Source organism: Lactuca serriola, chromosome 1 (genome assembly GCF_051521515.1).
Source record: "Lactuca serriola cultivar US96UC23 chromosome 1, Lser_US96UC23_V15, whole genome shotgun sequence".
NCBI lineage: Eukaryota > Viridiplantae > Streptophyta > Magnoliopsida > Asterales > Asteraceae > Lactuca > Lactuca serriola.
In genome coordinates this window covers 250,276,679-250,348,767 of record NC_136408.1, presented here as the reverse complement: position 1 = coordinate 250,348,767, position 72,089 = coordinate 250,276,679, and positions in this window count along the sequence as shown.

Below are 72,089 nucleotides of genomic sequence, written 5' to 3'. Positions count from 1 at the left end.
CAAGTTTCAATAAAATCCTACAAGGCCTAGGTATGATGGAATCGGAGTCAGTACCAAAAACAGCTTCTCAAAACTAAAAGTTGGAAGCGAAATGAACCGAACGCTCGGTCTATTTCGGGCTCGGTTCACATGGGAACCGAAATGAACCGAACTCTCGATCTATTTCGGGTTCGGTCCCACTGCACTTATTTTCTCTTATCTCAAAAAGGTGATATCTTTGGTTGTATACTTTTGTACAATTTTTTTCCAACATTCAAAAATACGTTTTTTAAGGAATCGAAATGAACCGAGCGTTCGGTCCATTTCTGGTTCGTTTTAATTTTTTTTGTTTGGTTTACTTTTTTTTTTCTCTTTACAAAAATATCAAAATAACAAAAATATTTTCTTTCTTTTGTCTCTACTTCTATTTATGTTAACAGTCTCTGGAATATCGATGGGGCAGGTATCATTCTCACACTTTATACTAGCTAAGTGTCCCTAGAAGCATGCTGCTGCATGTTGTCCAAAGCCTCAACTGATTTTGAATAAAGCCTTATTGACTGGGTGTAAACAAACCTCGTCTTCCCAATTAGGCTGCTAAATTTATTCTAATCATGAGCTACCTTACTCTTTTCTCACATGAGTTAAGAGTTTTCTGCTTGGTCATTCTTTTATAGCAGAGGTACTTTGGTTTCTTTACAACACCTCAAACATTTTTCTCCATCATATTTCGGTTCATATATGTAACCCTTGAGACTCTCAGAAATAACCACTGAGGTTTATGGTTACACAATCTCTGTGTTTATGATCTTAGCTTCGTGTCACTACGTGCTAAGTGAAATCCAAAATTCAATACCCACTATGCATTGACGGTGAACAATTAAATTTGCTCTAGCTTTCACCCATGAATTAACGAAACCACCCAAGTGGTTGTACCATGAAATCTCTATTTTTCTTTTTGTGTGATTCTTATGAAACTCACCATAACATTTCTTCCCATAGAATCCAGTTTTACATTGTTTTTGAGATTTCACACCAAACATTTCCAATAAGTCACTAAATAGTGTCCAAACCTACTTGTTCAACAGACCACATCGGTCTCACAAGTACTTCATTCGGTTTCAATCTTATGTCAAGATCCGAAATTCTGAACTAAAGCGAAAGCCACCCTTCTAAGCCTCATCAAAAGATGCCTTTCAACACTTCTTAACAAGTGCTTGATCATAATTCAACGGGAATTCACACAGACACTTTAAAGTGTCTCTTGACTTTGAAGGAAGAGATTCGTGCCCGGGATCCACTGTTTCGTGTCTATATTGACATCACAAATTCCCACATAGATGTTGCTTTATTTCCTCATCTTTGACACTCTATGCACGAAAATCTTTTTGATTTTCCAAAAGTCTGGTTTGGCTCACTACAAGCTACTTTTCTTTATGCAGCTCCGGTTCTTAATGCTATATTCACAAGGGGATGCTGTGGTTTTTCTAAGTGTTTGTTTTTATTTAATGACGTCAGCTCATTTTAAAGACAAGATGCTGACTCAGCCGGGAGACTAAAGGTTTCAAGAATTTAAAAAGGTATTTGATGGGAAGGCGTGCTAAATGGAAGCGTTTTTCTCTCTCATGCGTAATCATCGGGGTTGCCAACTGTCACGCTTCAATCAACTCAGAAATCGATTCGTGTTTCAAGAGGATTTGGGGGCGAATTTTTCTCTCACCTCTATATACGGTATAAAGGGTTAAACCCTAGCTGTTTTACCTCTTTACTGCACCCAAATTTCTGAGAGCAAAAAAAGATGATTTTCTCACACTGTTCATCTTCTTCTTTGAAGCACTCAACAATGGCGAATTCCTCCTCTGTTGATGAAACCTCCCACATTCTCCCAATCAGACCCCATCAAAGCTTGGTCATTGATATCACCCCAGTTTCCTATCATGCCTTCATGTATCACATAGTGGAGTGTCTCAAATACTCTCCACTGGTTCTCACACTGACCAAGGTTGAAACTGTGCCTATGGAATGTCTATCCCAGATTTTCTCCACAGCTCACTATGATAAATCTGGTGATCGTATCTACTTCGACATCCTTGATACCAAAACCTCCATCTCAAAGCAGCAATTTCGCTCGTTTCTAGGGTTTGAACCTGATGAATCGAGGGTTAACCCTGATTCAATCTCTGTGGGTCAATTATTCTCCATGTTTTACAACATGGGTTACACTGAAATCCTTAACACTGTGACGAAGTTCAAGAAGTCGTGTCTTCCTCCTCAATGGAATGGCTTTTTCACGATATTGTTCAAAGGTTTTTCTAAGAGGAGTGCAGGTTCTGATGGGGCCAGTCGTTTGTTCATGACGATTCTTTATGGGTTGTACAATGGTATCAACCTCGATTATGGCTCAGTTCTATGGCAACAGTTGATCCAAAGCCTCGCCTCTACTTCTCGCCACACTGAAATCTCCTATGCCAGGTTCTGGACGCTTGTCATCAAATGGGCAATGGACAAGTATCATGTCCCCATAGTGGCCACTTCTCCACTCTCCTCGATTGGCGTCTTCCACACTACAAAGATCATAGTCACTGATCCTTCCAAGTTTCTCTTTGTTGGCTCAATTCCTGAGTCCATGTATGCTTGTGTACCAGGGGAGAGCGGCATCATCAAGACCTACAAGGAGTTTCTTCCTTCGGGTCCCAGAGAGCTGACTCCGGAGATGCTTTAGTCCATCAACGATGCCGACAAACCTGCTCCCACGGGCAAGAAACCAGAGAAAGGGAAAGCCAAGAAAGTGGTCAAAGGGGCGAAAGGCCCTTCTCCTAAAAAGCAAAAACCAACAAAGGCAGCCCAATCACCTCCACCGAAGAAGAGGAAAACCCAGCCTAAACGAAAACTCATTCTTGCTTCTTCCTCAAGTGAATCAGAGTATGAAAGTTCAGACTCAGAGGAGTCATTTCGAGGCGACTCTCCTCCCCGTTCGCCTTCACATGAGGTACCAGTTACAACCAAACTTGTCTCTTCTCTCCTTATCACTATCTCTATTTCCATTCCTCCCATAACTTCCTCCACTCATATTCCACCCACTTCTATTCCTGTACCACCACCCATTTTCTCAGACGCTACAGAAACAAAAACTACTGGAGTTCGAACCAACGTATCTGATACGGGGGCTCGTACTTCAGCACCCGAACACACCCCAGCAACCAAACATACTTCCACACCCGAACCTACTCCCACAACCGAACCTCCACCATCGCCTTCATCTCCCAATCACTCAGCCGAAACCGAGACATTTCTAGGAGGGGAAGATATGACCTTCGATTCTGTTTACTACAGTCCCTACCAGGTTCAAAGCGATGATGATGATGATGATGCACCTGTCACCAAAAAGCACATCATGGAACTTCATGAGAAAATTGATAATCTCGTCGCTTCTTCCTCCTCCTCTCGGTCCCATATCACAAAAGCTGCCATTCAGGGGATGGTTGATACTTTCACCAAGGCACACGAAGCCTCCATCAACTCTGCTACTGTTGCTATAGATGCATCCACAAAGGCCTGTGCTGTTGCGACCGAAAAAGTCAAAAAACTATATCGCGATGCTAACACCTTTTTGGAGTCTTTACTGGGGGCAGCTGAATCTAATGCAACGAAGGTTGATTCGGTTGTTGAGAAGATGGCTACTTCCTTTGAAACAGAAAATCATCACTTTGCCAGTCTTCGTCAGACCCTTGAAGATGACAACAAATCCTTCCAGGCAGCCATTGAGGATCGCTTGACCAAGCTCCAAGAAGACCTTGCCTCGGAAAACTCGATGACGGATGCACTTGCACGCAAAACAACTGCACTAAAAATCAAGAGTCTTCAGCTTTACCAAACTGAGAAGGAGGTTAATTCTCTTTGATCCGAGCGAGCTGTGATTTCGAGTTGTGTTTCAGATGTCCACGGAGCCCTCTCAAACATCATTGAAGCGCATGACCCGACTCTCAACTACTCAGTGAGGCAAACTCTTGCTGAGAAACTTGCTCCTGCCCTTGCCTTGCTCAACAAAATTGAGGGGCTTCTTGAGCAAGTGGTCCATCCAAAACAAAGGGGAGAAGGAGCTTCAATGGGCAGTAATCAATCTCAACCGCCTCCTACTTCTTCATCAGCTCTAACTAAAGCAACCTAACCACCAACAACTGGTCATGCTTCAGGTTCGGGTGCTCAAGACAAAGGCAAAAAGATTCTCGATGACAGTGATGGAGACGATGACAAAGAAACCATTGCTGCTATCTTGAAGAAACAGGCTAGAGACAAGGAACCAGACATGAGTGCTCGGATCGCTAGGGAAGCTGAGGCAAATGAAAGGAGGATGAAGGAGGCTCATGGTCTCCTTGAAAGTTGAAAAACCCTATTCCCTCCATGGACTCTTGAGAAGCTTATCAAAGAAGCTATCGAGTCCCCCAACATCCTCTGGCTTGAACCTGTGATCTCTTTGGACAGGGTTAACTCTGTTGACTATCAGTTTGACATGCCCTTGACCCGAAAGGCCTTTATATTTCATGCATTTCCCCACATTGCTGAAGTCCCTCATCCTCACCTAAAGGTCGATAGGGAACTTATTGATTTCTATCTGAGGTTTGCTCAGCCTCAATATCAGACGTGGAGTGCACAGAAGATCGTCAACATTCGGGGTCCTCAAACCCTTTCGGGATGGTAACTTCACGAATGTCAGATTCAAAGTTTTGAGGGGGTCAGATAAAGCCAAACATGCCATTACTCTTGCTGATCTTCCTAACCTGAATCCTCACGATTGGATCATCCTGCATAATATCCTCCTCACCAATGAAGCTGAATATCGGCCGATCATAGATCACTTCAAGAGGATGTTGGTTTGTTATATCATGGAGGTTGCTAAGATGGATCAGGAAATTGCTAATGTATTCAGGAAGAAGTGCACCATCTCCCTAGTCGGTTCTGCAAGTGATCTGAATAAAATGCAGATGGGGAGGATCGATCCGAGGTGAAACTCTGTTATGTTCACCAGGAATGAAGGCCAAAAATGTCTGTTCGCCTTGGCTGACAAACATCTTTATACCACTTCGTGTCTGGAGCATGTTCTGGGGATCATCAATCGGTGTAAGCAAAATTCTGAAGATGATAAGAAGTACTTCAGTGACATGATCCACTGGTATATTCGTTTCAGACAAACTATTCTTGCCATGATTCCTTGCCTGTTCGATACCACGAAGAAGGTTAATGCAGCAGGATCCAGTAAGCCAAAGTAGAGTCTTGCCCCAATTGACGAAAAGGGGGAGATTGTAGGGTCCGTTATGTTTTGCGTCTTAGGCTCGGTCCTTAGTCCAATTTTGTATCCGGATTGGGCCTGTCCATCCGTGATTTAATTATTAGGGTTTAGTATTTATAGATGCTTGCATGCATCTTTGTACGAAGCTGTTTTAGTCAATCATTCATAGCAATCACAGTTTTATCGATTGTAACCCTAAAAGCCTCTACAGTGGAAGTTCTTTATCGAGCTCTGCTGAGGCGTGAATCTATTGAATCATTTAGCTCATTATTGATTTATTCTCTTGTTTGTTATTCTGTTTGCATTATTCTGATTAACCTGTGTGAGATCTAAACGATCAAAGAGTTTTTCAACTCATCACCTAAACTATTCGAAGCAGTAAAACAATCATTAGTCCAAGCACAATATCCTTCCAACGGTAAATTGACCATTTTACCCTTAAACCGAACTGGTCCATGACTAAGGCCCAACACCAGAATATGAAGGGCCCAACACTAGGTAAGCTTCTCAAGCCCACTAGTGGCCCACTAATGGCCCAATTTGCTACATTGGGCCTAATCCCTTAATGGGCCTCATCCTAAGCCCAGAATATATTCCTTGGTCCATATAATATGATTTCTGATGGCCCACTAAGTCCCAAAGACCCAAGGTCTAAGGTGCAGCCCACACCGAGGCCCAAATACTCAGGGCCCAACTGGCAGCGTTACGTGGGGCGTAACTCAACATACGCTTAGCGTACCAGCTCCATGACGAGTACCTTGGGCGTACCTGCACGTACGCTCAGCGTAGTGCTCTGTTAAGTCATTTCCTCATTAAGTGCTTACTACTCCATTCCAAGGGCTACAAAATCAGATCCATGTCTTATTTCATGACTTAAACCATAAATTCACTGACTTGTTGACTTAATATAGCTCAAACCAACTCAAACTTCCAAAATGATCTTCTACATCCAAGAAAAGGACTAGATCTCATGCATGGGCTTAATAGAACCCCAAAGGTTGGAACTTTATTGCTTGTGGGACTCATATGACTCTAAGGGAAGCAAACCTGGTCATAGAAACGAGCTTAACCCACCAAGACCCATACCTGGGACCAAAAAGGTCCATAAACTTGTACTAGAGGAGATCTAAGAGATAAATCATCAAGCTCAAGACTTTTTACCTTGCAGAGGTCCGAAATGAAACACTTATCCCAGATCTACAAGCTCTAGCTTCAAAGGTTCCTCCTTGCCAACCTTCTTCTCTTTGTTTCCAAGCTTTAATCCACCAAAATGAGTTCTCCAAGGTCAAACACACCCAACAATGGAGGTGGGACGACTATCTAGGGTTTCTGAGGATAAGAGAGTGTTTATGGAGGCTAGGGTTGGAACCATAATGTTTCTTTTATAGTGGATGTCCCAAAAATTAGGGTATAATGACTCTGGGCATATGATGGCGTAACTCTAGTACGTTGGGCGTACGCGTCCTGATATCCGCGATCACTCACCCTACTATATTGGGCGTAACCTAGCTTACGCTAGGCATACCCACGCGTGTCCCCAAATGCATGCATGTTCTTTTTCATCACTTTTTCCATTATAGGCCATAAATGTTAATATCTTTAAAGTATCATAACTCCTTCATTGTAGACCCATTTCCGACGAACTTTATATGCACGGAAAGGTGGCGAGAAGACCTACGCTTCTAGTAACACACCCCGATCCGAAACCTTCCCAAATAATTACTCATTGCTCATGGAAGACCGAACGCCCTTACTTTTGATCTTGGGAGCCCATAATTAGATACTTTAAGAACAGGGCGTTACACCTATCCAGGGCTATGCAAACCCACTCCTCCTCTAATCTCGACTAGCTAAACTTTCCTGATGCTTATCATGCTAACTCAGAGATACGACCCCCCACACACTCTGCGAACTAAGTTGTTAATGAATGCTACGGCTTACCCGCAGTCTTACATCACTCCTGGTCTCCAAGGACCTACCGCCTTCCGAATCTAATCATATTGTGGCCCACTAACATCCGGGCGGCTGCCCCGCCCTATCTTAAACTATCTGAAAAACCCTGCTGACAATTCACACATCTGATACACTCGTACTGTCAAATAGGGACCGGCTAATGCTACGGGCCACCCCGTAGTCTTACAACACTTCTGCGCTACCAGCCAACTAACGCTACGGGCCACCCTGCAGTCTCACCACACTTCTACGCTATCTGCCGACTAATGCTACGGGTCACCCCGCAGGTGTGACAACCCAAAAATTTCCGTTAGTTTTAACGTCGAAATTAAGTACGTCAAAAATTAGCCAAATTTATACCAAAAATATTTTTGACCGGATTTAAACCCGTTGGAATATTTTAAATAATATTCGTCAAGCGAAACAAAAATAAGGAGGTATAATTTTAAAATTGCCGTGTTTAACGGTAGTCGTGAAAAACCCCGTTCGCGGTTGGTGTCAGTTGGACCCCCAACCAGACCATAAACTCCACCCTATATAAGGGTTGAGTGGGCTTCATTCAAACCCTTTCACACCTTAAGAGTCTCTCTCTACTTTCTCTCTCTACAAATCGGGTTTTGGTTAAAAATCACCCCTTCGAGCTTCAAAATGGTAAGTTAGCCTTCCAAGCTTGTTGTTTAGCTTATCACACTTGCAAATTCATGGATTAAACATCCAAAAACCCCAAGAACAAGAGTTTATGGTCTTGGGAGCATCCCAAAACCGTAAACACCTTGAAAGAGGGTTTTGGTGCCCAAATATCCTTCCAAACCACTTCTAATGCTTAGCAATGACTTAGGGACTTACCTGAAAGGAATTAGAACACCAAAATCTTAACATATGGGGAGTAAACATGAGTTTATGGTCTAAGAACATTCTTGGACCGTAAACCCATCTTCAAGGACCATAAACACCTTTTTGGGTGTTAAACTACCCCTCAAACACCTCCAAAAGCTTCCATGAGTACCTAGAGCCTTGTAATCCTTCATTTGATGCACCAAAACACACGATTCATGGACTAACCATAAACTCATGTGCTTAAGGTATTAAACTCACCAAGAACACCTTCATACACCGTAAACACCTTTCCAAGGTGTTTAAGTGCCTTTAACACCTTCCTATGCTCATATAAGTGACTAAAACCTTGCATACATAGCCTAGAACCACCAAAGCACAAAAGGAATGGGATAACATGAGTTTGCGACCGTAAACTCATGTTTTTAGGGCTGTAAACTCCTCAAGGAGTGGTCAATGGACCGTAAACTCCCTAGTGTGTCCATTTTGAGCCCCAATCACTTCCTTAGCTCTTGATTCGACTCTAGCATGATTCTATGAGTGATTTAAGACCTTTAAACATCCCATGACACCACTACCATGAGTTTACAGCCGTAAACTCATGGGGGAAGTGGTCTTCAAACCGTAGACACCCATAAGGGCCATCATTTGAAGAGTAAACTCCAATGTGAGTCCATACACACCTTCTATGCAACCCTTGATACTTCTAGCACTTGTTGCAAAGTGTTTTTATGTAGTAAGACATCCTTACTTGCTTAATTAGTTATTAAATGACTAATTAGATACTTAAATGTATCATTACATGTTAAATAGGATTCACGTGTGTGGTCAAGTCCTCACTTGACACTTAGCATCCTATACCGTCCATTCTTCCGAAACGCCAACGTCAGCTGAGTTCATACTCCTGAATTAACCTTTTAAACGTTTTTACATGCTTTTATGGGGGGGGGGGGATACAAGTTAAACCATGCTAGTTATCATATGAATCATATGTGATTAATAACCCCGCATACACAAGGATTTATTACACTTTCAACTGTTTTACCAAGTATAATACTATTGATGGTTTTCCAAAACGTCTTTACTTGTTTAAATCTTTTCTCAAATTATCTCTCGTGCTGTATGTTTTACTTCTAAACCAGTTACAGCAGTGTTTTAAACAAAGGTTTTCTTTACTTATATTGTGTTATCAAATTATATTCAAAACGCGTTTATGAAATGTTTTCAAAGCTTGTTTTACATAACGATATCAAGTCGTAAATTCTTATTTTTAAAGGTTTTCCAAAGGTTTAACCAAAGTTTTCTTCTATACTTATATACTTCTACTTCGTTAAATGCATGCCTGTACTTGTATAGTTATATAAATAATGTTTAAAAGACTCAGGAAGGCTCGTTCGCCCTATTTCCTTTTCCTCGTTGGGATGTGGTCTGGTGGGTATCGGATATCCGTCCGAAGGTCGTTTAAACATTAGTTATATATCATGTATAAACGTATAGACATAAAGGTTTACATCGACCAGTTCATTTCCCTTGGGTAGCAAGGGCATCCTTCCATTCATCATTCATAGATCAGAGACACTAGTAACTATTATAGGAATAGTTAGGATGTTTTATTTACTCTTTCTAGTACGAGAATTCCAATGGAGTCAGTTCACTCGCGATTCTATATCATTTCCCTAGTGCCTCTAATAGAATTCAGAATACGAGATGCATCCTCAGGACACGGATCTCCCCGTCGTCAAGTTGGTAACCAGAGTCTCCTGGAGAGAGAGCGGGCATTGTGTGTATAGATCTATACGGGACTGACACTCCCGCACCCTGACTGCTAGCTAAAGTCCAAGGCCTACCAAGCCAAGGGGTGACAAATGTCACAATTATTTCGATACTTGCAGGGCGTCATGTACTCTAGTGTCAATTAGTATGGTTACTAGTATCTCCATGTGTACCTTATAATTCATGGCCTTAAGGTAACGAGAAATAACACTATATTTATGAAACAACACTCTTAGGATTACTCTTTGTTTTAGACCTTGCTAGCTGTATCGTTCATTTGATACTATCTGGGGTCCGTGTTTCTTTGTTTTAGACCTTGCTAGTTGTATCGTTCATTTGATACTATCTGGGGTCTGTGTTTCTTTGTTTTACACCTTTCTAGCCGTATCGTACATTTGATACCGTCTGGGGTTTGTGTTTCCTTTTGTTAGACTGAGTCAGGCGTATCATTCATTCGATACTCTCCTGGAGTCTATGATTTCTTTTGCCTTAGTCAGCAGTGTTTTCTGCTGAGGCATATGTTATTTTCCCCTAGTATTTTACTAGTGATATTCTCCTACTTTCTTTAGAGTCAAATACCATATTTTGGGTAATGATAGTATTTCAAGGAAAATTTCTCTTTAAAACATAACACTGTCGAGTCTTGGTAGAAGACTGCTTTTAATTAGAAAATATAGGATTTTCTGGAAAGGACGCTAATACACCGTAGATTCTAAACTACTACTTTATATAAAGTTATTTTGAATAAAATGCTTACTTACACAAATGACACAAAATACTTATGAACTCACCTGCATTTATAAAAATGCTGATACTCGCTTTCAAAATAACTTGTATTCTCAGTTCAGCAATAGACAGGTACACCCGGGAGCTTTTGTGAAGCCAGCCTAGAACCGAGCTGCATCTATACTAGTTTCTGTATTACTTTGATGTCTCTATAAAATGTAACTATGTAAAACTATTACTATTAATGCAATGGTTGTTGTACTTTGATTACTATACTGCATATGTTGTTATACTTGAGATGACGTCATCCACCCTAGAACGTTTCCGCCGTTTCGGTTTTGGGGTGTGACAGCAGTCTTACTATAAAAATGCTACGGGCCATACTGCAGTCTAACTATACTCATATACGATTGCTACAGGCCACACCGCAGTCTTACAACTCCCCTTACTCTACCTGCTAACTAGCAAACGCTACAGGCCACCCCATAGTCTTATAACATTCTTACACTATCTATTAATCCTTGCTACGGACCGCCCCACAGTCTTACCACACTTCTCTTACTATTTGACCACTGGTGAATGCTACGGCTATCCGGTAGTCTGAGAACACCTTCCACACCGACTAGCTGCTAGTGGATGCTACGCCTAACCCATAGTCGAGCATACAAGCACAATATAGTACCCCTAAGTTGTACTCATGTCCCAAGTGAAACTCCCAACCGATTCTTCTGCAATCTGCCATCAGACATCCCAAGAATGTGATCTCACAATTGGCAAGTTTTCCGAACTTCCAATTCACAATATCCTCAATTCATACAGCCGCCTAAGCCATCTTTCTCCCTAACAGGAGAGCGAAACTTATCCCAGTTTCAAAAACGCTTCTGCTCCCATAACATGATTGTTCTCCCCCACTTAGCTTCGGCTAAGTCTTTACGGCATGCGGAAATCCGAGGATTTCCATACCTTCTTCCCTTGCACAAAAGGCATGATAACTACCATCGCCTTAATATTGCTAGCGATCCATCACTAGCCCACTCCAAATACCGTACGATTACCGAATACTAGATCAACACTTCCTGCATCCCCGATATAGATAATCCCTTGAGCTCAAACTGACGTCCTTAAGGTCCGAAAGCAACCTCTTCAGTGATAGACCACTTCCCTTGATGCTTCCAAAAGCTAGCCCAAACACCAAGACTAGAACAACCAAACCCTGATGATGGTGGATGACTACTTGATGGACCCTGCCCACTGACCTCCACATAACGCTCCTGAACTGTTTTCGATTGCAACCAAGATAATACTGGACACTTCATACCTGAAATGAGAGATGACCTTACACTAGCTAGTAATAGTTCTTGGTATGCAATTGGCATATGACAATTCTAAAAATACAATCTGAATACAAGTAGAGAGACAACTCATACATACTATCACTTGATTCCGAGGGAAGAAAAATCCTAATACATATAGAATCGAAAATAGCCATTGACACATACCTGCAACATTCCATGCTGTAATCCGGATCTCCCTCATGTGTCACTACAAGGCCCTACCCTCTCACCCATCTGTAATCCTCAAAGTTGTCGGGGTAGATGCACTCCCTGCTCCTCCCTTCATCGTCGGGCAGTTAGCCTTCTTGTGGCCCACCTGATTGTAGTGAAAACATAATGGGCTTGCCCCCTGTGGGCAGTCCCTAATGACGTGACCAACACCGCCACACTTGTAGCAGCCCGAACCCCTGGAACGACAAACTCCCTCGTGCAGTATCCTGCACGTGCTGCACAAACGTCGACCCTGCTGACCTACTAATCGCTAATTTGAAGTCTTGGGTCTCTTCCCAGGACCCTCCAAAGTATACATCTGATCCGACCTCCTCTTCGCAATGTGCTCCAAATACTTTTCCCTTTCCCACGCCCTGTCAATCATAAAGTCTAGGGTCGGGCATGCTGAGAAGCTGACATGCTCCTGAATATCAGCTCTCAACATGTCATGTTAGCGGGTCCTCTACATCTCATCATCCCCTGCATACTGAGGCACTAATAAGGCCTGCTCCCGAAACCTGGCAGTAATCTTGCCACCGAATCTGTCGTCTGTCTCATGTCTAGGAACTCCCTGGCTAGCTACTGAAGCTCCACAGCCAGTGCAAACTCCGCCCTAAACCTGGTCTCAAAGTCGGACCAGGTCATAGCCTCAATGGCTGAGGCTCCCAAGGAATCACCAACTGACTCCCACCAGTCTCTAGCTCTATCCCTCAAGCATCTAGTAGGAAATTGAACCTTTGGCCCCTCGGGACAGAAGCTTGTCAACTGTGCGGACTCAATGTCTACAATCCATCTCCTGACAACAATTGTGTCCTTCACCCCGTGGAAGTCTGGCGTGCTACTCCCCCTAAAGTCCTTAAAGGACAATGTGCATGATTCTGCCTGGCTAGATGCCATATCACTTCGGAACGCTCTGAGGCGATCATCCATCAACTCAATAATCCCCTCCTTGATCGACTATAAAATCACCGGGGTCGACTCAATGATACCTCTCATGATCTCAGATGTGACGAACTCGCGTAGCCCGTTATCAACCTGCTCGGATCCTGCCCCCGAGCTTGATCCTGATCCTGACCCAGATCCTGATCCTCCTGCTTGATGTCATGTGGTCACCATACTGAGAATAAACACATGAATGTCAGGATCATACATACTCCCAAGAGGTCTCACATACCATCCAAGTTTCCTGGTTCCATCTCGGCCCTCCTTGACTCGAGTACGGATCCTCTGCTTCCAGTAGTACGGGCCCATACTACGTTCCACATCTATCTATACTTTCCTCAATGATTGCTTCAAACTTCACCAAGTCCCTTTGTCGATACCCCTTTTCCACTAATCTCATCCTAAGCTTTCCTAGGGCACCCTCCGACCTACTCTCCACCATCAGCTGCACTAGGAGTCCCTACTTCCTTTCCCTAACTAGCTTGCGAATATTGTTACATATCCACTCACTAGTTTGTTATAGTTAGCCAGGACCCCTATAGCACAAAGCAAGCATCATTCGTGCATTGAGTAACCACATAAAGCATAACCTAATCAGGCTATCCTACTGCTAACTAGACAGTCCTAGCATGCAACTCACACAATAGGCATTCAAGGCATCCTCCTAGATCCTTAGCCGTATCCTAGCATGTAGTTCTCAGAATTATTTATCGGGCATAAAAGGTATCCTTCTAGATCCTTATCCCTAATCTAGCATGCAGTTCATAAAATCATATCATGTCACATATCAAACATGTATTGGTATTTTGGGAACCACTTACTTGAGTTCGGCCGATTGCACGCATCACACACCTTTTTCTTTTCAAAGTTCTTTTCTCTTTTCAAATACTTTTTAAGTTCTTTTTGAAAATTTTCATATCAAGCCCTCAGTTTGAGTCCAGTCACACCCGAGAGTGTGCCCGAATCCCTCAAACCAAGGCTCTGATACCAACTAGTAACATCCCAAAATTCAAGGCCAAAAATTTTGTAACATCCTGAAATTCAGGTACATCTATTTAACCCTTCGTATTTGCCAAGTTCTCAAGTTTAGCCCTTGAGTGGAAAATGTTGCAAATTAGTACATTGCACGTACTCATGCATTCATTTTGGACGTGGACTTTAATAGCTATGCTGGGCGTACCCAAAGTTACGATGGGTGTAACTGGCTCAGATGCAAAACCCTAAATGAGACTTGAGGGCTATAAAAGGAATAATAAGGCCCTTACCCTAGCCACCATATTGCAGAGAGTGAAACCCTAAGAGAGAAAAAACCCATTATAAGCTTGTGTGTGTGTTCTTAAGCTTGAAAGTGCCATTTTATGGTGGTGAAGGAGAAGAGGAGGCCATTGCGGAAGCTAGAAGCTGGAGGACAAGCTTAGATCTTAGTTCTACAGAGGTTGGAGCTTCACTTGGAGGTAAAAAGCTCAAAGGTTTCCTTGTTATCATTGATTTGTGCTTTATGGAACCATTTTTAGGGTTTCTGGTTCCAAGGTGGAGACTTTATGAGCAAAGAGTCTTCGTAAGCTTAGATCTGCCCTATTCCAGTGTAATATGTGTTGTAGGTATATAAAAATCCAATCTTGGACGTGAATACTAAGTCATGCATGGGATATAGGCTTAATGAGGAAAAAGGAAATGTGTTTAGAGTGATTTGAGGCCTTTACAGCCATGCAAAGGCTTAAAGGTTTCGACTTTATGGATTAAGTGGCCTTAGAATAGTAAGATCTAGAATTTGAGCTTATGTCTTAACCGTTTAAGACCAAAAATCAACAAGAGCATGAAACTGAGACTTACGTTGGGCGTAAATCTCAGAAAGCGCCGCATAAGGGTTTGAGACCCCGATTCTGGATCGCCGGAGTACGCCCCGCGTACAATAGCTAGTACACGCCGCGTACTGCCCTCTATTGACTTTTGTTGACTTTTAGAGTTTAGTCAATATTTAGACCTTTGAGCCAATTGAGGGGTAAAATGGTCTTTTACCCTTCTGAAGGAAATTTAAAGAGGGACTAGTCTAACCTTTGAGAGTTGTATTGATTAGGATAATTTATTTTATGTGATTAGGCGGAGGCTAGATCAGTATTTCGCGTTCGAGATCATCCGAGTTTGTAACAATCATAAATTTTACACCAAATTTAAACTTTTTCAATCATAAATAAAAACCACATAGAATTGTTTACAAAACATTTTCAAATCATTTTCCATCAGAGTGTCCCAAAAATCATAACATAATGATGAGGAGCGATACGGTCATGCCTTCTCCTTTCCACAATCTTATAAACTACCTGAAACAATAAACTAAAAACTATAAGCCGGCGGGCTTAGTGAGCTACCCCTAAAATACCGATACCACACTGACAATACCACAACAATAATAATCAATTCGATCAACATGCATACTGGGCCATGGGCCTGACTAGACCGCCCTATCGCGCCTACAGTCTGTCTGAATCCATCCCAAGCCTTCGGTATGACTGGTCCGCCATGTGGGCCTACAGTCTCCCCGGACCGCTCATAGGGTATATTGGCCTTCAGCACAAATCAGGACCGCCTCAACCCAGCCACAAGTAAAATAACCATGTGCGCATACTATCATATACATACATATATAAACATCAAACATATCTGTCACACTGATCATCAATCATAGAATTCTCCTGAAACTAGAGTACCGACCAAGCAGGTGACTAACACACCAATCGCTACGGATCATAAGAGCATAGCATACTGTCTACCTCGATTCCGATCTAACAGATCATAACCGCATGAAGCATACCATAACAATAACAACTAACAGGGTCGGACTTGGTGCCGTAGACCCTATCGATATAGTGAGGATAACTCACCTTGCAGATGTCGAATCGAAAGGAAAACTCTAACTCTCGGTTCACTTGACACAGGCCCCACCACCTATCGTCATAGCACAACATACTCATAAGTCCTTAACCTTATAACGTGCTCCATAACCCACTAGTCAACCCCTGGTCAAAGTATAAGTCCTCAGTCAAGGTCAACAGTCCATGTTGACCTTAACTCAATGAGTACCCTTGGGTACTCGTTGCATTCTCTAAAGTACATTCCAACTCGCCGAGTCATCGGAGTGACTCTTTGACTTCCATTGATTCTCGATCAAACCTAAGGTCACCCATCAAGTTCCCTCATTGAAACTCGACGGATACACACTCATACATATCCCAGAGAAAACACATCCGACTCGGCGAGTTGTTCTTCAACTCGTCGAGTCTTATGGCGATCTTCATCGGACTCGCTGAGTTGTTCATCAACTCGTCGAGTCCACGGTCATCTTCATGTGACTCGCCGACTCAACCTTGCGACTCGCCAATTCCATTCAGTCCTTTTTCCATACAGACTTGTTTTGAGCCATGACACGACTCTAACTTATAGATCCAAGCTTCTAGGGCATGCTTATCACGTAAAGTTGCAAACTTTACGTGCATGCAAGACCATAAAGGCTCTAAATGTCTATTCTAAGTTCTTAATGGAACTTCATGCTCAAGATGGACCTTAATCATAACCAAGACTATGACTTTATGCTTCTAGAATCCAAGGAGGGTCCAGATCTGAAGTTACAACTTCAGATCTAGCCCATAGCTCATCACACCAACTTGAAAATCCATAAAAAGCCCTAGAAACTCAACAAAAGTGAAAATGGGAAGTAAAATGGCACTTTGATACCTCCAAATGATGCTAGCTGTGGTAAATCTGGCTTCCCACTCCTTCCTTGCTTGAATTTCCTTTGCACTCTTAGCTTTCTTCCTCCAAGATCCTCTTTTCCAAGCTTCAACACCACACCAAGGCACACACACACGAATTAGGGTTTTAAGGGGGCCCTCAAAGATTGTAAAGAGGCCAAAGGAGGCTAAGGCTCCTTTAAATAGAGGTGCAAACCCCAGGATTTAGGGTTTCCACTGCCAGCTCCTACTCGCCGAGTCCCAACATGGACTCGTCGAGTAGGTCACTTAAAACGCGATCCCACCCCGCTGCTACTCGACGAGTAGGTCAACCAATTCATCGAGTAGAGTTGAACCCAATAAATCTTCTTTAAGCAATACCTAAGAGTCGGGGCATTACAACTCTCCCCCACTTTAAATAGACTTTGTCCTCGAAGTCCGTTGGAGTAAACAATGCCGGGTAATGCTCGCGCATCTCCACCTCTGACTCCCATGTCCACTCGGATCCCTTCCGATGTTCCCACTGTTGTTGGATTAGTGTCTAGGTCCATAACTATTTTGGTATGTACTTGACCCGATGGTGCATGGTCCTTTTGGGTTGCCTTCATCAAAGCAAGTTAATAGGATGAATTATGGAGAGAAAGGATTAATTATGATTTATTAATATATTATGAGAATAATATATTAAAGGAGAAATCATATTGTTTAATTAATATTAGTCAAGAATTAATTGGTAATTAGTTTTGTGACTAAAAGAGATTAATTAAACTTAAGGGACTAAAACTGTCAATTGTATGATAGTTGAATATTGAGCTAATGGACTCCATATTAAAGGAGTGGACGAATTCTATGGGGAAACCCATTAGAAATCGTCCTAGGCCTTTAAGGAAGGAGCCCATGGGTTGCTTAGGGCTTAAGCATCCAAATTAGGGTTTCCTTGTTAGATAACCCTAATAGCCTCACTATTTAAAGAACCCTTATGCCCCAAAAACGTGGTGAACAATTTGTCTAGGGTTTCCACACGTTTTGGGTAGCCTCCTTCTCTTCTCTTCTTCATCCTCTTGCTCTTGGTGTTTGTGAACCATTAGAGGGGTGACATTTGTGACTCTAAGCTTTCTACAGTCAATACCAGAAGGATTTGAGATTGTTATTGCTAAATAACAATCAAGGTATGATCTAAACCCTAATTTATATATTATATTGATCATCATATGCTAGGTATAGGGTTTATAGTCTTGGATGAATTGCATGTACAATAGAGAAACTTAGATCCAAGCATTAGGGTTTGTATGAGCACATAGGATGTTCTTATGGCTAAAACATATCAGTGGTATCAGAGACATGATTGGTTTCTATTGTATTGATGCTTTATGTGTTTGTTCAAGCTGCAAAAAACGTTTTTGGCCCATCTGCCTGATGAACTTGGCGAGTAGCACAGTGTACTCGGCGAGTAGGCCTCAACTCGGCGAGTCCAGTGTGGTACTCGGCGAGTTCGAGCGTCAGATGGAGCTATTTTCGGGATTTCTTGTTGTTTTACTCATGGATACTTGCCTTATCTGTTTTAGATCATTAAAATCCGATTATATATATATATATATATATATATATATATATATATATATATATATATATATATATATATATATATATATATATATATTATGAGTATATCGTTGACTAAACAAAAGATAATTACCAATTGCTTAGATAATAACTTCCTTATATGATAAAGTTTGATTATTTGTATTAATTGGGTAACTTATTTTGCAAGAAATTGAAATTAGGTCAAATATAGATAATGATAAGATTAATTGTTTAATTTATATTATTTGTTATTTGATCCTTGTGTTATGAAAATTTTCAATTTTCCCCTTTAGGTTTTATAGTTTAAATTTGAACTCAAAAGTTTTGTTTTGAAATTTAAATAGTTGAAACCCTAATGTTTTGAAAAGGTTTGAAAACTTGCCCTCAAGTTTTGGAATTTAAATTATGATTAAAAGTTTAATTTTGAAGTATATTTATATTCTAAACCCTAATGTTTTGAAATGTTTCAAAACTTGCCCTTAAGTTTTGGAATTTAAAAGTTGATTAACAGTTTAATTTAGAAATGTTAAATTCTAAAACCCTAGTATTGTTTTGAAAAGTTGAAATCACACCCTTATGGTTTTATTAATTAATTAAGGTGTATAATTAAAAGAGGTTTAATAAATTCATAAAATTTTGGTTTACAATTTAATTGAATTAAAGGTATAATTATTAAATTTGACCACATAGTATTTTAAAAGTGTAAAATAAACCCTATACTATATATAACATTAAAAGTCTAACATTATATATATGTATGAGTAAAGCTTAGTCTTACCGTTAGTAGGCCTCATTTACGAAGCTGGTCTATAAGGGGTGTTTAAGGAAATTGCCTATAAAATGGTGATTGAATGGGTATCCACTCTTACCCACCGCACTCTTGACTAGTGGAGGGTCGTTAGCTGAGCGGGTAGGATAGGACAGAACCTTCCATTTTAAGTATAATGAAGTACATAAGTAACTAAATGTTTTACACAATTCCCAATCTTAGTTACTTAGGCCCAAGTGAATTGATGCAATTCCATGAAATTACACTTAGTGCCCTTGCAAAGACGTTAGTGGAGCGTGTGTGGTTTACCGGCACACTAGATGGTTCTAAGCAAAGGTAGCAAAGGGTGACTTAATGTTTGTCATAGTTCGGTGGAGAGTGTATGGTTTACCGGCACATAGAATAGGTGACTGTAACATGTGAGGTCACCATGTAGATTTGCATGGTTATTCACACCCGTTTTGTGATCCTCGGCATCCCAGTCACAAACTAGAGGGGCATATCGAGATTTAAACATGCCATTGAAAAGTTCAATGAATCTCAAAGCATCTAGGAGTTTTCAATACATTTAAAACTTAATTTGTTTTTCGTTTTTCATGGTGGAAAATTAGTGAATCGTCATTCACTTACCTTCAAATGTTCTACAATTAGGGTTACGACATCCCTCTCCCGAGTTGTAGAATATTGTGTTGGGTCCAAGCCTTAGTATCTCATTTGGGTGATTTACAAAGGACTCAATCAATCAACTAACTTGAATTTATTTTTCTCCCGTTTTGTAGATGTCGAAGTACGACAACTATGGTCTTCCCAAATCCCGTGGAACAAGCCTTCCACATGAAGATGATATTCCACGATTCGATCTAGGAACAAGAAATCATGCTTTACTTCCTCTACCTCCTCCAATTATTCTCCCTAACCCACAAGATCGAAGAATTGAAAGGTTCAATGTCACTAAAGCCCTATTGGAAATGAAACATGAAGATGGTAAACCCGTGTGTGCCCACGTTCTAGGAATGAAATCACACATCGATAGGTTGCTAATGTTGGGTGCGTCATTCCCTGATAAGTTGGCTATGAACTGGGTTTTGCAGTCACTCCCTGAATCATATAATGAGTTCAAAAGAAAGTATTATATGATGGATCATGACGATAACCTCATTGACCTAACTTACATGCTCATTGCTGCTGAATCAGAAATGATTTGGCAAAGCAATGGAGCGTATTTTGTTGGGTTTTAGCCATAAGAACATCCTATGTGCTCATACAAACCCTAATGCTTGGATCTAGGTTTTCTATTGTACATGCAATTGATCCAAGACTATAAACCCTAGATCTAATATACAAGTAATCATATTAACATAAGAATGGGTTTAAATCATACCTTGATTGTTATGTAGCAATAACAATCTCAAATCCTCCTTGTAATGACTTTAGAAAGCTTAGAGTCACAAATGTCACTCCTCTAATGGTTTATAAACACCAAGAGCAAGAGGATGAAGAGGAGAAGAGAAAGAGGCTGCCCAAAACGTGTGGAAACCCTAATCAATTAGTTTACCACGTTTTTGGGGATTAAGGGTTCTTTAAATAGTGAGGCAATTAGGGTTATCTAACAAGGAAACCCTAATTTGGATACTTAAGCCTTAAGCAACCCATGGGCTCCTCCCTTAAAGGCCTTGGACGATTTCTAATGGGGTTCCCCATAGAATTCGTCCACTCCTTTAATATGGAGTCCATTAGCTCAATATTCAACTATCATACAATTGACAGTTTTAGTCCCTTAAGTTTAATTAATCTCTTTTAGTCACAAAACTAATTACCAATTAACTCTTGACTAATATTAATTAAACAATACGATTTCTCCTTTAATACATTATTCTCATAATATATTAATAAATCATATTTAATCCTTTCTCTCCATTATTCATCCTATCAAGTTGCTTTGGTGAAGGCAACCCAAAAGGACCATGCACCATCGGGTCAAGTACATACCAAAATAGTTATGGACTTAGACACTAATCCAAAAGTCTCCCACTTGGATAAGTCTAATAACTATTCCGCATATGACTTCAGATCCTGATCTGCAATCGTAGCTTTCCAAAGCCGCTGTCAACTCTTATCATATCAGATACGCGTGTCCTTTAGATAAGGGATCATATATACCTCCATTCTAGATATTGTATAGACTGAGACATGGATCTAAATCATTCTCTCTTTCTATGTGTTGTTTCCCAAATTCAGATTTATGATGACTGGCAACAGACTACAATTGAACACATCAATTTAGTCTCGGCTTGGCCAAGCACTTAGGTGCCATCACTAAATCATCGCGGGGCCCATTGATATCGCTTTTATCCTACTTTGAATAAAAGGAACGGATAAACTTTGACTCAATGCTCGCTTGCACTCACTCACCAAATCACACATAACAATATGTTTTATAACACCAAGTTATTGGTGCGTTTACATATTATCAATGTGTAACCGACTCGCAAGATACAACTCACACATATCGGTTTCAGGAATATAAGATGTTATCGTCTCACTAATCACTTATGATAACAATCCATGAAGTGATCCAAGTGAGCGTGGGTTTAATCGAATGCTCAAATCATATTCATAAGCACTCATGAACGTTGCAGAAAACATTTGCTTATGTCTAATGCTCTTTAGATAATCCACACACCAATTCACGACAGTCGTCACTCATATCTACTTCCAACATATGAACGACTGTGGCCCGTTTGAATAATTTGACTATTCTCAACCAATTAAATTATTCAGGAAGTCAAAACATGCAAAGTGAAACACAAGAATAATACTAATCCCATATGGCCTCAAACCTTTGATTATAAATAAAACACCTTTTATTTATCACCATATCGATTACTCATTATTTGTTGTTTCAGGTAATCAACTTCTTACTTGAATTACAACACTTGTCCCATGCTCTTAGCATGCACACAATGTTTACCTATGGTTCTTACTTTGTGAAATAGATCAAATGAACACATTTCCAATCATACTCATTTCACAACTCCTAATCCTTTTTCATAAGTGAAAGAATATCAAATTCTTGCCACTTATGGAATATGTTAGATTCTAAAATTTTATGCAATCATCCTTTCGTAATGTCACTGCACTAAAGTCACAATGACTATTGCCAATGAAATTACAAATTCATCTATCAAAGATTGTTACAAGACAATTCCTTAGATGTGATGTCTCTCACTCAAAGTACATTCCTTTGAACATTATTTTGCTTAAAATTTCTAATCTAGACATTGATTCTCAGTATCCAATTCCCAATATGGAAACCTTTCCATACTTACCATATGACAACTCATTCTCAATACAATCTTATCTATTCATAATAATGTCGATACGGTCCATCCAATATCATGCTTCCAACTACTCACAAGCGACCAATCCTCGGCGAACTTTGGATTGTCCTCTGATAGTTGTCTAATTATCTTAGTCAAAACCGATTCTTGTCCTTTTCCCTCTAAATGCACTAAACATTTGGTAAATTTTAGAATGGTCAAATATTATAGCATTTGCCATCGATCCTATACCCAAAGCATATGCGACACGATGCATAATGTCTTACATAAAGATTCGATACTTTATCAATCTTCTGCCATAACATTTTATGTGCTACGTTCTTACAATTCAAATTATGAAGAGGAATGCCGTAAACATAATCGAAATTTAAGAACGCACTTTGTTTCATTGACTAAATTTATTAACATTCCATAACCTAAGCCTTTAGATTTGAAATGAACCATAATATTCTCTCCCTTAATTATAGCAAAACAACTTTACAACCATTGCGACTTTGCAAAGTATATAACTCTTGTTTTCTATAATTAATATTGCTAACTTGCAATACTTGCCTTAATAATCATGCAATCATAACATTTATACTCCCACTATCACGATGATTATTATAAACATAACACTTATGCTCCTACTAGCTTTGACATGTATTCAGAAACAACTTAACTTTCAGAAAAACAATGCCTATTGAATTTCTTTAAGTTCATATTTCTAATACCCAATGCTTTGATAATCTTTTATCAATGCTTCTCAAACTTATACACCTTTTCCTTAGATAGCTCATATGTGTGTCTTAAACAATTCAGACTAATTGCCAAATCTCATAATTCAAATCATGGAAAGGGATACCATAACCATAATCGAATTCGAGAATACATTTTTCACAATTACTGTCTTCTTAAATTCTTTCTTAGTGAAAGCATTTCTTCACAGTCATTTTCATGGAGGGAATCTTATGACACATAGATTTTAATGGTGTATGTGTTCCTATCCATGTGAATTTGTCAAAACCAAAGTTTACGACAAATTCAAACTCATATGGACCGAACTTTCTTAATCTTGATTTCTTGCCTTATGGTAACACATCTGCCCACCATGTCTTCCAAGTAGTTAAGCAGCTCACCCTTTTCTATCAATGTACTTTCAATTGATCAAGGTCCTTGCCTTTTATGCATTCAAATGAGAACTCATATGGCTCACATGCATAATTAACTCAATTGGAACGACACAAAAACAAGGTAATGTCAACACGATAGGTTTTAAACCTCTACTCGTGTGCTAGTGATGATCGATAAGGTTTATTCTTGATTTGTTCTCGAAACCTTTCAAGACCATTAAGACTCCCACTGACTTCTTGACATATAAGATTCTTTTATCAATAAACATTTCTTGACAAACAAATATTCAAGAGTTAGTGTAGCCTTTATCAAGACAAAACATTTCTTAAAATTGGTCCTAGTTGGTCTTTGTCTTATCCAAGAAATCACAACTTTCCAATTTCAAATGTGTGAGAATAGGAAAGCCTTTTTCCAAATTCTACATTTGATGAATGTTATAAATCTTCCTAAGACTTGTCACTTAATGTCACAATCTTAGCTCTAAGACTTGTTTTGGAATGAAGTATGATTGACTTCTTTATTTAACCATTTCTTTAATTCTTGATTCCTCTTCTTATACATACACTTGTACTAAGATTTATTTAGAGGATCAATTGAGATATGGTTCTTAATCATTAAGTCATATCATAAAGCATAAAAGGTACTCTCCCTTCTTCTTAGAATAGATAAACTTTTATCTTTCTGCCTACTTGATTCTTCTTATTCGTTCTGCTATTGATTTAAACCTTTTTCAATCAATTCAGAATCACACTTAATCTTATAAGCATAATAATATTTACTAATCCTTTAGTAAATCATGACGAATATCTTTGTTACCCTTGTGGTGGACTTGATCAACATACAACTTTGTGTACTCGATCTCCTAGTCCTTCACTTGACACTTTGTCAATGAATTAGTCTAATTTCCAAATTCGAAATTTCTCATTCATCGTGCAACCAAGTTGCATGATTCCAAGTTTCTGTCCAATTGAAACTTGGGCGATGAGAAACTCTCCCTATTTGGTATATTCTTGACATTTCCATTATTAACATAATTAAGAATCACATCCATTCGTTGTAGAAATATGCAAACATCAATTTTTCATAACGATTTCATTGCAAGGAAATAAATGAATAAATAAATGATTTAAATCAAAATTTATTTTATTAATAAAAACAGCAGAAAACATTTGTCCTTACAATGCAAAATCAACTAAAAACTATGTAGAAACATTCCTAACAACTCTATAATAACTTTCTATGCTCAAAATCTAATCTTCAAATCCATGCGATCGAGATCCATTTCTTCATGATTAGATTTATCTTGCTTTTCCATCAAGCTTCCTTTCTTTTCACTGATCCTGGGAAACATTCAAATGCAATCTTATCACATCATGTATTAAGAATCAACAAATAGGAACTTAATGGATTTAGATAGTGGATTTTACCTGAAGCACAACCATACTCTTTGACTCTCCCATCTTCTGGACTCTTCAGGCTCTTAGGGCAGACTTGTATCCAACGCCCTTTCTCTTAATAGCAAACGTAGGTCGGTTCTCCTAGAATGTCCTCGGAAGCATGGTTGGCTGACTTTCCCAACAAATATGCTCCATTGCTTTGCCAAATCATTTCTGATTCGGCAGCAATGAGCATGTAAGTTAGGTCAATGAGGTTATCGTCATGATCCATCATATAATACTTTCTTTTGAACTCATTATATGATTCAGGGAGTGACTGCAAAACCCAGTTCACAGCCAACTTATCATGGAATGACACACCCAACATTATCAACCTATCAATGTGTGATTTCATTCCTAGAACGTGGGCACACACAGGTTTACCATCTTCATGTTTCAATTCCAATAGGGCTTTAGTGACATTGAACCTTTTAATTCTTCGATCTTGTGGGTTAGGGAGAATAATTGGAGGAGGTGGAGGAAGTGAAGCATGATCTCTTGTTCCTCGATCGAATCGCGAAATATCATCTTCGTGTGGAAAGCTTGTTCCACGGGATTTGGGAAGATCATAGTTGTCGAAATTTGACATCTACAAAACGGGATAAAAATAAATTCAAGTTAGTTGATTGATTGAGTCCTTAATAAATCACCGAAATGAGATATTAAGTGTTGGATTGGTGTCTAAGTCCATAACTATTTTGGTATGTACTTGACCCGATTATGAGCATGGTCCTTTTGGGTTGCCTTCACCATAGCAATATGTAGGATGATTTAAGGAGAGAAAGGTTTAAATATGATTTGTTAATATATTATGAGAACAATATATTAAAGGAGAAATCATATTGTTTAATTAATATTAGTCAAGAATTAATTGATAATTAATTTTGTGGCTAAAAGAGATTAATTAAATTTAGGGGACTGGACTCCAATTATTGGATAATTGAGTTATTGGGCTAAGGAATGCTAAAGGAATAAGGGGTGAATGAAATTATGATGGAAGCCCATCATATTTTCGTCCATGGCCTTATCCAGAAGGTTCCATGGGCTGCTTAGAGTTTAAGCTGTCCATTAGGGTTTTGACTGAAACCCTAGCAGCCCACACAAGTATATAAAGGACCCCATAGGCCCCAAAAACGTGGACAACTGACTCTCTAGGGTTTCTAGTCGTTTTTTGGGTAGCCTCCTTTCTTCTCCTCTTCATTCAAGTTGCATAAGGTGTTTGTGACTCCATTAGAGGTGCATCACTTGAGGCACTAAGCTTTTGAAGCCAATCCAAGCAAGGAATTGCTTGTTATTGCTATATAACAATCAAAGGTAATTCTATAAACCCTAATTCAGTTTATAATATGTTATATCTATGTTTATTAGTCTTGGATTCAAAGCATGTACAATAGAGAAACCTAGATCCAAGCATTAGGGTTTGTATGAGCACATAGGATTGTTTCTTATGCATAAAACCCATCAGTGGTATCAGAGCCTTGATTGGTTTCAGTTGTATGTGATGCTTAACTGTTTTGTTTGCTTAAAATCGAGTTTTTTGCCTCTGCCCAACACAACTCGACGAGTCAGTTCGTCAGGCAAAGGGTATTTTGGGATTTAGCTGCTGTTTTGACTTGGATTTGATGCTTAATTCGTTTTTTGAAGTTAAAATCCGATTTTTATCTTAAATTAATGATTATCCTTGCCAAAACAATAGATAATTTCAAATCTTTTAAATATTGGTTGTTTATATGATAAATATGGATTATTTCAAATTATTTGGTAATTATCTAGTGACTAAAATAAGATTAGGTCAAATATAGATAATTATGAAATTAATTGTTTAATTTCAATTGTTTGTTATTTGATCCCTAATGTTTTGAAATGTTTCAAAACTTGCCCTCAAGTTTTGGAATTTAAAATTTGACTAAAATTTTAATTTTGAAATGTTAAATTCTAAAACCCTAGTAATTTGAAAAGTTCAAATCACACCCTTATGGTTTTATTAATAAATTAAAGTGCATAATTAAAAGTGATTTAATAAACCCATAGAGTTTTTGGTTTACATTTAATTAAATTAAAAGTATACTTTACTAAGTTAAACCACCTAGTATTTTAAAAGTGTAAAATACACCCTATACTATATATAACATTAAAAGTCTAGTATTATATATGTATGAGTAAACAGTCAGGCTTACCGTTAGTAGGCCTCATTCACGAAGTTGGTCTATAAGGGGTGTTTAAGGAAATTGCCTATAAAATGGAGATTGAATGGGTATCCACTCTTACCAACCGCACTCTTGACTAGTGGAGGGTCGTTAGCCGAACGGGTAGGATAGGACAGAAACCTTCCATTATAAGTATAATGAAGTACAAAGTAACTAAATGCTTTTTCAAATTCCCAAATCATAGTTACTTTAGGCAAAATGCGAAATTGTATGCTAACCCATGGAATTACACTTCGTACCCTTGTCAAACGTTAGTGGAGCGTGTGTGGTTAACCGGCATACTAATTTGGGGATGACATTGGTGGCGAAGGGTGGCTCGATGCTTATCATAGATCAATGGAGCGTGTGTGGCTAACCGACACATTGATTAGGTGATAGTATCATTGGGTGCACCACATGATTCGTATGGTTATTCACACCTTGTTTGTGATCCTCGGCATCCCAGTCACAAATAGTAGGGCATAATCGAGATTAAACATGCCATTGAAAAGTTCAATGATTCTCAAAAGATCTAGGAGTTTCAACTCATTTAAAACTTAATCTTCCTTTTCGTTTTTCATGGTGGAAATTGGTAAATCGTCATTTACCTACCTTCAAATATTATGGAACTAGATTACAACATCCCTCTTCTAGGTTGTAGAGTATTGTGTTGGATTCTAGCTTGATGTTTCATTTGGGTGTTACATCAAGAATTCTAATCAACATAACTTGAATTTTCCCCCGTTTTGTAGATGTCTGACTCTAACCGTGGTATTCTTGAATCCCAAGGAAAAAGTGTTCCTAATGAAAGTGAAAGCTTGATTCAAAGTGAAGGATCACTGTGAACTAGCTTGATTTCACTTCCTTCTCTTCCTCCCGTTGTTCTCCCTTACCCTAATGATCGAAGATTTGAAAGGTTCAAGATCACCGAATCCCTATTGGAGATGGAACATCAAGATGGCAAACCCGTGTATGCTCACATCCTAGGGATGAAATCACACATTGATAGGTTGATTATGTTGGGTGCGTCTATGTCAAATAAGTTGGCTGTGGACTGGGTTCTTCAGTCACTCCCTGAATCATATGATAAGTTCATAAGAGAGTATTATATGATGAAACTTGACGCAACCCTCATTGACTTGACTTACATGCTTATTGTTGCTGAATCAGAAATGATTTGGCGATGTAATGGAGCATATTTGTATGATAACTCAACCAACCATGCTTCCATGGACACCACCTGTTCCTGCTGCCAAGGGAAGGGGCAATGGATATGAAGTTGCCCGAAGGACCTGAAGAATCTAAGAGATAGGAGAGTCGATAAGTATGGCTCTACTTCAGGTATAAAATCCACTATCTAACTCCATTTAAATTCCTATTCTTTATTCATAATGTGATAAGATTACATTGGCATGTTTTGCAGGATTAGAGAAAAGAGAGGAAGTTTGATGGAAGAGCTGTTGGGTTTTGAGCAATCTAACACTTCCTAAGTGTGCATGCAACCCTAATAAACCTTGGATCTATGTTTATGTAAATACATGCGAAATAATAATTTTCCAAGGTTCATAACCTATCTAACATGGCATGGGGTACTTTTAAACATAAAAGTATTAGATGAGATTACATACCTTTTTGATGACTTTGATTCTTAAGGAGTTTGAGGGCCAAGCACCAATAGTGTGAATGCCTCAAATGGAATCACAAATCACCACAAACTCATGGAAAACTTTGAGAGAGTGTATACACACTTATAAAGTCGGCCACACACTAACACACATACTCTAGTAACACTAGTCATACTAGTGGGCATTTCATGCAACATAAGCATGCTTATATAGTGTACATGATTAGGGTGAAACCCTAATAACCCATGACCTTTCCTTTTCCAAGGATCCATGGGTTAAAAGCTCCATGGATCATCCATGGACTTCTACATAAGCCTAGCCCATTAACAAATGAGTGTTAGCCCACACCATATAAAACCAATAGCCCATAATCTAATTAGTATTCCTTTTAATCTCTAAATTAATTAATAATTAATTTAAGACTAAGACTAATTAAATAACATAACTTCATATTAATATATTATAACTTATAATATATTAATAAACATATGTATATAACTCTCATAAAATTATCCATAAATAGTTTGGATGAAATGCAACCCAAATGGACCATGCCGGGTCGGGTCAAGTATATACCAAATAAGTTATGGACTTAGACACCTTATCCAATAGACTCCCACTTGGATAAGTCTAATAACTATATTTGCGTATGTTACTTCAGAAACCAACCAACAATCGTAGCTCTCGAAAACTTTGTTGAACTATGAAGTGCCATTTTAGATAAGTGATCATATACTCCTCTGTTCTCATGATATCAACCGGACAAATACATGGAACAACGTCGTACTTATTGTCCAGCAGTTTGTTTCCCGATTTTCGATTTGTTTGACAAAGAACTTAATCGAGCACATCAATTTAGTTCTGACCGGACGGTACATAGGTCACAACAAAATCATCGAGGGGCCCAGATATCGCTTCTATTTCTAGAAGGAACAGATAAACTTCGACTCATATGCTTGTTCTACTACTTGTTGAATTGTACACAAAGGCACGTTTTATAACATCAAGTTACTGATGCGTTTACGTGCAATCAATGCACAACCAACTCATAGGTAACAACTCATATCTCTAGGTTGGAAGATTTATGTGATATTACCGTCTCACGATCACTCGAGATAAATTCCATGAAGTGATACAAGTGAGCGTGGGTTTATTCCAATACTCATAACTTATGAGCACTCATGAATGTTGTAGCAACCATTGCTATGACAAAACCCATTTAGCCATCTACAAACTCGATTCATGACAGTCTTGATTCATACTTACTTCCAACATATGAACGACTGTGGAGTGTTTAAATAACTTAGTCATTCGGAAAGAATAACCTAGCTATTTTGGAAGTCAAAACATGCAAAGTGAAACACAATAATAATCGAATCAAATATGGTCTTAGAACCCTTTTGAATATAAATAGAACCACCTTTTATTTATCACCATATTGATTACACATTATTCATTGTATAATGTTTCAAACAATCAACTTAAGACTGGAATAAAAAACAACAGTCGTCCCATGCTCCTAGCATGTACACTTTGTTTTTCTAAACAATAGTTATGCCATACTCCAAGTATGCACACTATGTTTGTCTATGATCCTTACATTGTGATGTAGATCAATTGAACATGATTCCAATGATACTCATTTCACAATCCCAAATCCTTATTTTAAATGTGAGAATCCCCGATTCCTATCATTTACCAAAAAACTGTTAGATTTTAAACTTTTATGCAATGTTCCTCTTGTAATGATTATGCACAAAGTCACCAAACCTTGTCACCAGTCATTACAGAGTATTCCAAAGAAGGTCAACTTCTATGGAACGGAAGTCTCATATTCAAAGTACATTGCTTTGAACATCCTTCTTGCATTAAGGTTTTCTAATCTTACATAGATTGAATAACTTCCACCTATGGAGACATTTCCATAGTCCCATTTTGACTATCACTTCCGAACAAGAGTTACTGCTTTTCAGAACATGTCAATACGGTCCTTTCCGACAACTTACATCATACTTCTAACTTTCCCTGAGCAACCAATCTTTGGCGAACCTCAGATTGTCCTCGACAATTGCTTAATCACTTTAGTCATATCCGGTTCTAGACTTTTCCCTTCTCAATGTCTTAAGCATTTGGAAAATTTAGAAAAGATGAATATTATAGCACATGCAATCGATCCTATATCCGAAGCATATGGGACACGATTCATGATGTTTGACATAAAGACATGATACTAGACCAGTCTTTTGCTACAATATTTTTTATTTGCCATGTTTTCAAAATTTAATTATGAAGAGGGATGCCGTAATCATAATCGAATTTTGAAAACGCAATATATAAAGAATTTCTTCAAGTTGAACCATTCCAACATGAAATTCATATATATATTCTTGACTAAAGATGATTAAAAGCTCAATCTAAGCTTTAGAATTGAAATGAAGTATGATTTCCTCTCCCTTAATTATAGCAAAACGACTTTTTCAATCCCTGCAACTTCACGAATTGAAACTTTTGTTTTTCTATAATTAACATTGCTAACTTGCAACACTAAACGTAATAATCATGCTCCCACTAACATGATGATTATCAGCATAACACTTATGCTCCCACTAGCTCTGACATATTTCCAGAAATTTGCTGGACTTCTGAAATTTAGATTCATACACCCTTTCTTAGATAGCTCACATGTGTGTCTAAACAATTTTCAGGACTATGAAAAGGGATGCCGTAATCATAGTCTCAATTGCTTAGGCATTTGCCATTTCTCACAAGTCCATGTTAGTGTGCCGGTTAACCACACGCGCTCCACTAACGACTTTTGAAAATGCAAATAACACAATTTCTATCTACTTAAAATCTACTTAGTGAAAACGTTTCCTCACCATCATTCTCATGAATCGGAGAGAAACCTTATGACACTTAGATTTTATAGTGTATGAGTTCCTATCCATGTGAATTTGTCAAAACCATAATCACAAGATAAGATTAGTGACAAATTCAGCCTTACATGGATTGAACTTTATCAATCTTAGTTTCTTGTCACCTTGGTAGCACAAGGCCCACCAATGCTTCCAAGTTGAACTCTGATAACTCACATGCAAATTCAACTTATTTGAAGTAGGTACAGAAATAAGAATTATGTCAACATGATAGGTTGCAAACCTTAAGTCGTGTGCTAGTGATAGATTACAGGTTTTACTCTTGATTAAATCTTGAAACTCTTTCAGGATCTTTAAGCCTCCCACTGTCCCCTTGACATATATGTTTCCCCAGTCAAGAACCATTCCTTGAAAAAACAAATATTCAAGGGATATTATGGATTCTTATCAAGACTAACACTTTACACAATTGGTCTTAGTTGGTCTTTGTCTCACCCAAGACATCAGAACTTACCAATCTCAAATGTACAAAGGTAGAAACATTTTACTCTTAAATTTGACTAGTGTTAATAAATTTTCCTTTATGTCACTCAAAGTTACAATCTTGGAGTATAACTCTAAGAATTGTTTTGGAACGAAGTATGACTCATCTTCTTGATTTTAACCAATCCAGCAATTCATGACCTCTCTTCTTAGCCATAACAATACACTAAGACGTCCTTAGAGTATGAATTTGTGATATGGTTTCATAATCATTAAGATGATCATGAAATATGATACTAAAGTACTCTCCCATCCTTTCAGATTTGAGAAACTTTTATCTTTCTGCCTAATTTGATTCTTCTCATTTGTTCTGTCATACATTGTAACCTTTCCAATGTTACAAAATTATACTTAACCTCATAAGTATAATCATATTTACTAATCTTTAGTAAATCATGACAAATCAATCTTTGTGGTGGACCTTGACCAGTGCACACCCAGTGTACCTAATTCCTTAGTCCTTCAACTGAGTCACATATACATGTGATCAAAGAATTAGTCTTAATTTTCAAAGATGAAAATTCTCATTCATCATACAATACAACTTGTATGATTCCAAGTTTCTGTCCAATTGAAACTTGGGTGATGAAAAGCTTTCTTCATTTGGTAAATTCAGACACTACCACAAATGAAAGAATCAAATCCACTTTCCAATATTGCTATTACTGGAAACATATAAGCAACAATTTTTCACAGATGCCATTGTAAGGATATTTTTAAAAATAAATAAAATTAAAACCCTTTTTTTTCTTTTATTTTAAAACTTTGCGGAAAAACTTATCCTTACAATCCACATGAAAATCTTGTTGTTATCTATTCATAAGCAATATATTATAGCTCTTAAGCAACAACTCAAAATTCTGATTGCCGAACCATGCGATCGAAACCCACTTTCGCAATCAGAATCAACATATACTTACTTTAAGCTTCCTATTTTTTCTTTGATTCTTAAAAACATCAACATGTGACCCATTCACATTATCTAATAAGAATCTCCAAATAGAAACTTAATAGAGTTAGACAGTGGACTTTACCCGAAGTAGAGTCAAACCTCTTGACTTGATCAACCTTATGACCTTTCAGGTGAATAGGGCAGCTTCGCAATCAGTGTCCCTTCCTTTGGCAACAAAACACATGGACCCTTTGGTAATGGAACATGAGACTATCTCACATGCTTCCAAGGCCCACCAATGCTTCCAAGTTGAACTCTGATAACTCACATGCAAATTCAACTTATTTGAAGTAGGTACAGAAATAAGAATTATGTCTAAGGAACTGGACCTCTTGTAACCAAAACTTATTTGGTTAATGCAATGGGAGATTTCGGAGTCTCCCATTGCATTACCGCCTCCACCTTGGCCGGATCGACCAAAAGCCCTCCCCGTTAACGAGATGTCTAAGGAACTGGACCTCTCGTAACCAAAACTCGCATTTCGAGAACTTGGAATACAACCGCTCTCGCCTTAGAATCCCCAACAGCTCCCTAAGATGCTCCTCATGCTGCTCTCGAGTCTTGGAATACACCAAGATATCAACTCTGAACACGATGACCGAGCGATCGAGCATCGATCTGCAGACTCGGTTCATCAGATCCATGAATACCCCTGGCGCGTTGGTGAGCCCAAACAGCATCACCACAAACTCGTAATGACCATAACGAGTCCAAAACGCCGTGTTCTCCACATCCTCCTCCCTCACCCTGATCTGGTGATATCCTGATCTCAAATCAATCTTAGAAAACCAAGACGCACCCTGCAGCTGATCAAAAAGATCATCTATCCTCGGGAGTGGATAACGGTTCTTCACCGTTAACTTGTTTAGCTCCCTATAGTCAATGCACATCCTGTGCGAACCGTCCTTCTTCCTGACAAAAAGGATTGGTGCTCCCCAGGGTGAACTACTCGGACGAATAAATCGCTTGCCCAGCAGCTCCTGCAACTGAGATGATAGCTCCTGCATCTCAGGCGGTTCCAGTCGGTATGGCGCCTTGGCGATAGGGGCCACACCTAGCACCAAGTCGATCCTGAACTCAACCTGCCTCTTCGAAGACACTCCGGGTACATCCTCCGGAAAACATCAGCAAATTCCCTCACCACCGGGACCTCATAAACTGAGAGCTGCTCTTTAACCCGCATATCTACCATATATGCCAAATAACCGGATAACTTGTGCTGAGTATACTGTCGAGCCCTGGCTGCCGAACAAAACCCTGATCCCAACCTGGTGCGCTCACCATATACTACAAGTTCTCCCCCACTTGGGGTTCGAACCACCACCCGTTGTCCCTCACAGTCGATCATGGCACCAAAACTGCTAAGCCAATCCATCCTTACAATCACGCATACATCCCTATGGGGATAGGAATCAAATCTATCGGGAAGGACACCTCGAAAATCTCTAACTCGCATCCCCGGTAGACCGAAGAAGCAGAAACCCCATGGTCGTTGGCGATCGAAACTCGCAACGGACACTCAAGATCATCTATCGGCACACTGAACCCTCTACAGAAGGACTGAGATACAAACGACCGACTCGCCCCCGAGTCAAATAATACCAAAGCTGGCAATGAATTTACTAAAAATGTACCTAATCACAGGTACAATCAATAAGCATAACACAATTACTATAATTGAGACAGAGAATAGAAACGTACCAGCAACCACATCTGGTGCTGACTTAGCCTCCTCGGCCGTGAGCTGGAAGGCGCGACCCTGAGCCTTCAGAGGCTCCACCTTGACTGGCCTCCCATATCCAATCCTCACAGCAGCTGGCGCGGAACATTGCGTCGGCTTGGTGGCGATCTACGGGCAGTTCGTTTTCACATAACCAACCTGATGGCAATGGTAACGAATCCTCATATCCACAGGAGGGGCGGACTGACGGCAATCCCGATCATTGTGCCCCTCCTTTCCACATTTGTGGCACCCACCTTCTGCTCTACAAACTCCCGAATGAACCCTGCGACACATTCCACAAGTGCAGATCTGCTGACCCCCAGACCGTGAATCAGCGGTCTTAGACCGCTTAGGCACCAGCTGAGACTGTGCCAGTGCCGAACGCTGGTCCTTTAGCTGCAGCTCTATCTCCAACTCACGCCGCCTCGCAACTTCCTGAAGGTCTAGGAGGGTATCAAATTGTTGTGTAGACACAAACTGTCGAATATCAGTCTTGAGCATACTCAGATAACGAGTCATCTGAGACTGCTCTGAATCGAACTCCAGGCAAAACATAGCCCTTTCCGTGAACATACGGGTAATCTCCATTACAGACTGCCCATCTTGTCTCAAGGTCAGAAACTCCTACGCAAGCCGCTCCTACTCAACGCGTGGAACGTAGCGGGTGTGGAACATATCTCTGAACTGCTCCCAAGTAACAGCAGCCCGTTGATCATTAGTATACGACCCAGTTGTCAGCCTCCACCAGCCCTTTGCTCCAAGCCTCAGCAGGTTCAGGGCACTCTTGACCTTTTTGTCAGCAGGACATGAGCACGTGAAGAAACAACCCTCCACATCAGACAACCACCTCATCGCCTTAATCGCATCCTATGTACCATCAAACATCGGGGGCTTCGTATTATCGAAGTCCCAGTACTGGAAAGACCTGCCGGCACCTCCTCCAACCCCTGCCGCAGTTACAGCTGAAGTGGCTGCAGTGGAAGCTGTCTCTGCTAGAGCTGCATATCGCTCATCAAAATATTCAACCATCATGGTCTTAATCGACCCAAACATCTCTGGCAGCTGCGATCGGTACGCGGCAGCAATCTTGTTGTGCATGATCTCCCGGATCCTGACATCCAACTCCTCTGTCCCTATCTGAACCATAGGCTCGGGTGCTACCGACACCTCCAACCCTCCGTCTCCCAACCCCAATCCTGATCCTGATCCGGATCTGGATCCCAAAGTAACACGTCTCGTCACCACCATACTGAAATATATACAAGTCATCAGAAATAACATAAATGTCGGGAGGCCAAAACCCAAAAACCCTAGGGGTTATGATTTCCTTGCTACACGTAGGGGTCCTGTGCTTTCTGTAGTACGGGCCCATACTACCTTCCACACCTACCCATATTTGTCTCAAGTATCACCACAACACCCTAACAATATCATCAACATAGGAAATGCACTCAACCCTCATTCTAGGGGAGTACCAAATACCTCGCATCTAGACTCACCACTTATCACGACTCACACATCCATGAAACTTCCATCATCCCCTGCAGCGATAATGCATGCTAGCTGCACATAACGCTGGACCCAATAGAATTTCGAATATCCGATCCTACTCGAAGGCCGAATCAACATTCTCAGGTTATAAGGTCTTTATTATGCACAACCGTGATGCATACACTAAACATCTACAGTTATGATGTCAATTCCACATACAAGAAACCCTAGGCTAACAAGCATCATGCAATCAGGAAAATATATCATGTGATTCCTGAAGACCCCTAGCCTAGCACTAGCATGCTGTTCTAACATATCAGAATATCAAATAATTTCATGGTATTTTGGGGTTTACATACAAGCTCCGGCTGATCGTACCCTCTGCATCCTCCATCCTTTATTTTGAAAACCAATTTAAAACTTATTTCCGAAAATCTCCTTGATTTGAGACTGGATTCACACGAGTGTTCCTCCAATTCACTCAAACCAAGGCTCTGATACCAACTTGTAACAACCATAACTTTTACGCTGAATTTAAACTTTTTCAATCATAAATAAAAACCACGTAGCATTGTTTACAAAATGTTTTCAAATCATTTTCCATCAGAGTTTCCCACAAATCATAACATAAGGCTGAGGAGTGATACGGTCACACCTTCGCCTTTCCAGGATCTCTTGAAGTACCTGAAACAATAAACTGAAAACTGTAAGCCCGAGGGCTTAGTGAGCTAACCCCAAAATGCCGATACCACACTGACAATACCACAACTATAATAATCAATTCGATCAACATGCATACTGGGCCGTCGGCCTGACTGGACCGCCCTATCGCACCTATAGTCTGTCTGAATCCATCCCGAGCCTTCAGTATAACTGGTCCGCCACGTGGGCCTAGAGTCTCCCCGGACCGCTCATAGGGTATATTGGTCTTCAACACAAAGCAGGACCGCCTCAACCCAGCCACAAGCAAATAACCATGTGCACATACTATCATCTACATGCATATACAAACTTCAAAAATATCTGTCACACTCATCTCAATCATACAATTCTCCTGTAACTAGAGTACCGACCTAGCAGGTCACTTGTAACACTCAAAATCAGAAAGGCCAAGAAAGGAAAGAAAACCCTAAGTCAAAGGGTCAAATCGTTGAGTCTGGGGAGGAACTCAACGAGTCGGAGCAGGATCCAGGGGATCGATTAAGTAACCGACTGGTCGAGTCGGCAAAGAGGACTCGGCGAGTCCGGTCTATAGAGGGGAACCCTAAATCCAGGACTTTGTGCACTATTTAATCATCTCATTCTCTCCCTTAGGGTTCCTTGTAGCCTCTCTTATCCAGAATACGAAACCCTAAGCCTCCATTGTTGCACATTCAAGCTTTCTTGCCATTTTGGGTGATTTTTAGGAAGAAGGTAGAAGGGAACCATTGGGGATTCAAGGATTGGCAGTAGATCCAGAGTTTATGGGATTTTTCAGAGCATTTGAAGGTAATGAGTGGCTACCTTCGCTCTTTTGCATATAGATCAACCTTTAACATGAGATTTGGGGCTTTAAGAGCAAGTTGAAGAACTATTTCGAGTTAGAAGCCCAGATATGAAGTTGCTACTTCAGATGTAAGTGTATCTTGACCTAGAGAATTATAAAACATCAATCTATGGGTTGATTGTAAAGCCTCCTTGTCTTAAACCCTAGTTTATAGTGTTTTGAGCCAAGATATACTTAGCTACACGTAAAGTTTGCCACTTTATGTGAGGAATAGGCTTTAGATGAGTGGATCTGCAATTTGGAGTCCATGCATGACTCAAAAGCCTCTGAATGCTTGAAGGACTGAATAGACTCGGCGAGTCCTTTGAGTGGACTCGGCGAGTAGTCTGAAGATGGAGATGAACTCGACGAGTTGGATGAACAACTCGGCGAGTCTGTTGAAGATTGCCTTGTACTCGACGAGTCAAGTCGTGAGACCCCAAACCTTTCGAGTTAAGACTCGGATTAGTGAGTTTAGTGGGGACTCAGTGAGTTGGACAGGACAGGACTGTGAAATCTGTAGAATCGGCGAGTCAAGGTCTGACTCGGCGAGTCGAGTCACGATGTAACACCCCAATTCTGGTATGATATTTGTATTTATATTTATTGATTATTTTCTTCAAGTTCTAAGGGGAACTCGACGAGTCGGTAGCTGGACTCGTTGAGTAGAGTCGGGATTTCAATCACGTTTAAGTTGGAGACTCGGCGAGTCTATATTCCGGACTCGGCGAGTCCGGCAGTCTGGATGAAACCCTAATTTCAAGGGTTTGCACCCTATTCAAACAACTTTTGAGGCCACAAGTCAGCCCCCATTCCCACACAGAGCATCATTCTCGAAACCCTAGAGCCCTATTTGCATTTTGTGTGATTTTGGTGTGTTCTTTGAAGATCCTGAGAGAAAAAGGAAGGTAGATCAAGAGGAGAAGAAGGAGATCCTAGATCCTTGAGGAATTTCAGAAGATAATAAGGTATATCTTGGCCCTTTTCTGTTTCTATGCTTAAATCCCCTTTTTGGAAGCCATTAAAGCTATTCTTGAACCATTTCTTGGCTTAGTAGTAGCATAGGGGACTCAAGGAGTTGATTAGCCTTCGGATCTAGCTAGGTTTGAATTCCAGAAGCTTAGATATAGCACCTTTATGGATCCATTTTGCATGGAAGCTCTAGATCTACTCTTATAGTGTGCTTTGAACCTTAAAACCTTCATTTGATGTTATTTACACGTAAAGTTGGAAACTTTACGTGTTAATCATGTCCCAGGAACCCAGATCTATTAATGGTATGGACTGGTTTCAAGCAGAATCGAGTATATAGTGTTTGCATGCATACGACTCGACGAGTTGTTCTTCAGACTCGACGAGTCGAGTCGCGAGTCCCTTGTTTTTCCTTTTTCGAGTTATGCCGAGTGAAACCAGTGAGTGAGAGGTGGACTCGGTGAGCTAGAGGGTTAGACTCATTCGTGGAAGAACTCGGCGAGTTAATGCCCTGACTCGGCAAGTCCAAGGCAACATTCATGCCTCAAGAACAGACTCGACGAGTTGTTCATACAACTCAACGAGTCACAGCTAGAATGTTAATCAGATGAAGGACAACTCGACGAGTTGTTCATACAACTCAGCCAGTCGGATGCAGATTGTCGGAGTGTTAGTAGCAAAGAGGAACTCGCTGATTTTGTTCCCAAACTCGACGAGTAGTAGCGAGTAGAATCAAGAAAGAGTAAGGACTCGACGAGTTGGTGACCCAACTCGACGAGTCAGGTCAACTGAATGTTGACTTGGACAGTTAGGCTGACTTGGTCCAGGGGTAAGAGAGTCATTTTACCCTCAGTATTATTATCAGTATTTGATTGATGGTGATTATGGAAATTGTAGCCGGGGTGAAACCGGAGCCGCATCAGACAGATTCCGGAGCAGTCCATTCAGCAGCTAGGCAACGAGGTGAGTTTCCTTCCAGTAGGAACGGGTCTACGACCACAATGCCGGCCCGATTAGCTAGCAGTAGTTTCCGGACTTCGGTCCGACACAGTAGATAGTGTGTTTACTGCCTTCGTGGCTACGGCCTGATGCAGTATGCAGTATATGTGTTTATGATGATGTGTGTTGTGCTAGTTGATATGTGTTTATGCTATGCTATGATCAGTTAGTTCCGGACTTCGGTCTGATGCAGTTAGTTCCGGACTTTGGTCCGATGCAGGGGACAAGGTCCCAGTCAGTTCTGGACTACGGTCCGATGCAGTTTCCGGGCTACGGTCTGATGCAGTGGGCAAGGACCAATACGTGCTTATATGTTATTATATGGTATGTGGTAGTTTGTGGGAGCTCACTAAGCTTCGTGCTTACAGTTTCAGTTTTGGTTTCAGGTACTTCCACAAGTAAGGGGAAGAGCTTGGGATGATGGCATCGCACACACCACAACTTCAGTCTTTATCCCGGGAGTTTGTTTTGATTCATAGTTTGATTTGATACAGTTGTCTCACGACATTTTATTATGAGTTGAGATATTTGATGTATGATTTTTATGATATGACGATCAGTATATGATTTTTATTATTATTAAAACAAAAATTTTTGGGTCGTATTTTGGGATGTTTCACGCGAATGAAAGGATTCTAAGCATATGAACTCGACAAGTCAGTAGGTAGACTCGGCGAGTAGGGTTGACCTGGAAGGTTGACTTTGACCAGGACTTTGACTTTGACCAGATTGGACTTAATTAGCTTTCGGAGGATAGTTTGAGTAAGTGCTATATTGATATTGGTAGCTCGGGGAGCTAGTGGAGCAGCTGTTTAGAGAGAGTTGTCAGACAGCGGCCAGAGGGATTACCAGCAAGTTCAGTAGTACCAAGTGAATGGGTCTAAGGCCACAATGCCGGCCCATGTAGGTACGAGTAGGAAGACCTAGGGATTAGCCCTAGGCAATGTATATCAGTATGATATTTAGGACCAATGTCCAATGATAGCGGCCAGGTGCCCAAGGAATGGTTTGCATGATAGAGTATACTTGTTGTCTGTGTGATACTTGTATGTGCCTGGTAGGGAGGTGAGTATGGGTGAGGACCCGTATCTCACCAATAGCAGAGTTTGGATGGTGTTCCACATCTCATCAGCAGCAGAACCGGGGCGAGGCCCAAGTTAGGGAAGAGTGAGTGTGGGCTGGGCCCGTATCTCACTATTAGTAGGAGCGTGGACGGGGTTCCATGACTCATCGGTATCAGGTCAAGGGCGAGGCCCATGATAGGCGAGGCCTTAGGACATGATCCATTAGTATATGTTTAGCTTATGTGTTGTGATATGTTTATGTGCTATTATATGTTAGCGGGCGAGGCCTGGTGACAGGCGAGGCCTAAGTGAAATAGATCTGTATCCGATCGGGGCTCGAAGCCAGGCGGAGCCTGGAGCGGTGGGGCCGTTATAGCGTGCGAGGCCTGTGGTAGCGGGCGAGGTCCGAAATAGCGGGCGTGGCCCAATATGTGTTGTATGTGTTTTTGCAGGGTATGTGGTAGGTTTGGGAACTCACTAAGCTTTGTGCTTACGGTTTTCTGTTTTGGTTTCAGGTACTTCCGGTAGCAGAGGGAAGAGCTCGGATGATCGCATGACACACACCATTGATTAGTCAGCCTGGGATGTTTTACTCTGATAACGAAAATATGTTTTGGAAATGATACTCTAAATTCAAAATATGACTTATGATATGTTTTATGAAAATGGCTTTGGTAATGATTTAAAGAAAAATTTTTGGTACGGATTTTTGGGACGTTACAAGTGGGTATCACAGCCTTGGTTTGAGGGATTCGGACATACTCTCGGGTGTGTTTGAACTCAAACTAAGGGATTGGTCTAAAATTTTTCAAAATGAAAAGATATTTTTGTAAAAAGAGTTTTTAGAAATGAAATAGTTTTAGAAAAGCGAAAAGAATTCAGAAAGAAAAGAATTTTGAGAAGAAAAAAGGGTGTGGTGGATGCAATTAGCCGAGCTCAAGTAAGTACCCCAAAATACCCATGCAAGTTTATGTTATGATTATCAGTTAGTAGAACAACATGGTAGATTAGGACTAAAGATCTAGGGAGGATGCCTTATGTTCCTGTTATATGTGCTTTGAGCTACATGATAGTGCTGATTAGACAGTAGTAGGATAGCCTGTTTAGGTTATGCCTGAGTTTATGAGCTTAAGTCGCATGCTAATGCAGATTCTTGATATGAGATTATGATTGTTGAGTATGTTATGGTTAGATTTTCCCTTTTCTGAAATATTCTTGCTTTGTGCTTTGTGGGATTCTGAGTGATGGGAGTTAGCCATTAGGTGAATACGTCACATCACATGTGATCAGGATTGAATAATCTCAGAGTGCTGGATTTGGCCCTATTGCACAGCTCCCGTTTGAGTCTAACCGTTGTAGGGACGAGTCTTTTACTCGAAGGATTATCTGAGCCTCGTCACATGTGATGGTATTCAGGTGATGGCTAATTGGCATCGCAAGGAGGCCTTCAACAGCTAAGGACTGGTTTGGGTGGAGTCAGAGGTTTCCTTAGGGTAAGCCTAGGATGAGATAGTGCTGGGAGCAGTTGTAGTAGAAAAAGGGACCTGGTGTAGTCGAAGTAGTTCTTGAGGAAAGTACGGATAGATGTGGAAGGTAGTATGGGTCCGTACGACTGAAAGCAAAGGATTCGTACTCGATTCGAGAAAGGCCAAGATAAGACCAGGAAACTGGTAGTGTGTGTATGATCCCTCAACAGTGATGAGTATTATGATAGTTATTGTGTTATGTGTTCAGCATGGTGACATTGCTAGAGAGACCAGTGGGCGGATCAGGTGCCGGAGAGGGATCAGGCTCGGGTTTGGGGGCTGAGCAGCTCGAGAAGCGGATGAGGGAGTTGATATCAGCTGAGGTTACGTGTAGTATCCTAGATCAGAATCCTGTGATCTTTGGCACGGTCAAGGAGGGTATACTGGAGATCTTGGATGAGAGGCTGGTATCCATTCGTACCGAGATAATGGCTTTGATGGGAGCTCGTACTATGACATTCCGAGAGTTTAGAGCTTGCAGAGCGCCAGATTATCATGGGTGCTAGGGACCCCATCGCTAGCAGCAGATGGTTGGCCGATGTTGCCAATGCGTTCCGTACGAGCCGGTGTCCCAGGGGGGACAAGGTCAGACTTGCCTACTGTCTTCTGAAGTACAAAGCGAGGGATTGGTGGGAGGAGGTTGGTCATGCCATTGGTGATGACGCCGCGTTGGACGCGATGACAAGGAGCGATTTCTCGGCCAGGTTCAGCGCTGAATTTTCGCCGATTATTGAGGTGAAACAGTTGGCACAGGAGTTTAAGGATTTGACGCAGACTACTGAGACCATGGCGGAGATCACCACCAAGTTCAGGGAAAGGGCCCTTCTTCTTACGTAGTATGTCGCGGATGAGAAAATGAAGAAGGCCCGATATCACGAGATGTTGAGGGCTAACATTAGGGAATTCGTGAGCAGGTCCGGCTGTAAGACGCTGGAAGATATGATCTCTTAGGAAAGAGAGAAGGAGATTGATTTGGAGCAGATCCAGCAGAGGAAGCCGGATAAGGTTCAGGTAGCGACGGGTTCGGGCGAAAGGCCCAAGGTGTAAGATTCGAGATCGAGGGATTACTAGATCTGCGGTCGATGCGGGAGGTGCGGCAGGACGCACGAAGGTGCATGTAGGAGTGGTAGTGATGGGGATTTGGGCTGCTTCATGTTCGGCCGGACTAGTCATCTTAGCAGGGATTGTACTGCTACTACCACATAGGGATCATATTTGATATGTTACCACTACAGTCAGCAAGGCCACAAGAAGGCCCAGTGCCCTAGTTTGTTTTCGGCAGTACAGGTGATTGCACCTGCCCCTGCAACTTTGAGGATCACAGACGACCGTCAGGGCTGAGCAGAGGCACCTGCGGTAGGAGGCAGGGCTTTTCAGATGACTACCATGGAGACACGAGTAGCTCCGGACGTTGCAGGTATGTGTCTTCCATTTTCTGCTTTCTCTGTTCATGCTTATATTGTTAAGGTTCTGCATCGTTTGTGGTATAAGTATTTTAGAATTTAGCGGCTTGCTTGCGATTTAGTTATATGCCATCTGCATACCTTGGATAATAAAGTGGTAGTTAAAGGGGTGGTGCCTTACGGAAGCAGGTTACTTAGGATGAAGTAACTATAGCATGCTTGTGTGGAACTCAGTAGTGACCCGCTGGATTTGGAAAGGTATTATTGAGTGAGGGATCGGTTAGGTCCCTAGCAATGGAAAGCTTGATTCATCAGCAGATTGTTTGCGGTATAGCAGAGAAGATTGGGAAACCTTCTCAAGCATTGAGTAGTGAGGTATAAGTAGGATCAAAGTGAGGGAGAACCCTCCGAGTGTAAAATGGTAAGTGCGCGTAGATACACGACCTCTGAGAAGGATAAGAAGTAGCACAATGATGGATGGGTTGATGAGTTCCGGGTTGGGAGTTTGAGAAACTTCCCAATAGTTAGATCATGTAATCAAGATGGTTGGTATCTGGTTGGAATCTCAGGATGAAGGATCGCATGCAGGACTTGAAAGAGTTGGAATGAGGATTTTGAGAACGATAGCATGGGATGCTTTCGTGATAATAGTCAGTGGCAGAGTCAGCATGTAGAGCATGGTAGAGCGGCGGGAGAGCCGCAACATTTTGCGCCAGCATGCCAGAGGTGGAAGGTGTTGTAAGACTACGGGTAAGCTATAGCTTTCCCTAGCACCTTAGTTAGCGGAGTGTGGGCGGGGGCCCATATCGCCTAGTTAGAGGAGTTGGGGCGAGGCCCTTACCTCCTAGTGACCTGGGTAGGAATCAGGAATGGGTAGTAGATGAGAATAGCGTGGAGCTGGCCTGCATACCCTAGACAAGTGAGACCTTAGGAAAGGCCGCTCTAGGATGTAGTTGGGTGAGACCCGTGGGTGAGGCCCGTTTGAGAGTAGCAGTATAGGTGAGACCTGAGAGCAGGGTTGCTCAGTAGTATAGTCGGGTGGGACCCGTCAGCGAGGCCCATGAGTTTTAGTAGTACAGGTGGGACCTGGTAAGGACCTTAGGGCCATGTTAGGGGATCGAGGATCCCAGGACTTGTAGCGCTAGAATGGTAGAGTAGAGGGGCGGTATTAGGTAGCCTAAGTTTCCTCGGAAGTCGCTGGGAGCAACTAGAAGTTTGTGTTGGGGCTAGCGACCGGTGGGAGCCGGTAATCCAGATATTGATAGACCAGTAGGGACCAGGGTGGTCTCGGTTCATCCGGAAGGCAGAAAAGGGACAACATAAATTTTCAGTCAGAAGCAATGATGGTAAGCAGTCTATGGTGTAATACAATTATTTGATCGAGGGGTGTTATGCACATCAGAGCAGGTTGGATAATCTCAAAGGGAAGGGTTTGACCCTATTACGCTGCTCTCGTCTGAGTCTAACCATTGCAGGGATGGATTTTTTTACTCGAAGGATTATCCGAACCATTCGCTGGGAAGGGTGCTCAGCACTAAGTTATAGTAGTGAAAAGTGTCTAGTAGAGACTGGCGGTAACGACCCGTACTGGAGGAAGCGGGAGTAATTGATTTGGTGAAGGATAGGACCATCACAGTAACAAAGGAAGTAGTTGGTTATGGAACGTTGCCTTGGATAGGCCAGAAAACGCACAAGGAAAAAAAGGGGTGAACCCCTAGGGTGTCCAGCATAAGTACTCGGGGAGTACCAGAAAGTTTGTCAGTCGAGTAAGTCGTGTTTCCAGGATGGTCAGGGTTAGGGTTAACCCAAGAATGTTATCCGCAAGGATTAGTGTTAGTCAGAATGATCGGGCAGAAGGCCAGCGAAGGTAGTCAGCGGGTGTTAAGTTTCCCAGACAGAGTGTTGGAGGCAGATCAGAGGTCAGTTCGCCATAGCAAACTTCGAGGACGAAGTTTTGTTTATGTGGGGGAGAGTTGTAACACAAAAAATCAGAAATGCAAAGAAAGGAAAGAAAACCCTAAGTCAAAGGGTCAACTCGTCGAGTCTAGAGAGGAACTCTACGAGTCGGAGCGGGATCCACGGGATCGATTAAGTAACCGACTCGGCGAGTCGGCAAAGAGGACTCGTCGAGTCCAGTCTGAAGAGGGGAACCCTAAATCCGGGACTTTGTGCACTATTTAAGCATCTCATTCTCTCCCTTAGGGTTCCTTGTAGCCTCTATTATCCAGAATATGAAACCCTAAGCCTCCATGGTTGCACATTCAAGCTTTCTTGCCATTTTGGGTGATTTGAAGGAAGAAGGTAGAAGGGAATCATTGGGGATTCAAGGATTGGTAGTAGATCTAGAGTTTGTGGGATTTTTCAGAGCATTTGAAGGTAATGAGTCGCTACCTTCACTCTTTTGCATATAGATCAACCTTTAACATGACATTTGGGGCTTTAAGGGCAAGTTTAAGAACCATTTCGACTTAGAAGCGCAGATCTAAAGTTGTTAATTCAGATCTAAGTGTATCTTGGCCTAGAGAATCATAAAGCATCAGTCTATGGGTTGATTGTAAACCCTCCTTGTCTTAAACCCTAATTTATAGTGTTTTGAGCCTAGATCTCCTTAGCTACACATAAAGTTTGCCACTTTACATGAGGAATAGGCTTTAAAAATGTGGATCTACAGTTTGGAGTCCATGCATAACTCAAAAGCCTCTAATATTTGAAGGACTGAGTAGACTCGGCGAGTCCTTCGAGTGGACTCGACAAGTAGTATGAAGATGGAGATGAACTCGACGAGTTGGATGAACAACTCAGCGAGTCTGTTGAAGATTGCCTTGGTCTCAGCGAGTCTATTCTTGGACTCGGCGAGTCAAGTCGCAAAACCCCAAACCTTTTGAGGTATGACTCGGATTAGTGAGTTGAGTGGGGACTCAGTGAGTGGAACTGGACAGGAAAAGGAAATCGGTAAACTCGGCGAGTCAGGGGCTGACTCGGCGAGTCGAGTTGTGAATGAAAGGATTCTGAGCATATGAACTCGGCGAGTCAGTAGGCAGACTCGGCGAGTAGGGTTGACCTGGTAGGTTGACTTTGACCAGGAATTTGACTTTGACCAGAGTGGACTTAGTTGACTTTCGGAGGACAGTTTGACTAAGTGATATATTGATATTGGTAGCTCGGGGAGCTAGTGGAGCAGCAGTTTAGAGAGAGTTGTCAGACAGTGGCCAGAGGGATTACCAGCAAGTTCAACAGTACCAAGTGAGTTTCCCTTTGTGTGAACGGGTCTAAGGCCACAATGCCGGCCCATGTAGGTACGAGTAGGAAGACCCAGGGATTAGCCCTAGCACTGTATGCCAGTATGATATTTAGGACCGATGTCCATTGATAGCGGGCGGGTGCCTAATGAATGGTTTGCATGATAAATTATACTTGTTGTCTGTGTGATACTTGTATGTGACAGGTAGGGAGGTGAGTGTGGGCGAGGTCTCGTATCTCACCATTAGCAGAGTGTGGACAGTGTTCCACATCTCATTAGCAGCAGAACCAGGGCGAGGCCCAAGTTAAGGAAAGAGTGAGTGTGGTCTGGGCTCGTATCTTACTATCAGTAGGAGCATGGACGGGGTTCCATGACTCATCAGTAGCATGTCAAGGGCGAGGCCCAAGATAGGCAAGGCCTTAGGACAGGATCCATTAGTATATGTTTAGCTTATGTGTTGTGATATGTTTATGTTCTATTATATGTTAGCGGGCGAGGCCTAGTGATAGGAGAGGCCTAAGTGAAACAGATATGTATCTGAGCGAGGCTCGAAGCCAGTCGGGGCTCGAAGCCAGTCAGGGCCTGGAGCGGCTGGGTCGTTGTAGCAGGCGAGGCTCGAAATAGCAGGCATGGCCCATTATGTGTTGTATGTGTTTTAGCAGGATATGTGGTAGGTTGCGAAACTCACTAAGCTTCGTGCTTACGGTTTCCAGTTTTGGTTTCAGATACTTCCGGTAGCGAAGGTAAGAGCTCGGGGTGATCGCATGGCACAGACCATTGATGAGTCAGCTTGGGATGTTTTACTCTGATAATGAAAATATGTTTTGGAAATGATACTCTGAATTCGTGTTATGAATTATGATATGTTTTATGAATATGGCTTTGGTAATGATTTAAAGAAAAAATTTTTGTACGGATTTTTGGGACGTTACACCACTAACACACCAATCCCTACAGATCATAAGAGCATAGCATACTGTCTACCTCGATTCCGATCTAACAGATCAAAAACCACATGCAACATACCATCACAATAACAACTAAAGGGGTCGACCTTCGTGTCGTAGAAGTAACACCCAAAGTTTTGAAGACCAAGAAAGGGAAGGAAACCCTATGTTTAGGGGTCGACTCGGCGAGTCCAAGGAGGGACTCAGCGAGTCGGAGCGGGATCCGGGTCGAGGAGTAAGTGACCAACTCGGCGAGTCGGCCAAGTGGACTCGGCGAGTCTGGTCTGTGCGAGGAAAACCCTAAATCCGGGGCTTGGAGCCTATTTAAACATCTCAATATTCTTCCTAGGGCTCCTTTACTGTGTCTCACACCCAGAACGCCGCACCCTAAGCCTCCATTGTGTTCATTCAAGATTTTAGCCATTTTTGAGTGGTTTTAAGGAAGAAGAAGAAGGGGGAATCTTTGAAGCATCAAGGAGTGACCTTGGGTTCGAAGTTTGGGGATCATCTCAGAGCATTTGAAGGTATTAAGTCGTTTCTCTCCTCCAGATTGTCCTTGGTTATGAGTTTTGGGGCTTTTAGGCCATGTTTAAGATCAATCTCGAGCTTGAGGTCCAGATCTGAGGTTGCTACCTCAGATCCATGCTTGTTTTGGTTTAGAATCCCGTAAAGTATCAGCCATTGGGTGGATTTTGGAGCCTCTTGGTCTTAAACCCTAGTTATTAGTGCATTTTGCCTAGATCTCCCTCTCTACACGTAAAGTTTGCAACTTTACGTGGGGAATAGGCTTGGGAAGGGTAGATCTACAGTTTGGAGTTCATGCATGACTCGGAAGTCCTCTGCATGTAAGTGGATCTTATTGGACTCGGCGAGTCCTTCGAGTGGACTCGGCGAGTAGCTTGAAGATGAGGAGGAACTCGACGAGTGGGATGAACAGCTCGTCGAGTCGGATGAAGATAGGCATGAACTCGGCGAGTTGGATGAAGATTGCCGTGTGCTCGGCGAGTCTGTTCTTAGACTCGGCGAGTCAGGTCACGTGGTCCCAAACCCTTCGAGTTAAGTCTCGAGTCAGCGAGTCGAGCCAGGACTCAATGAGTTGGACAGGACAGGAATCGGGAATCAGTAGACTCGGCGAGTAGAGTCGCGAGTGGAAGGACTCTGGACTTATGAACTCCGCGAGTCAGTAGGGTGACTCGACGAGTAGGGTTGACCTGGAAGGTTGACTTTGACCAGGACGTTGACTTTGACCAGAGTTGACTTGGTAGACTAAGTGTTATGTTGATATTGGTAGCTCGGGGAGCTAGCGGAGCAGCAATTCGGAGTCAGTGGTCAGGTAGCGGTCAAAGGGGTTAGCAGCAGCAGTTCAGGAGTATCAGGTGAGTTTCCCTTTCTATGAATGGGTCTATGGCCACAATGCCGGCCCATGTAGTTATGAGTAGAAGACCCAGGGGTTAGCCCTAGGCACAATATGCTAGTATGATATTCGGACGAGGTCCAACGATAGAGGGCGGGTGCCCAAGGAGCGGTCTATGTGATAGTTTATACTTGTTGTCTGTGTGATACTTGTATGTGCATGGTAGGGAGGTGAGTGTGGGCAAGGTCCCGTATGTCACCAATAGCAGAGTGTGATGGTGTTCCACATCTCAGTAGCAGCAGAGCAGGGGCGAGGCCCAAGTTAGGAAAGGAGTGAGGGTGGGCTGGGCCCGTATCTCACTATCAACAGGAGTATGGACGAGGTCCCATGACTCATCAGTAGTAGGACACGGGCGGGGCCAAGAGACAGGCGAGGCCTTAAAGCAAGAGCTGTTAATAATCATAGAGTGCTGGATTTGGTCCTATTGCGCAGCTCTTGTTTGAGTCCAACAATTGTCGGGACGAGTCTTTTACTTGAAGGATTATCTGAGCCTCGTCGCATGTGATGGTATCCAGGTGATGGCTAATTGGCATCACAAGGAGACCTTCAGCAGCTGAGGACTGGTTTGAGTTGAGTCAGAGGTTTCCCTATGGTAAGCCTAGGATGAGATAGTGTTGGGAGCAATATTAGTGGATAAGGGACCTGGTGGAGTCAAAGCAATTCCTGAGGAAAGTACGAATAGATGTGGAAGGTAGTATGGGCCCGTACTACTGAAAGCAGAGGATCCGTACTCGATTCGGGAAAGGCCGAGACAAGACCGGGAACCTGGTAGGGCATGTTTGGTCTCGCATCAATGATGAGTATTCTGATAGTGGTTGTAGTATATTTCCAGCATGGTGACGTTGAGAGAGAGACTAGTGGGCGGATCATGCGCCGGAGAGGGATCAGGCTCGGGTTCAGGGGTCGAGCAGCTCGAGGAGCAGATGAGAGAGTTGATATCAGCTGAGGTTACGCGCAGTATTTTAGCTCAGACTCCTGTGATCTTTGTCACGGTCAAGGAGGGTATACTGGAGATTTTGGATGAGAGGCTAGGAGCTTTCCGTACTGAGATGATGGCATTGATGGGAGCGCGTACCTTGACAGTTCGAGAGTTTAGAGCCTGCGGGGCACCATATTATTATGGGGCTAGGGACCCCATTGCTAGCAGCAGATGGTTGGCTGATGTTGCCAACCCTTTTCGTACGAGCAGGTGTCCCGAGGGGGACAAGGTTAGACTCGCTTCCTGTCTTCTGAAGGACAGAGCGAGGGATTGGTGGGAGGAGATTGGTCATGCTTTGGGGGATGATGCCGCGTTGGACGCGATGACTTGGAGCGATTTCTCGGCCAGGTTCAGGACGGAGTTTTCGCCGATTATTGAGGTGCAGCAGCTGGCACGAGAGTTTCAGGATTTGACGCAGACTACTGAGACTCTGGCAGAGATCACCGCCAAGTTCAGGGAGAGGGCTCTGTTGGGTTTTGAGCATTCTAACACTTCCTAAGTGTACATGCAACCCTAAATACCTTGGATCTATGTTTTCTCTATTATACATGCAAATAAGAACATCCAAGGTATTATCCTAATCTAGCATACAAAAACTATGAATGTAACAAGATAGAATACATACCTCTTGATGTAGCTTGATGTCTTCAAGCTTTAAGAGCTTAGCCCCAATAGTGTGGAAGCCTCAAGTGGAATCACAAATCACCAAGACACCTTGGAAGACTTTAGAGAATATGAATACTTGGTTCTCTCTTAGTGAAATCGGCTAGCCCTCATAGTGTATCCACACACTAGTGCCAATTTCACCAACCAAGGACATCTTTATATAGTGTGGAGGATTAGGGTTAAACCCTAATACCCATGGCCTTTCATTTCCTAGGATCCATGGGTTAAACACTCCATGGACTATCCATGAAAGCTTAGCCCAACCTAAATGAACTTGGCCCATTCCATATATATAAGAGTCCATATTTAATTAGTTCCTTTTGATCACTTAATTAATTATAAATTAATTCTTGATCAATACTAATTAAATAATATGATTCCATATTAATATATTAGAATTTATAATATATTAATATTAATCATAAACATACTATTCTCAAAAGATTATCCATATAAATTGTGTCGGTGAAGTGCAACCCAAATGGACCATGCCGGGTCGGGTTAAGTACATACCAAATATAGTTATGGACTTAGACATTAATCCAACAGTCTCCCACTTGGATAAGTCTAAAACTATTATTGCGTATGACTTCAAACCTAACTGGCAATCGTAGCTCTTAAAGCCGTTGTCGAACTCTGATCTTGTCAACGAACTTGTCCATTAGATAAGGGATCATATATTCCTTCATTCTAGATATCATATGGATTGAGATATGGATTATAATCATTCTCTCTGTCCATTTGTTGTTTCCCGATTTCCGATTTATGACGACTGACTAATTGAACGAATCAAATCAGTCCTGGCTCGGCCGAGCACTTCCATTTGTCATCATCAAATCATCGAGGGGCCCACAGATATCGCTTTTATCCTGAAGGTAAAAGGAATGGATAAACTTCGACTCATATGGCTTGTTCTACTACTTGTTGAATCATACAGAAAGGCACGTTTTATAGCACCGAGTTACCAAATGCGTTTTCGTGCAATCAATGTACAACCAACTCATAGTAACAACTCATATCTCTAGGTTTGAAGAATATAAGATATTATCGTCTCATGATCACTCGTGATAAAATCCATGAAGTGATTCCAATGAGTGCGGGTTGAATCCAATACTCAGAACTTATGAGCACTCATGAGTGTTGTATCCCTTTGTCCAACACCTTAGACCTCTACAAGCCAACCCATGACAGTCTTAATTCATATCTACTTCCAACATATGACTGACTGTGGATGGTTTGAATAACTTAGTCATTCCGGAAGAATAACCTAGTTTATTCGGGAAGTCAAAACATGCAAAGTGAAACACAATAATAACTGAATCCAATATGGTATCAACTCTTTGAACATAAATAAAACACCTTTTATTTATCACCATATGATTACACATTATTCATTGTATACTGTTTCAGCTATCAACTTTATTCTTGAATTTAAAACAATAGTTGTCCCATGCTCCAAGCATGTACACTATGTTTTCTTAAACACTAGTCATGCCACACACCAAGTATGCATACTATGTTTGTCTATGATCCTTACTTTGTGAACTAGATCAATTGAACATAACTTCAATGATTCTCTTTTCACACTCCCAAATCCTTACCGCAAATGCAAGAATTCCAAATTCATGCCATTTACTGAAATCTGTTAGATTCTAAACTTATATGCATTGATCCTCTTGTAATGATTATGTACAAAGTCATAAAGACTTGACAACAACCATTTCATAGTATTCCAAAGGAGATCAGCTCCTTGGAAACATCTTTCTTGCATTAAGTTTCCTAATCTTAAACAGATTGAAAATTCTAACTTTGAAACATTTCCAGATTCCATTTTGACTATCACTTCTGAACAAGAGTTGCCTCCTTACAGACTATGTCAATATGGTCCTTCCAGAATTATCACTATACTTCCAACTGTCCTTCAGCAACCAATCTTTGGTAAACCTTAGATTGTCCTCGACAATTGTTTAATCCTTTTAGTCATATCCAGTTCTAAACCTTTTCCCTTCTTAATGCCCCAGGCATCTGGAAAATTTTAGAATGGATGAATATAGCACATGTAATCGATCCTATATCCGAAGTATATGGGAATCGATTCATGATGTCTCACATAAAGACTAAACCAGTCTTTTGCTATAACATTTCCATTTCAATTTGCCAAGTTCTCATAATTCAGATTATGAAAAGGGATGCCGTAATCATAATCGAATTTTAGAACGCAAATAATGGACTCATATACAAAATTTCCTTATGTTGAGCCATTCCAACATGAAATTCATATATACCCTTGACTAAATGCTTAAAACCTCACGATCTAAGCTTATAGATTTGAGATGAAGTATAATTTTCTCTCCCTTAATTATAGCAAAACAACTTTTTCCCAATTGAAATTTTTGTTTTCTATAATTAACATTGCTAACTTGCAATACTTATCATAATTATCATGCTCCCACTAACATGATGATTATTAGCATAACACTTATGCTCCCACTAGCTTTGACATGTACTCAGAAATCAGCTGGACAGTCTGAAATTTAGATTCATACACCCTTTCCGTAGATAGCTCACCTGTGTGTCTAAGCAATTTCAAGAACCATGAAAAGGGATACCGTAATCATAGTCTCAATTGCTTAGGCATTTTCCATTTCTCACAAGTCCATGTTAGTGTGCCGGTTAACCACACGCGCTCCACTAACGACTTTTGAAAATGCAAATAACACAATTGATATCTTCGTAAAATCTACTTAGTGAAAGCGTTTCCTCACCATCATTTTCATGAATCGGAGAGAAACCTTATGACACTTAGATTTATATGGTGTATGAGTTCCTACCCATATGAATTTGTCAAACCATAATCACAAGACAAAGATAATGACAAATCCAAAACCATATGGATTGAACTCAATCTTAACTTCTTGCCACCTGGCAGCTCAAGGGCCTGCCATTGCTTCCAAGTTGTTATGCAACAAACTGAGAACTCTAAGAACTCATATGCAAAGCCAACTTTAACTGGAATGGGCACAGATATGTCAACACGATAGGTTATAAACCTCAAGTCGTGTGCTAGTGAAGAATTTCAGGTTTTATTCTTGATTATTTCTTGAGACTTTCAAGACCTTTAAGACTCCCACTGTCCTCTTGACATATAAGACTCCCTTGTCAAACATCCAAGAGATAGTGCAGATTCTAATCAAGAAAAACACTTTACCCAATTGGCCTAAGTTGGTCTTTGTTTTATCCAAAACATCACAACTTACCAATTTCAAATGTACAAGAGTAGAAAACTTTTACTCATACATTTGATAAGTGTTTTAAACCTTCTTTAAGACATGTCACTCAAATGACAATCTTGGAGTATGACTCTAAGACTTGTATTGGAACGAAGTATGACTCATCTTCTTGATTTAACCATTTCAACAATTCAAGTTCCTCTTCTTAGTCATAAGAATGCACTAAGATTTCCTTAGAGAACTAATTTTGATATGGTTTCTTAATCATTAAGATGATCAAAAAAACTGATACTAAAGTACTCTCCCATCTTTTCAGATTTGAGAAACTTTTATCCTTCTGCCTAATTTGATTCTTCTTATTCGCTCTGCCTTACAATCGAACCTTTTCCAATGTCTCAGAGTTACACTTAAGCATGTAAGTATAATCATATTTACTGAGCTTTAGTAAACTATGACGAATAATCTTATCGATCTTTTGTGGTGGACTTAATCAGTGCACAAGACTGTGTACTCGATCCTTTAGTCCTTCACTTGACTCACACATCCATGTGAACCAGTAATTAGTCTTAATTTTTCCAAAACTTGAAAGTTCTCATTCATCATGCTATATAACTTGCATGATTCCAAGTCCCGGTCCAAATGAAACTTGGGTGATGAGAATCTTTCCTTATTTGGTAAATATAGACATTACCACAAATGAAAGAATCAACTTCATATTTCCACTCTTGCTCTTAATGGAATCATATAAGCAACAATTTTTCCTCAAAAGCCATTGTAAGGATATTTTAAAATAAATAAAATCAAAAAAATTTTCTTTTATTTTAAAACTTTGCGGAAAAACTTATCCTTACAATCCATATGAAAACTTGTTGTTATCTATTCCTAAGCAATATCTCATAACTCCTAAGAATTTGCTCAAGAATCCGATCTTCAAACTATGCGATAGAAATCCGTCTACGCCATCAGATTCAGCATATTCTTTCTTTAAGTTTCTTCACTTTTCTTTGATTCTTAAAACATCACCATGTGACCCAGTCACATCATGTATCAGGAATCTCAGAATAGAAACTTAACAGAGTTAGATAGTGGTCTTTACCTGAAGTAGAGTCAAACTTATTGACTTTAACATCCTTAGGTAAATTTGGCAGCTTCGCAACCAATGCCCCTTCCATTGGCAATATAAACGTGTGGACCCTTTGATAATGGTACACGAGACTATCACAGACATAGCTTTTCTCTTTACCATTTGGTCAACCGAGTTGACTATGGCCGATCCCTTTCCATTGGAAGAGAACGCTTTACTGGATATCCAATGTCATCATTGTTAATGTCCATAAAGTTTTAGGAAGTTGATCTTAACAAATAGATAAGATCATTAAGGGTCTTGTCATAGTCTGTTTCATAGGTGTCCCAAAGGAACTCACTATGTGACTTAGAAAGTGATTGAACCACCAACTTTCTCAAGACTTTGACACCCAACTCTCCCGGCTTGTCAATATGTGACTACATCTCCAAGATGTGTTCACACCTAGACCTTGCCTTGCCAATAGGGCTTGAGTGACCTTAAACTTTTCAAGAACTTGTGGGTTGGGGAGAATAATTGGAGGAGGTGAAAGAAGTATGATTTCCAAAGGACATCATCTTCATTTAGGAAACCTTGTTTCACTAGATTTGGGAAGATCATAGGTGTCTATTACAGACATCTTTTGGGAGATATTCAAGATAGTTGATTTAAAGTCCTTAATATGACACCCAATATGAAATATTAAGGCTAGGACCCAACAAACTATTTTATAACTTAGAAGAGGTATGCCGTAATCCATGCTATAAAATATTTGAAGGTAGGTGAATGACGATTCACCAATTTCCACCAAGATAAACGAAATGAATTATTAGGTTTTAATTGGTTTTGAAAATCCTAGATCTTTGAGATTCAATGAACTTTTCAAAGGCATGTTTCAATCTCGAGTGTGCCCTTCAGGTTTTGTGACTGGGATGCCGAGGATCACAAAACAAGGTGTGAAGTAACCATGCAAATCACTTGGTACCCTTAATAAATTACCCCTCAATCGATGTGCCGGTTAACCACACACGCTCCATCGATACTATGATAAATATTAAGTCACCCTTTACCTACCTTATTAAGTCCAAGTTAGTGTGCCGGTTAACCACACACGCTCCACTAAAGACTTAGACAAAGTGCAAAGTGTAATTTCATGGATTAGCACCTTATTCACATTTTTCTAAGTAACTAAGATTGGGTATTATTAAGAGTTTAGTTACTTAGTATTTATCATTAATACTTTTAATGAAGGGTTAATTATAGTCTTGTCAAACCCGTTCGGCTAACGACCCTCCACCGGTCAAGCAAGCGGTGGGTGAGAGTGGACACCCATTAAGTTGCCATTTTATAGGCAACAACCTTATACCCACCTTATAGACCGGCTTCGTGAATGACGCGTACTAGCGGTAAGACTGACTTTACTCTTATACATATATATATATATATATATATATATATATATATATATATATATATATATATATATATATATATATTATTATTAACTTATAATATTATAAAGTATAAGGGTTGAATTTTAACTTTTAAAATTCTAAGGGCTAACTTGGAATTAAAGTATTCATAAGAGAAAACTTTACAAATTCCAAAACTTGAGGGCAAGTTTTGAAACTATTCAAAACTAATTAATTCCATAACTTATGTGTTTAAAGTAGTTTTAATACAAAGACTCTTCAAGTTCCATAACTTGAGGACAAGTTATGGAAGACTTTAAACTAATAAAAGAATTAACTTTTTCTTTATTTTATAACTTATGGAATTAATTAAGGTTACACTTTTTTTTTAATTTATTATTTAATGAAGAGACTCTTGGTCCTCCATAACTTGAGGACAAATTATGGAGTCATAACACCTTTTAATTAGAACTAGACTCTTCATTTTTGTAACCTTTGGCAACTTTTATGAGTTTTAAGATTCATAAATGTGACTTATAAGTTACATAAACACATTTTATGAACTTCTTTTAGATTAATTTGGATTAAAACCAACTATCACATAATTTTATTCATTAATCTAAATTCACTCATAAAACAAGGTAACACAAAAAACTTTTGGTGATCCATAACTTATTCTTAAGTTATGGAATCCTTTAAAACATTAACACCAAATTTTGTAACTCCATAAAAACTTTGAATCAATTTTTTTTTTAAAAACCTTTTCATATCCATAACTTATGGAGGTTTCAAAAAATAAAACTCTTTAGATCAAACTTTTAAAACTAATAAAATAATCATATCATTTTATTTTTTATTAAATTTGACCTAATTCAACTCATAACGCAAATTATTCAAATTTTACAAATAATTAGTTTTTCACAAGAACAAGTAATTATCTTAAAATTTGACGAACTTCATGTTTTTTTTTTCTTTTTTTTTTTCAACTTTGAAAATAAAATATTTGCATCAATATAACAGAAAACAACCCGTGGCTCTGATACCACTGTTGGGTTTTGAGCATTCTAACACTTCCTAAGTGTACATGCAACCCTAAATACCTTGGATCTATGTTTTCTCTATTATACATGCAAATAAGAACATCCAAGGTATTATCCTAATCTAGCATACAAAAACTATGAATGTAACAAGATAGAATACATACCTCTTGATGTAGCTTGATGTCTTCAAGCTTTAAGAGCTTAGCCCCAATAGTGTGGAAGCCTCAAGTGGAATCACAAATCACCAAGACACCTTGGAAGACTTTAGAGAGTATGAATACTTCGTTCTCTCTTAGTGAAATCGGCTAGCCCTCATAGTGTATCCACACACTAGTGCCAATTTCACCAACCAAGGACATCTTTATATAGTGTGGAGGATTAGGGTTAAACCCTAATACCCATGGCCTTTCATTTCCTAGGATCCATGGGTTAAACACTCCATGGACTATCCATGAAAGCTTAGCCCAACCTAAATGAACTTGGCCGATTCCATATATATAAGAGTCCATATTTAATTAGTTCCTTTTGATCACTTAATTAATTATAAATTAATTCTTGATCAATACTAATTAAATAATATGATTCCATATTAATATATTAGAACTTATAATATATTAATATTAATCATAAACATACTATTCTCAAAAGATTATCCATATAAATTGTGTCGATGAAGTGCAACCCAAATGGACCATGCCGGGTCGGGTTAAGTACATACCAAATATAGTTATGGACTTAGACATTAATCCAACAGGCTCTTCTTGTACCGCAGTATGTCGCGGATGAGGAGATGAAGAAGGCCCGATACCATGAAATGTTGAGAGCCGACATCAGGGAGTTTGTGAGCAGGTCCGGCTGTAAGACGCTGGAAGATATGATTTCTCAGGCTAGGGAGAGGGAAATTGATTTGGAGCAGATCCGGAAGATGAAGTTGGACGAGATTCAGGTAGCTACAGGTTCGGGCAAAAGGCCCAAGGGATCGGATTCGAGATCGAGGGACTATCAGGACCGCAATCGATGCGGGAAGTGTGGCAGGACGCACGGGGGCGCGTGCAGGAGTGGTAGAGGTGGTGAGTCTGGCTGTTTCAAGTGCGGTCGGACTGGTCATTTCAGCAGGGATTGTACTGTTACCGCCGCGCAGGGATCAGATTTCATATGTTTTCACTGCAACCAGCGGGGCCACAAGAAGGCCCAGTGCCCCAGTTTGTTTTCAGCAGGACGGGTGGTGGCACCCGCCCCTGCAACCTTGAGGATCACGGATGGCCGTCAGGGCCGGGTAAAGGCACCTGCAGCAGGGAGCGGGGCTTTTCAGATGACGACCTTGGAGATGCGAGCATCGCCGGACGTCGCAGGTATGCAATTTGCATTTTCAGTTCATTATTTGTGCATGAATATATTGTTATGGTTCTGCATCGATTTTGGTATGAGTATTGTATTAGGGTGAGGGTCGCTTGTGATTATGTTATATGCCATCTGCATACCTTGGATATTTGTATGGTGGTTAGGGGTTGTGCTTTATTGAAGAAAGTTTCGAAGGATGCAGAACTACAACATGTTTGAGAGGAATTTGGTACGTTTCGCTAGTTCGGAGTGGTGCAGTGATTGTGATGGATTGGCTAAATCCCTAGCTATGGCGGGCTTGGGTTCCTTAGTAGATGGGTTATGGAATGGTAGCAAAGATCGGGATCTCTTTGAGTATTGATCAGCAAGGGGTAAACAGGATCGAAGTGGGGGAGAATCCTCCGGGTGTGCCCAGAGAGGAGCACACAGACCCAGAATGAGTACGTGACCTCCGAGAGGGAAGAGAAGTAGTTCAGCGTTTGATGGAGTGAGGATTTCAGGGTTAGGAGTTTGAGAAACTCCACATCAGCTAGTACGTGTGATGGTAATGGTTAGTTATGGTTGAGAACTCAGGTTGTGGATCGCCCGAAGGACTCACGAGAGTCGGAATAAGGATCTTGAGAAGCTGATGGCACGTGGGTGCCTTCGTATTAGCAGTCAGTAGTGGAAGTGTTGTAAGACTCTAGGGCAGCTGTAGCATTCACTAGAGGTCAGCAATGGATGGTGATGTAAGCCTATGGGTAAGCCGTAGAATTCCTTAGTAGTTCCGTTAGTGGAGTTGGGGCGAGGCCCTTATCTCCTAGTGATCAGGTAGGGATCAAGATTGAGTAGTGGATGAGAATGATAGGGAGTTGCCTGTATAGCTCTAGAGAGGTGAGACCTTGGGAGAGGCCGCTCCAGGATATAGTTGGGTGAGACCCGTGGGCGAGGCTCGTATGAGATTAGCAGTGTAGATGAGACCTGGGAGCAGGGTTGCTCAGTAGTATGGTTGGGTGAGACCTGTGGGCTAGGCCCGAGCGAGAGTGACTAGACTAGTGAGACTAGAAGGATAGAGGCGGGTGGGAACCGTGGGCGAGGCCCGTGAATTTTAGCAGCGCAGGTGGGACCTGGTAGGGACCTTAGTGTCAAGTTAGGGGATCGGGGATCCCAGGTTTGTAGTGCCTGGATGGCAGGATTGATTGAGCAGTTATAGGTGGTCGAGGTTCTTTGGAAGTCGCTGAGAGCGACCAGTGATGGTGTTGGGACTAGCTACTGGTGGGAGCCGGTAATCCAGTCATTAATTGGTTGGTAGGGACCAGGGCGGTCCCAGTTTATCAGGGAGTCAGACGAGGAATAGCATAATTGCCAGTCGGTGCCAGTGCGAGTATGCAGCGTATGGTGGAATTTAGTTAGTTGAGTCGAGGGGTGCTCGACACCAAGTGTTGGCAGAAAGGAGTGTCAGTAAATACTGACGGTGATGACCCGTTCTAGGAATAGCGAGGGGGGGGGTGATGGAGTTAGTGAAGGATAGGACCTTCATAGTGTCAGAGGAAAAGTCAGTTATGAGGATTTGCCTTGGGAAGGCAAGGAAATTGCGCAAGGAAAGTAATGGAGAACCTCTGCGGGTTCAGTGCAGTACTCGTTGAGTACCAGAAGGATTATCGGTTGAGTAAGTTCTGTTTCTAAGTTTTCCAGGGTCAGGTTTGACCCGAGGTTTACCCGCGAGGTTGATGTTAGTCAGAATGACCAGGTGGAAGACCCGCACAGGTAGGCGGCTGGTGTTGGGTATTGGAGGCAGATCGCAGGCGGTGGGCTATGGCAAACTTCGAGGACGAAGTTTAATTTAAGTGGGGGAGAGTTGTAACTGTTGGGTTTTGAGCATTCTAACACTTCCAAAGTGTACATGCAACCCTAAATACCTTGGATCTATGTTTTCTCTATTATACATGCAAATAAGAACATCCAAGGTATTATCCTAATCTAGCATACAAAAACTATGAATGTAACAAGATAGAATACATACCTCTTGATGTAACTTGATGTCTTCAAGCTTTAAGAGCTTAGCCCCAATAGTGTGGAAGCCTCAAGTGGAATCACAAATCACCAAGACACCTTGGAATAATTTAGAGAATATGATTACTTGGTTCTCTCTAGTGAAATTGGCTAGCCCTTCTTTAGTGTATCCACACTAGTGCCAATTTCACCAACCAAAGACATCTTTATATAGTATGGAGGATTAGGGTTAAACCCTAATACCCATGACCTTTCATTTCCTAGGATCCATGGGTTAAACACTCCATGGACTATCCATGAAAGCTTAGCCCAACCTAAATGAACTTGGCCCATTCCATATATATAAGAGTCCATATTTAATTAGTTCCTTTTGATCACTTAATTAATTATAAATTAATTCTTGATCAATACTAATTAAATAATATGATTCCATATTAATATATTAGAACTTATAATATATTAATATTAATCATAAACATACTATTCTCAAAAGATTATCCATATAAATTGTGTCGGTGAAGTGCAACCCAAACGGACCATGCCGGGTTGGGTCAAGTACATACCAAATATAGTTATGGACTTAGACATTAATCCAACAGTCTCCCACTTGGATAAGTATAAAACTATTATTGCGTATGACTTCAAACCTAACTGGCAATCGTAGCTCTTAAAGCTGCTGTCGAACTCTGATCTTGTCAACGAACTTGTCCATTAGATAAGGGATCATATATTCCTCCATTCTAGATATCATATGGACTGAGACATGGATTATAATCATTCTCTCTGTCCATTTGTTGTTTCCCGATTTCCGATTTATGACGACTGACTAATTGAACGAATCAAATCAGTCCTGGCCCGACCGAGCACTTCCATTTGTCATCATCAAATCATCGAGGGGCCCACAGATATCGCTTTTATCCCGAAGGTAAAAGGAATGGATAAACTTCGACTCATATGGCTTGTTCTACTACTTGTTGAATCATACACAAAGGCACGTTTTATAGCACCGAGTTACCAAATGCGTTTTCGTGCAATCAATGTACAACCAACTCATAGTAACAACTCATATCTCTAGGTTTGAAGAATATAAGATATTATCGTCTCATGATCACTCGTGATAAAATCCATGAAGTGATTCCAATGAGCGCGGGTTGAATCCAATACTCAGAACTTATGAGCACTCATGAGTGTTGTGGCCCTTTGTCCAACACCTTAGACCTCTACAAGCCAACCCATGACAGTCTTAATTCATATCTACTTCCAACATATGACCGAGTGTGGATGGTTTGAATAACTTAGTCATTCCGGAATTATAACCTAGTTTATTCGGGAAGTCAAAACTTGCAAAGTGAAACACAATAATAATTGAATCCAATATGGTGTCAACTCTTTGAACATAAATAAAACACCTTTTATTTATCACCATATGATTACACTTTATTCATTGTATACTGTTTCAGCTATCAACTTTATTCTTGAATTTAAAACAATAGTTGTCCCATGCTCCAAGCATGTACACTATGTTTTCTTAAACACTAGTCATTCCACACACCAAGTATGCATACTATGTTTGTCTATGATCCTTACTTTGTGAACTAGATCAATTGAACATAACTTCAATGATTCTCTTTTCACACTCCCAAATCCTTACCGCAAATGCAAGAATTCCAAATTCATGCCATTTACTGAAATCTGTTAGATTCTAAACTTATATGCATTGATCCTCTTGTAATGATTATGTACAAAGTCATAAAGACTTGACAACAACCATTTCAGAGTATTCCAAAGGAGATCAGCTCCTTGGAAACATCTTTCTTGCATTAAGTTTCCTAATCTTAAACAGATTGAAAATTCTAACTTTGAAACATTTCTAGATTCCATTTTGACTATCACTTCTGAACAAGAGTTGCCTCCTTACAGACTATGTCAATATGGTCCTTCCAGAATTATCACTATACTTCCAACTGTCCTTGAGCAACCAATCTTTGGTAAACCTTAGATTGTCCTCGACAATTGTTTAATCCTTTTAGTCATATCCAGTTCTAAACCTTTTCCCTTCTTAATGCCCCAGGCATCTGGAAAATTTTAGAATGGATGAATATAGCACATGTAATCGATCCTATATCCGAAGTATATGGGAATCGATTCATGATGTCTCACATAAAGACTAAACCAGTCTTTTGCTATAACATTTCCATTTCAATTTGCCAAGTTCTCATAATTCAGATTATGAAAAGGGATGCCGTAATCATAATCGAATTTTAGAACGCAAATAATGGACTCATATACAAAATTTCCTTATGTTGAGCCATTCCAACATGAAATTCATATATATCCTTGACTAAATGCTTAAAACCTCACGATCTAAGCTTATTGATTTGAGATGAAGTATAATTTTCTCTCCCTTAATTATAGCAAAACAACTTTTTCCCAATTGAAATTTTTGTTTTCTATAATTAACATTGCTAACTTGCAATACTTATCATAATTATCATGCTCCCACTAACATGATGATTATTAGCATAACACTTATGCTCCCACTAGCTTTGACATGTACTCAGAAATCAGCTGGACAGTCTGAAATTTAGATTCATACACCCTTTCCGTAGATAGCTCACCTGTGTGTCTAAGCAATTTCAAGAACCATGAAAAGGGATACTGTAATCATAGTCTCAATTGCTTAGGCATTTTCCATTTCTCACAAGTCCATGTTAGTGTGCCGGTTAACCACACGCGCTCCACTAACGACTTTTGAAAATGCAAATAACACAATTGATATCTTCGTAAAATCTACTTAGTGAAAGCGTTTCCTCACCATCATTTTCATGAATCGGAGAGAAACCTTATGACACTTAGATTTATATGGTGTATGAGTTCCTACCCATATGAATTTGTCAAACCATAATCACAAGACAAAGATAATGACAAATCCAAAACCATATGGATTGAACTCAATCTTAACTTCTTGCCACCTGGCAGCTCAAGGGCCTGCCATTGCTTCCAAGTTGTTATGCAACAAACTGAGAACTCTAAGAACTCATATGCAAAGCCAACTTTAACTGGAATGGGCACAGATATGTCAACACGATAGGTTATAAACCTCAAGTCGTGTGCTAGTGAAGAATTTCAGGTTTTATTCTTGATTATTTCTTGAGACTTTCAAGACCTTTAAGACTCCCACTGTCCTCTTGACATATAAGACTCCCTTGTCAAACATCCAAGAGATAGTGCAGATTCTAATCAAGAAAAACACTTTACCCAATTGGCCTAAGTTGGTCTTTGTTTTATACAAAACATCACAACTTACCAATTTCAAATGTACAAGAGTAGAAAACTTTTACTCTTACATTTGATAAGTGTTTTAAACCTTCTTTAAGACATGTCACTCAAATGACAATCTTGGAGTATGACTCTAAGACATGTATTGGAACGAAGTATGACTCATCTTCTTGATTTAACCATTTCAACAATTCAAGTTCCTCTTCTTAGTCATAAGAATGCACTAAGATTTCCTTAGAGAACTAATTTTGATATGGTTTCTTAATCATTAAGATGATCAAAAAAACTGATACTAAAGTACTCTCCCATCTTTTCAGATTTGAGAAACTTTTATCCTTCTGCCTAATTTGATTCTTCTTATTCGCTCTGCCTTACATTCGAACCTTTTCCAATGTCTCAGAGTTACACTTAAGCATGTAAGTATAATCATATTTACTGAGCTTTAGTAAACTATGACGAATAATCTTATCGATCTTTTGTGGTGGACTTAATCAGTGCACAAGACTGTGTACTCGATCCTTTAGTCCTTCACTTGACTCACACATCCATGTGAACCAATAATTAGTCTTAATTTTTCCAAAACATGAAAGTTCTCATTCATCATGCTATATAACTTGCATGATTCCAAGTCCCGGTCCAAATGAAACTTGGGTGATGAGAATCTTTCCTTATTTGGTAAATATAGACATTACCACAAATGAAAGAATCAACTTCATATTTCCACTCTTGCTCTTAATGGAATCATATAAGCAACAATTTTTCCTCAAAAGCCATTGTAAGGATATTTTAAAATAAATAAAATCAAAAAAATTTTCTTTTATTTTAAAACTTTGCGGAAAAACTTATCCTTACAATCCATATGAAAACTTGTTGTTATCTATTCCTAAGCAATATCTCGTAACTCCTAAGAATTTGCTCAAGAATCCGATCTTCAAACTATGCGATAGAAATCCGTCTACGCCATCAGATTCAGCATATTCTTTCTTTAAGTTTCTTCACTTTTCTTTGATTCTTAAAACATCACCATGTGACCCAGTCACATCATGTATCAGGAATCTCAGAATAGAAACTTAACAGAGTTAGATAGTGGTCTTTACCTGAAGTAGAGTCAAACTTATTGACTTTAACATCCTTAGGTAAATTTGGCAGCTTCGCAACCAATGCCCCTTCCATTGGCAATATAAACGTGTGGACCCTTTGATAATGGTACACGAGACTATCACAGACTTAGCTTTTCTCTTTACCATTTGGTCAACCGAGTTGACTATGGCCGATCCCTTTCCATTGGAAGAGAATGCTTTACTAGATATCCAATGTCATCATTGTTAATGTCCATAAAGTTTTAGGAAGTTGATCTTAACAAATAGATAAGATCATTAAGGGTCTTGTCATAGTCTGTTTCATAGGTGTCCCAAAGGAACTCACTATGTGACTTAGAAAGTGATTGAACCACCAACTTTCTCAAGACTTTGACACCCAACTCTCCCGGCTTGTCAATATGTGACTACATCTCCAAGATGTGTTCACACCTAGACCTTGCCTTGCCAATAGGGCTTGAGTGACCTTAAACTTTTCAAGAACTTGTGGGTTGGGGAGAATAATTGGAGGAGGTGAAAGAAGTATGATTTCCAAAGGACATCATCTTCATTTAGGAAACCTTGTTTCACTAGATTTGGGAAGATCATAGGTGTCTATTACAGACATCTTTTGGGAGATATTCAAGATAGTTGATTTAAAGTCCTTAATATGACAACCAATATGAAATATTAAGGCTAGGACCCAACAAACTATTTTATAACTTAGAAGAGGTATGCCGTAATCCATGCTATAAAATATTTGAAGGTAGGTGAATGATGATTCACCAATTTCCACCAAGATAAACGAAATGAATTATTAGGTTTTAATTGGTTTTGAAACTCCTAGATCTTTGAGATTCATTGAACTTTTCAAAGGCATGTTTCAATCTCGAGTGTGCCCTTCAGGTTTTGTGACTGGGATGCCGAGGATCACAAAACAAGGTGTGAAGTAACCATGCAAATCACTTGGTACCCTTAATAAATTACCCCTCAATCGATGTGCCGGTTAACCACACACGCTCCATCGATACTATGATAAATATTAAGTCACCCTTTACCTACCTTATTAAGTCCAAGTTAGTGTGCCGGTTAACCACACACGCTCCACTAAAGACTTAGACAAAGTGCAAAGTGTAATTTCATGGATTAGCACCTTATTCACATTTTTCTAAGTAACTAAGATTGGGTATTATTAAGAGTTTAGTTACTTAGTATTTATCATTAATACTTTTAATGAAGGGTTAATTATAGTCTTGTCAAACCCGTTCGGCTAACGACCCTCCACCGGTCAACCAAGCGGTGGGTGAGAGTGGACACCCATTAAGTTGCCATTTTATAGGCAACAACCTTATACCCACATTATAGACCGGCTTCGTGAATGAGGCGTACTAGCGGTAAGACTGACTTTACTCTTATACATATATATATATATATATATATATATATATATATATATATATATATATATATATATATATATATATTATTAACTTATAATATTATAAAGTATAAGGGTTGAATTTTAACTTTTAAAATTCTAAGGGCTAACTTGGAATTAAAGTATTCATAAGAGAAAACTTTACAAATTCCAAAACTTGAGGGCAAGTTTTGAAACTATTCAAAACTAATTAATTCCATAACTTATGTGTTTAAAGTAGTTTTAATCCAAAGACTCTTCAAGTTCCATAACTTGAGGACAAGTTATGGAAGACTTTAAACTAATAAAAGAATTAACTTTTTCTTTATTTTATAACTTATGGAATTAATTAAGGTTACACTTTTTTTTTAATTTATTATTTAATGAAGAGACTCTTGGTCCTCCATAACTTGAGGACAAATTATGGAGTCATAACACCTTTTAATTAGAACTAGACTCTTCATTTTTGTAACCTTTGGCAACTTTTATGAGTTTTAAGATTCATAAATGTGACTTATAAGTTACATAAACACATTTTATGAACTTCTTTTAGATTAATTTGGATTAAAACCAACTATCACATAATTTTATTCATTAATCTAAATTCACTCATAAAACAAGGTAACACAAAAAACTTTTGGTGATCCATAACTTATTCTTAAGTTATGGAATCCTTTAAAACATTAACACCAAATTTTGTAACTCCATAAAAACTTTGAATCAATTTTTTTTTTTAAAAACCTTTTCATATCCATAACTTATGGAGGTTTCAAAAAATAAAACTCTTTAGATCAAACTTTTAAAACTAATAAAATAATCATATCATTTTATTTTTTATTAAATTTGACCTAATTCAACTCATAACGCAAATTATTCAAATTTTACAAATAATTAGTTTTTCACAAGAACAAGTAATTATCTTAAAATTTGACGAACTTCATGTTTTTTTTTTCTTTTTTTTTTTCAACTTTGAAAATAAAATATTTGCATCAATATAACAGAAAACAACCCGTGGCTCTGATACCACTGTTGGGTTTTGAGCATTCTAACACTTCCTAAGTGTACATGCAACCCTAAATACCTTGGATCTATGTTTTCTCTATTATACATGCAAATAAGAACATCCAAGGTATTATCCTAATCTAGCATACAAAAACTATGAATGTAACAAGATAGAATACATACCTCTTGATGTAGCTTGATGTCTTCAAGCTTTAAGAGCTTAGCCCCAATAGTGTGGAAGCCTCAAGTGGAATCACAAATCACCAAGACACCTTGGAAGACTTTAGAGAGTATGAATACTTGGTTCTCTCTTAGTGAAATCGGCTAGCCCTCATAGTGTATCCACACACTAGTGCCAATTTCACCAACCAAGGACATCTTTATATAGTGTGGAGGATTAGGGTTAAACCCTAATACCCATGGCCTTTCATTTCCTAGGATCCATGGGTTAAACACTCCATGGACTATCCATGAAAGCTTAGCCCAACCTAAATGAACTTGGCCCATTCCATATATATAAGAGTCCATATTTAATTAGTTCCTTTTGATCACTTAATTAATTATAAATTAATTCTTGATCAATACTAATTAAATAATATGATTCCATATTAATATATTAGAACTTATAATATATTAATATTAATCATAAACATACTATTCTCAAAAGATTATCCATATAAATTGTGTCGGTGAAGTGCAACCCAAATGGACCATGCCGGGTCGGGTCAAGGACATACCAAATATAGTTATGGACTTAGACATTAATCCAACAGTAATCATAATGGTTAGACCTTTTTGCTACTTCTCACAAGTCCAGGTTAGTGTGCCGGTAAACCACACACGCTCCACTAACGACTTTGAGAATGCAAATAACAATTGCTATCTAGCTAAAATCTACTTAGTGAAAGTGTTCCCTCACCATCATTTTCATGAATCGGAGAGAATCCGTATGACACTTAGATTTAATGGTGTATGTGTTCTTATCCAGGTGAATTGTCAAAATCATAGTCACAAGACAAGGATAATGATAAATCCAAACTCATATGGACTGAACTCAATCTTAATTTCTTGCCACCTGGCAGCTCAAGGGCCTGCCATTGCTTCCAAGTTGTTGTGCAACAAATTGAGAACTCTAAGAACTCATATGCAAAGCCAACTTTAACTGGAATGGGCACAGAATATGTCAACACGATAGGTTATGAACCTCAAGTTGTGTGCTACTGAAAAACTTCAGGTTCCATTCTTGATTAGTTCTTGAGACTTTCAAGACCTTTCAGACTCCCACTGTCCTCTTGACATATAAGACTCCCTTGTCAAACATCCAAGAGATAGTGCAGATTCTAATCAAGACAAACACTTCACACAATTGGCCTAAGTTGGTCTTTGTTTTATCCAAAACATCACAACTTACCAATTTCAAATGTACTAGAGTAGAAAACTTTTACTCTTACATTTGACAAGTGTTTTAAACCTTCTTTTGAGACATGTCACTCAAGTTACAATCTTGGAGTATGACTCTAAGACTTGTATTGGAACGAAGTATGACTCATCTTCTTGATTTAACCATTTCAACAATTCAAGATCCCTCTTCTTAGTCATAAGAATGCACTAAGATTTCCTTAGAGAACTAATTGTGCTATGGTTTCTTAATCATTAAGATGATCACAAAATTGATACTAAAGTACTCTCCCATCTTTTCAGATTTGAGAAACTTTTATCCTTCTGCCTAAGTTTATTCTTCTTATTCGCTCTGCCATACATTGGGACCTTTTCCAATGTCTCAGAGTTACACTTAAGCTTGTAAGTATAATCATATTTACTGAGCTTTAGTAAACTATGACAAATAGTCTTATCAATCTTTTGTGGTGGACTTAATCAGTGCACAAGAATGTGTACTCGATCCCTTAGTCCTTTACTTGACTCACACATCCATGTGACCGAGTAATTAGTCTTAATTTTCCAATACTTGAAAGTTCTCATTCATCATGCTATACAACTTGCATGATTCCATGTTCCGGTCCAATTGAAACTTAGGTGATGAGAATCTTTCCTTATTTGGTAAATCTAGACATTACCACAAATGAAAGAATCAATTTCATATTTCCACTCTTGCTCTTAATGGAATCATATAAGCAACAATTTTTCCTTAAATGCCATTGTAAGGATATTTTAAAATAAATAAAATCAAAAAAAATTTCTTTTATTTTAAAACTTTGCGGAAAAACTTATCCTTACAATCCATATGAAAACTTGTTGTTATCTATTCCTAAGCAATATCTCATAACTCCTAAGAAGTAGCTGAAGAATCCGATTTTTCAAACTATGCGATAGAAATCCATCTATGCGATCAGACTCAGCATATTCTTTCTTTAGGTTTCTTCACTTTTCTTTGATTCTTAAAACATCACCATGTGACCCAGTCACATCATGTATCAAGAATCTCAGAATAGAAACTTAACAGAGTTAGATAGTGGACTTTACCTGATGTAGAGTCAAACTTATTGACTTTAACATCCTTAGGTAAATCTGGCAGCTTCGCAACCAATGCCCCTTCCTTTGGCAATATAAACATATGGACCCTTTGATAAAGGTACACGGGACTATCACAGACTTAGCTTTTCTCTTTACCATTTGGTCAACCGAGTTGACTATGGCCGATCCCTTTCCACTGGGAAGAGAGAGCTTTACTAGATATCGAATGTCATCATTGTCAATGTCCATAAAGATTAGGAAGTTGATCTTAGCAAATAGATAAGATCATTAAGGGTCTTGTCATAGTCTGTTTCATAGGTGTCCCAAAGGAACTCACTATGTGACTTAGAAAGTGATTGAACCACCAACTTTCTCAAGACTTTGACACCCAACTCTCCCGGTTTGTCAATATGTGACTACATCTCCAAGATGTGATCACACCTAGACCTTGCCTTACCAATAGGGCTTGAGTGACCTTTAAACTTTTCAAGAACTTGTGGGTTAGGGAGAACAGTTGGAGGAGGAGAAAGAAGTATGATATCCATGGGGCATCATCTTCATTAGGAAACCTTGTTTCAAAAGATTTGGGAAGATCATAGGTGGCTAAACCAGACAACTTTTGGGAGATATTCAAGATAGTTGATTTAAAGTCCTTAATATGACACCCAATATGAAATATTAAGGCTAGGACCCAACAAACTATTTTATAACTTAGAAGAGGTATGCCGTAATCCAAGCTATAAAATATTTGAAGGTAGGTGAAGGACGATTCACCAATTTCCACCAGGATAAACGAAATGTATTATTAGGTTTTAATTGGTTTTGAAACTCCTAGATCTTTAAGATTCATTGAACTGTTCAAAGGCATGTTTCAATCTCGAGTGTGCCCTTCAGGTTTTGTGACTGGGATGCCTAGGATCACAAAACAAGGTGTGAAGTAACCATGCAAATCACTTGGTACCCTTAATAAATTACCCCTAAATCGATGTGTCGGTTAACCACACACGCTCCATCGATACTATGATAAATATTAAGTCACCCTTTACCTACCTTGTTAAGTCCAAGTTAGTGTGCCGGTTAACCACACACGCTCCACTAACGACTTAGACAAACTGTAAAGTGTAATTTCATGGGTTAGCACCTTACTCACATTTTTCCTAAGTAACTAAGATTGGGTATTATTAAGAGTTTAGTTACTTAGTATTATCATTAATACTTTTAATGAATGAGAATTATAGTCTTGTCAAATCCGTTCGGCTAACGACCCTCCACCGGTCAAGCAAGCGGTGGGTGAGAGTGGACACCCATTAAGTTGCCATTTTATAGGCAACAACCTTATACCCACCTTATAGACCGGCTTCGTGAATGAGGCGTACTAGCGGTAAGACTGACTTTACTCTTATACATATATATATATATATATATATATATATATATATATATATATATATATATATATATATATATATATATATATATTATTAACTTATAATATTATAAAGTATAAGGGTTGAATTTTAACTTTTAAAATTCTAAGGGCTAACTTGGAATTAAAGTATTCATAAGAGAAAACTTTACAAATTCCAAAACTTGAGGGCAAGTTTTGACACTATTCAAAACTAAT